The 72,089-nt window shown below is 36.2% G+C and overlaps 4 protein-coding genes across 5 annotated transcripts; all 4 read left to right on the top strand.

Annotated features, from left to right (window-relative positions):
- The first annotated feature begins 11,589 nt into the window (after positions 1–11,589).
- On the top strand, positions 11,590–19,405 carry YAK1 (YAK1-like protein 1). Its single transcript, XM_078972801.1, has 17 exons — positions 11,590–12,377; positions 12,525–12,724; positions 12,805–12,958; positions 13,041–13,150; positions 13,238–13,307; positions 13,397–13,479; positions 13,588–13,666; positions 13,740–13,903; positions 13,971–14,121; positions 16,979–17,093; positions 17,189–17,271; positions 17,364–17,438; positions 17,525–17,599; positions 17,678–18,453; positions 18,535–18,663; positions 18,752–19,011; positions 19,108–19,405. Exons 1-17 carry the CDS (start codon positions 12,222–12,224, stop codon positions 19,185–19,187), a joined length of 2,760 nt encoding a protein of 919 aa, XP_078828927.1. The 5' UTR covers positions 11,590–12,221; the 3' UTR covers positions 19,188–19,405.
- A 2,268-nt stretch (positions 19,406–21,673) lies between these two features.
- On the top strand, positions 21,674–24,361 carry LOC145017564 (maltose excess protein 1-like, chloroplastic). The gene is made up of 9 exons (XM_078975572.1): positions 21,674–22,093; positions 22,198–22,356; positions 22,437–22,727; positions 22,803–22,892; positions 22,978–23,079; positions 23,173–23,291; positions 23,418–23,480; positions 23,586–23,647; positions 23,939–24,361. Exons 1-9 carry the CDS (start codon positions 21,821–21,823, stop codon positions 24,019–24,021), a joined length of 1,242 nt encoding a protein of 413 aa, XP_078831698.1. The 5' UTR covers positions 21,674–21,820; the 3' UTR covers positions 24,022–24,361.
- Positions 24,362–25,668: 1,307 nt separating this feature from the next.
- LOC145017818 (GPCR-type G protein 1) lies at positions 25,669–29,176 on the top strand. Of its 2 annotated transcripts, XM_078975772.1 has the most exons (13): positions 25,674–26,107; positions 26,589–26,689; positions 26,800–26,907; positions 27,003–27,123; positions 27,249–27,378; positions 27,496–27,574; positions 27,683–27,771; positions 27,906–27,998; positions 28,117–28,143; positions 28,248–28,334; positions 28,412–28,483; positions 28,575–28,705; positions 28,791–29,176. In XM_078975772.1, exons 1-13 carry the CDS (start codon positions 25,893–25,895, stop codon positions 28,942–28,944), a joined length of 1,407 nt encoding a protein of 468 aa, XP_078831898.1. In that variant the 5' UTR covers positions 25,674–25,892; the 3' UTR covers positions 28,945–29,176. The 2 variants fall into 2 exon arrangements, with proteins under 2 accessions (XP_078831899.1, XP_078831898.1); XM_078975773.1 differs by lacking the exon at positions 28,791–29,176 and having other exon boundaries at positions 25,669–26,107; positions 28,588–28,701.
- A 33,000-nt stretch (positions 29,177–62,176) lies between these two features.
- Positions 62,177–67,820, top strand: LOC145014440 (protein PARALOG OF AIPP2-like). The gene is made up of 8 exons (XM_078972804.1): positions 62,177–62,617; positions 63,138–63,858; positions 63,936–64,276; positions 64,350–65,280; positions 65,370–65,600; positions 65,696–65,820; positions 65,918–66,069; positions 66,895–67,820. Exons 2-8 carry the CDS (start codon positions 63,230–63,232, stop codon positions 67,666–67,668), a joined length of 3,183 nt encoding a protein of 1,060 aa, XP_078828930.1. The 5' UTR covers positions 62,177–62,617; positions 63,138–63,229; the 3' UTR covers positions 67,669–67,820.
- Positions 67,821–72,089: the final 4,269 nt, after the last annotated feature.

Genomic DNA, 72,089 nt, shown 5'->3' on the forward strand with positions numbered 1-72,089 from the left:
AGTCAATATCAGAACGAACAGAACAGAACAAACAGTGAAGAGAATCAAATGATACCAGAACAAAACATAACAAATAAGTAAATTTGCTATAGCATGACAACACGCAGACAAGATCTAACTTTAATGTGAAATACACAGCTTGCATGGATTTTCTCGGGTCACGTATGGTTCCCTCAATCTCCATACATGAGAGCGATTAGTAGGGGTTCCAGCTTTCACATTATGACCGTAATAAAACAAATATGTTTTTAGGTTGATAGTACCTCCGTATGTCATTATAAACGACATCAGGGTACTCACTTCTCCCATTACTTTCATAAAGTGTCGGTAACACTTGAAGGTTAATCTATTCTCTATTCGAGGTAGGTTATAAACTAGGGAGAATGTACTTTTTAGTTGACAAAGGAACAATAGAGTCTTGGTAGAAGACTGCTTTCAGAACAGTAGAGTCTTGGTAGAAGACTGCTTTCATAACAGTAGAGTCTTGGTAGAAGACTACTTTCAAACAATCGAGTCTTGGTAGAAGGCTACTTTAAAAAGTTAGCACCATGATGCTAGCTTTATGATTCCTTAATGTATACACTATAGACTACGTATATGCCAATAGATTCCGACAGCTAATAAGATGTGTGCCTTCGCTTCAATTCCTGTTCTCGTTTGATGTGGTCTTGAACTGAGTTTCCCCAATCTATTATCTACCCGAATATATATATATATATATATATATATATATATATATATATATATATATATATATACACACACACTTATGCTTAGTATACATTAAGTCATCATAAGGTTACCAAGTATGGATCGGGTTATAGGACACATAGTCAAAGCACAATTTTTCTAGTACAGAACTTACTTATCAAAGTCAGTGTTTTTGATAGACAAAACTAGAGATTTCCCAGAAAGGGCTTAATCCATTTTATTAAGCAGTACAGTTTTAAAAGACTTTAAGTGAGTTAACTTTATAATAACTTAGTTTATACACCATGTTTATATATAGAACGAATATCCGATAGATATTTAAATGTGTGTTTTTCCCCGACGTCCTGTTCTCGTTGGATTGTGGGCTTAGGGCAGATTCCCCCAATTAACTATCTACCCGATATCAGATTATATATAGCAGTATGAACAAAGCTATTATAAAAGTAATCACCGTAGTCATTATTTTACTATAAGAAATATAGGTTTTCTTAAAAGAACTCTCCATTAGATATAAAGGAACCATTACAAATAACTCCATGAGTAACAAGTGAATACACCAAGGTTATATATGACAACGATCTAACAACCAATGGAATGTGTGCTATCCGCCTTACTTACTGTTCCCCGTTGGGTCGTGAGTTTAGGGCATATGCGCACAATCGATTGTTTGTTTACTCTAAGTATATATAACTTGTACCCACTTAGTACGCATAGAAAGGCTTGTAGTGTCATTTTACTTAACATCCATTAAAGTAGGAAATATAGGATTTTCTAGGGGAACAGGCGAACTTTTCAAAACAGAACTTACAACGTACGGTACTTTTACATATACATTTTCAAACAACACTGTAAAACTTACTCATATCACTAAAATCTTATGAACTCACCAGCTTAATTGTTGATCAACTCTTTCAAATAACTTGTATTCTCAGGAGGCTATTAGACAGGTGCTCGTGCTGGGGATTCAGAAGATGGAGCATTATAGCTTCAAGTCTTGTTTTGTTATTTGCTTATGACTTCTATGTTTTGTGAACACATACATTGTAAACACTTTCTTTCTAAATGAAATGGTTGTTCATTACTTACTTACCATATACATATCTCGTGATACTTGACATGACGTCCTCCACCCCCGAACGTTTCCGCCGTTCTGGTTTTGGGGTGTGACATATTCACACAACACTGGTATGATGTGCATTTCCTTCTTCTCCTTCTTGTCATCAATCACGAACGCCAAGTATGATGTACATCATTTAGACAAACATTTTATGGATTTCATTAGGGAAATGATTCCAGAATTCACTCTGTGCTTGTCTCCGTACACCACAAATGACTATTTTCCAGTCGGGTTTACCCTTACTATCTTTTTCTTGCATAGTATTTCGGCATCATTGGCGCTAAGCCAATCCATATATAGAACAACGTCGAAACCATTCAACTCAATGGGTAATAGCTTCTCTTGGAATGATTTTCTGTCAAAGTCGATGACAATTTCTTAATACAATCGCTAACAGGTATGAATTTGCCACTAGCAACGACTATAATTAGTGCATCATCAAGCTTTTCTATAGGCAATGCTAGTCTTTCACCAAATTTATATGATATAAAGGAGTAATTCGCTTCGGAATCAAACAATAAATTGACAGGCAATCCATTTACTAGAAACGTACCTGATGTGACATCCGTTGTATCCTTTGCGGCTTCCAAAGTCATTTGGAAAGATCTGGCTTTTGGCTTTGGTGGAATATTAGGCTTTGATACATCTTACTTCTTTGGGCAATCCTTCAAAATGTACCCATCTTCGTGGCATCCATAACACACCCTTTTATTGGTTGTGCAGTTGTTGGTGTAGTGCCCTGGTTTTCCACATTTAAAGTAAGTGACTTCCCGTCACATTTTCCATGGTGCTTATTCTAGCACTTGTCGCACCATTTGGCTTCACCTCCTCCAAATTTCTTTGTACCAGATCTTAAGAACTTGATCATCTTGCTGAAATTTGACGACCCATCAAATTTCCTTTTTTCACCAATCTCCACTCTCTCCATACCTTTATCTTGTATATGGGTCTCTACATTCTTAGCAGCCCAGATGGCGGCTTTCAGAGTGGTTGTTTGCTTGACCATTGGACCAAAGTTCTCTGGTAATATGTGGGCAAACTTGTTAACCTTGGAGAGTTCGGTTGGAACTAGGTATGGAACAAGCTTCATTTTCTCTATAAAAATTACAGTGTATTCAGTAACACACATTCCTCCCTTCTTCAGATTTTGGAACTCATTGTTGATTTCCAGAAGATCCTGCTCAGAGAAATATTGCATCTTCAGCTGTACCGAAAAATCCTCTAAAGACATCTTACTAGCTTCTCCCTTAGGTATCGAATCAGCTAGTAGCTTCCACCAGTTCAGTACTCCAGATTTTAATAGATGAATTGCGAGAGCGGTCTTCTTACTGTTACTACACTCGCAACTTTTAAACATTGTCTCCACTTCGGAGATCCAATTCATAACTTCCACAAGTGTCAGGATTCCAGATAGGCATGGTGGTTTGGATGCCATAAAATCCTTGTACTTGCATCCACATCCATCATTTCCTTCATTCTAATGGTTTCGTCTAACTATCGGTGGGTTGGCTTGACTAATAGCCCCACTGTAGTTTCCTCATTCTGACTGTCCATCATTCAACTCGGGTTGTTCAACAGGCATCAAAAGTTCTCCTTGCATATGTTGAAGTAAACGCCTTGTTTCCTCCATTTGGCGATCCAACATCATTTGGATCATCGCTTGTACTCCGGCCATTGTGATTGGCTCAGGTGCAGCTTCTGCTATAGGCACCTGTTCCATCACTTGGGGTAAGGTTGCTGATTTTTGTTTGCATTTCCAGCTCCACTTTGGGTTTTCCTCATTTTGATCTATACACCAAATAAGGCGAATTTAGATACTCATTCACGATAGATATTAAATTCTCCTTATAACTCCAAAATGTTACATGGTTGTTCTAATATCATATTCGTACGATTAGAATCCTAAACACATGAGGTTTCCAGATCCGGTCGACAACATACTATAGATCCGAACAATTAATAGCATATATGGCAAACATATATCCTTTAGTACATAAAAGCATTTTATGCATCTTTCCTAAAATATATTAGTGCTTGCGTCTAAAATATGGTAGACACTCATCTCACAATCATCACTTAGAATTTTAAGTTTAAGTCTAGAAATCCTACAAATTCCTACTTTACTTAAACTAATGTTTTGATACTAACTGTGACATCCCCATTTTTCTCGATCAGAAAAGACCGATTTAGTTTATGCTTTTTAAATAAAATTAGAGTAATTTTCCAAAAAGATGTTGCGGAATTTGTTCCCAAAACAAAATATAATAAAAAATTATTAAAGCATTTCTTAAAGAAATATATTTTCATTATATAACAAAACCTCAAGATGTCATGACCTCAAGATGTCATGTTTCGATACAGACCAAAAGAATAAACAGTAAATTATAAGCTTACAACAACTATTTACAACTACTGGCTTATAAAAAAAAATTCCTCTTCAACCTCCAAACTATGCTCTGGGTCCACTACCTGTAATAAAAAAATTGAGTGGGTCAGACGTGGGAGCCTGGTGAGAATATAGGGTTTTCAATCCACAAATAATAAATTTATTAATTTTCATCAACCAATAATAAATTTATTAATTTCATCAAACAACAATAACCCTGATTACTCGTTCCCGTTATCCTCACTTTACGTCCCTAAACACTTATCACAAGGGACCTAGTCAAAAGATTTTCATCGGGTGACAAACTGCTTTAGGGGATTCCACAGCAATTTATGTCAAATAAGGCAACCGTGTGGGGGATGGAGTATACCATTGAACACTAAGTTCACAAATACCTACAGGTTGCGAGCCTGCTAGCGTTCCACTGGACTGTCTATAAAAGTTTGTGGTCGTCATCTATACTCCGTTAGATGACTGAAACAACAACAATATTGAGGTCTCTCATCATTTTAACACATATAAACTATTTCATCTACTCATGTTATACCCAACATATTTGTAGATAAAAATACATATACAATTTAAATCCTTTTAAAACTTGTATAAAACATTCATTTAACACCCATCTCAAATACACAAACAATAAATATACATATAGCACGTATTTTATAGAAAATACTTCATATCTATTTGTAAGATGAAAGTGACTACACACTCACTTGATAAGACGATAATTGGGCATCACCTTGTGTCTTAAAATAATATTTTTTGATGAAACCGAAATGTTTTCTAAAAAATCGGGCTTCACGTGGACAGAGTTTCAGATTAAAAACTCTTTTTCTCGGGATCTTTAGGCTCTCTGGGACTTTCTTACGATGCTAGGATGATATTCTAGGCTTGGGGGTATTTAAAGTAGGTAAAAAGAAAGTAAAAGGGTGAAAGGAGTGAATTTTGTAAACAATATTTGGTTGGATTTGGATCCTATTTATAGGAGACCGAAGCACCTTAGTACGCGGGGAGTACAGCTCAGGTACGCGAGGCGTACTGCCTCACACACTTCTTCGTTGGGCGTACAAAGTGGATCAGATCGGACGCATCAAGGCTACGACACGTGGATCACATGCGAAGGAGTAGGGAAGGTGATGGACTTCAGAACACTTACACGAGACTTGGCGTACTCCTTCTGTACGCTGGGCGTACTCCAAATTTTCAAACTTCAAAACTTCGTAACTTTCGCATACGAGCTCCGATTTTGACGTTCTTTATATCCACATATAGGTATTTCCATGCTCTACAACTTTCATTTAGGCTCTGTCGGCTATTGTGACTTTATTTTTAAAGTTATATTTTTAACAGACCGGGACATAAAAAGTCCGTTAAAAATTCATAACTCTTCATCTGACATCCGTTTTTCGTCTGTCTTTTTGCCGTTGCACTACTATCAATAAGATCTTCGATTTTCGTTTAGGTTGCTTCGGCTAAAAATCACTCAATCAAAAATTCGAGTTTCGGGCTGCATACTGCTATACCAAATCTTAGAAAATTCATATCTTCCTCATACGAAGTCAGATTTTGACATTCTTTTTATACACGCTATCGGTTTAACGAATAATACGACTTTCATTTAGGTCGCTAAGGCTAAAAATCACTTTATCGTAACCTCACTTTTTACGTCACAAAACGTTATGCCGGTTCTGTCACGAAACTTCGACAGGTCATAAATTCTTCGTTATAACTTGAATTTCGTTATTCTTTATATCTCCGGAATCCTTGTTTCAACCACTACAACTTTCTTTATAGATATCGGGTTTATCTAACATTTATTTTCAACGCTTAATTTTATTCTTAACTTATTAAATCATAATAATTAAGCAATAAACACAATAATCAAATAACACACCTTTATTATTTCAAAATAAGTTACAAAGGGCTTGATTGACCTTGAAATTTTCTAGTATTCGAACACGTGGGTTGGGGAGAATAACTGGATGAGGTAGAGGAAGTGAAGTATGATTTCCAGTCTCGTTAATGCACGACAAAGGTATTAATATTTCACCTTGATCGCCATGTGGGATATCATCTTCATTAGGAAAGTTTTTTCCAGAATGATAAAGAACCATAGTTGTCAGAACTAGACATCTATAAGGGAGAGATTCAAGTGAATTGATTTAAGTCCTTAATATAACACCCAAATGAAATACTAAGGCTAGGACCCAACATAATAATTTACAATTTGGAAGAGGGATGTCGTAATCCAATTGTAAACTATTTGAAGGTAGGTAAATGACGATTTACCAATTTCCACCATGAAAAACGAAATTGAACATTAGGTTTTAAATGAATTAAAATTCCTAGATCTTTTGAGATTCATTGAACTTTTCAATGACATGTTTAATCTCAATTATTCCCTTCAAGTTTGTGATAGGATACCGAAGATCACAAACAAGGTGTGAATAACTATGCAAATTGGCTTGATACTATCGATGTCATTTATCACCTAATAAATGTGCTGGTTAACCACACACGCTCCATTGATCAACGATAATTTACGAGAAATCCATTGTCATCCTACATTAGTCCTATATTAGTGCGTCGGTTAACCACACAAGCTCCACTAACGACTAATAAGGTACAATGTGCAATTTCATGGGTTAGCATCAAATCCACATTTTTTCTAAAGTAACTAAGATTGAGAATTTATAAAACATTTAGTTACTTTATAATTATCATTATACTTTTAATGAGAATTAATATCCTATCCTACCCATTCTGCTAACGACCCTTAATCAATTAAGAAAGTGGTGAGTGAGAGTGGATACCCATTAAACCACCATTTTATAGGCAATATCCTTAACCCCCCCCCCCCCCCCCCCCCCCTTTTTTTTTTTAGATTGGCTTCGTGAATGTGGCCTACTAACGGTAAGACTGACTTGTATTATATATATATATATATAATATTATAATATTATAATATATAATAGTATAATGGTGTATTTTAAACTTTTAAAATACTAGATGGTTTAATCTATTAATAAATTATACTCTTAATTTAATTAAACTCAAACTATGTCATTATGGAATTATCAATTCTCTTTTAATTAATCACTTTAATAAAGTTCATAAGGTGTAATTTGAACTATTCAAAAACAACAAGGTTCTAAATATAAAAAATTCAAAATTAAAAACTATTTAATTAATTTTTTTAGTTATGAACCCAAGAGTTGCACCTTTTAATTATAAGAGTTTTAGAAATCAATGTTTCATAATTTGAGACTTTTCAAATACCAAAACTTGAGGGAAATTTTGTAACTCTTGAAAACCTTTTGAGTTACAAACTTGACAAGATGACAAGATTTGTAACTCCACAAAAAAAAACTTTTTGAGTTCCAAAACTTGATAGCAAGTTTTGTAACTCCTAAAACAATTAGATCAAATTTTAGAACCAATAAAATAATCATAGTTTTATCTTTTACAAATTTGGCTTAATGCATCTTTTAAAGCAAGCTAATTTCAAATCAAAATATTACTAACAATTAGCTTATCATATAAACTAGTAATAATTTCATGATTTGACAATTTATCTTTTAATTGGATGGGATAACCATTACCATATCAGAAAAAACAGGTTTTGTGATACAAAACAGTTTAAGGTAATGATCTAAATCCAATTCTGGCAAAAAAAACCCGAAAAACTGCCAACATACTGCTGAACTCGTCGAGTCAGATAATGGACTCGTTGAATTCATGATGAACCTGTCAAGTTCATGAGTGGACTCATCGAGTTCACCCTAGCAGAGTGCAAAAATTCATTTTTTAGCTTTGAACAATTCACCAATGTAAATATATAACAAAAAATATCAATGACTTTGATACCATTGTTGGGTTTTGTATACTACAACACTCATATGGTGGACATACAACCCTAATGCTTTATATCTAAGTTTTCTCTAGTTATACATGCAATAAAATATCCAAAGCATGAAGCCTAAAACTAGCATACAATTTGATATTTGAATCATAAAATAGATTAGATTATTACCTCTTTTTGTAGCTTGATGTATTTGGCCTTTAAGAACTTAACATTTCAAATGTGATGGATCAAACAAGCCACAAACACCATGAACAAAGGAGCGATTTGAGAGAGAGTTTCTAGGCACCAAAATTCGGCTATAGCATTTCAAGATCACTAGTGTGTCAATTTTGTGCATAAAGGGGTTACAAATATAATGTAGAATCCAAGAGTCATACGTAACCCTAATTCTTACACTTAGGCTTATGATCTATAACTCATATGGACTAACTCTTTATGGATTCTTACATAAACTTATCCCATCATGGATCAATAACCCAAACCATATGTATCACTAATTTACACAATTAGTCCTTGTTAATTTAATTAATCTCTTCTGATCACTAATTAATTCCAAATTAATTATTGATCAATATTAATTAAATAATATGATTTCTAAATTAATATATTATACTTATATTATATTAATAAATCATAAATAACCTTTTTCTCAAATATCCATCCTATTAAATTGTCCCGGTGAAGGCAACCCGAAATGGACTATGCTACTCTCGGGTAGGTACATACCAATTACAGTTATGGGATTAAACACCTAATCCAACATTTGTCTGTTAAGTGGGTGTTGATTTGCACGAGTTGCTCTGGATACTCCATGTTTATCTGGCATTGATCTGTGGAACATCCCTCCTTGGACTTATTTGGCGCGTGCATGAGTTATGGGGCAACTATGATTTGGTGGTAATGTTGTGCTCTGGTGTTTGTGGAGAGGACCGCCGCCGATCCCTGGCGCGTGCTGAATTTAATGATGACATGCATCGTCGATGGTACAAGATGTAGTAAAGTGATTGCTGAGCGTCTAAGCAGAACATTGTGTTATGCTGGGTGTCAGATCATAGAGAATTCGAATGTCCTTGTGATTCGGTCCCTTTTGTCGTGGCTGACCAACGTTAAGGGCAACCAAATAATTCTTAGTAGCCATAAGCTATGCCCAGTGAATCATACTCATGGTCCACCGGATGAGGGTCGGAGACCCTCCTTGCACGTGTCAGGTAGCTTCCGAAAGCAGTGCTCATAAAGTATATCAGAGCAACTACCATTGTCAATGTATATTCGGTGGACCTTTGTGTTATGAATGAATCCTGATATGAGGAGTGGGTTTCATGGATCCCAATTTGATGGTCTGGGATGACTACTCAAGAAACTGATGTTAAGTAGGTTTCTCTAGAGTGCCTAGATCTCATTTTTCTGCGTGGTGAGGTGCGTTTCTCTTAAGAGAGTTAGAGATAGTGAATACCTCAGTGCCATCATACGAATTCGTCCGCAAAAGATTGGGATGTGATATCACCATCTGAGGTGATGAGACATCCGATGACAATTACCGGAAATTGCTCTGGAGCACTGGTTCTACTGTTCTTATCGTAATTGGCAGGATCTGTGTCATCATCACCTGGAGTGGTTCGTGCATTATGAACAGAGCTTCTGCTGCCATCCCAGATACTGTTGGGCTTAGATCCCCCTTATCCAGGGAACCAACATTGTCTATTGGCTGTATCACTCCGAGGATACGTCCGAATCACAGAAGAACCGTTAGAGGACAACCGAGTGTTCTCCCGGGACATCGCTCCGACAATCAAGTTAGTTTAGGGTGAGAGAGAAATCTTAGGGTTATCTACGTGAGAAAGAAGATGGATCTCTCCCTTGAGACGAAAGAGATCCTTTTATATCTGTTACTAAGGGATCGTGGGGAGCGTCTCTTGTGAGCGTGATACGTGGCCTCCTCTTACTGGGAGAGCTATTCACGCTAACTAACCGCCAGGTAACGTTAGTTTTGGGCATCACTCGGGCTATTTGTAGCTTTCTCATTGGTTGTGAGTGCATGAGGAGATCACATGGGATATTCTTCCCTTGTGACGAGAAATGAGCTGTCGCTACGGCTTTGGCTCTTTGAGGCCAAGACCGGGTCTCAGCCAAGGCAGTAATGTCTCTGTTCTATTTAACGTGGCCGTTAGGTAACATTAACAGGAGTACACTCAAACTTCAAGGAAAAAAAAAATTGGACCAAAAGCTCAAAAAAGACATAAAACAAGTTGCAGAGAAACAAGGAGCAAGGTTGAGACTTTATACCTCCACAAGGTCTGAAATGTGATGAAGATGTTGGATCTAAGCTGGAACCAAACTAAACAACCACAAGATGAGCTTCTTCTTCCTTCAAACTTCACAAAAATGGCTTCACACACTAAAAATACACACAAATAGGCTAGGGTTCAGGTGAGGATCGATTTCAAAGGATGGATGTTGCTAAATGAGGCAGTCCTATTAGTTGGTGCCCTTAAATATGGTACAAACCCGAAGAATTACGGTTTGCACCAAAAATGGCTGCCACACCGTGGACCGTCAAGCTATGCGTTCTTAATCGGACAATTGCCACGTCGTGGAGCCTTAGCCACCACGTCAACCCACTGACAATTTTCACAAATAATAATTAGAATAATTAACTCTGGAAAAAAATATTACTTGGAAAATGGATGTTACAATATGTTCTTCACCTTTATTGACTTTATCTGCAAAGATTTCTCAGTATACATCCATGAAGCATACAAACAACAAGGATATTTTTTTTTTCTGTACTTCTACCACATATATCAAGTAGGCTGGTAGATTCACATTTCTCAAAACTAAGAGGACATCCATTAGCTACAATATAATTTTTCATTGTGATATGCTCTAATGCTTATCTCCAAGTTTTGTTTTCATGTGATTCCACTTTCGTTTAGGAAAAGTATAAAAAAGAAATCGCGTTGCAGCTCATTACCACCAACATGATACACCACATAGATGTAAGGGGGGCAGTGTTCCTCTCGTGGTAACGTCGTTGAGGTGGGTACACGTTGGTAATAACGAACCTTAACTGCATCATACCGAACAATTTTATCCAATCTAAATGATCTTAAAATGACTTTAAAAATGAACATCCAAACAACCTCATAATATATTTAATGTCTATGCTAATAAGACATGATAATTATTATAATTAAAGAAAATTATCAAAGTATTGATTTGGTAATAAATTGGTTTTTAGATAAGCATCATTACTAGGTATTAAATGTAATTTCATCGAATTTGAGTTTAAACTCAGATTTATCCTTATTTTATTTGGAAGATAAGTATCACGTATCGAAGGTTTGTCTATTATGTCTTTGTTAGAAAGTAAACCCCAATTAAACACCGTCATCGTTAAATACATTGTTGGTAAAGTAGAGGGTTCAGACTGTGTAACCGACAAAAGTATAAGGCTGTTTCTTGCAATTGTTTCAAAGATGTAATCCAGTAATATACCGGAGATTATCATTATACGTTCGACAGCGGCGGTGCTCGTGACTCGTGAGCGAAGACAGATAAAACTCAAAAACCTTTTTCTTTTTCCTTTTCTTTTAATTGGAGGTGCCGACGATGTCTTTGTGAAATCAATCTTTTAATCTTTTCCTAGAAACCCAAATACACACACATTTGATTTTCGCAAGATTGTTCCTTTCCGTCCTTTGTTGGTACCCCTTTGATTCTATTCTCGATCCTCTATCCGATATTAGTAATCACAATAGTTTATTTCTTGAATTTCCCGATCATCCTCTCCGATTATCAATCTATTTCCTCCGGCTTGTGTCTGGATTTCGAAAAAAGAAGGGAGCCAATTTGATTATCAAAGAAAGTGTGGTTCTTGTTCCTGTTCTTGTTATTTGACGACTGATTTCGGGTTATTACTTTGATGGATCTGAAACTGCTGCTTTGTTTATGACCGCTGTGGGGTTTTAGCAATGATAATGGGATTGCAGTCTTCCGGTAAATTACTTCAATTTGCTGGAAGATTAAGACATTCGACGACGGGGCAGCAGCAATCGAACCTCCGCTGATGCTTTAATTATTTATGATATTCATTCAATTTCTAGAATATTTCGGTGGTGGATTGTGGCGGAGCACTGATGGATGAGGTCAACACTACTTGCACCGTGACAGCAGATGATAGCTTATCATCCGCTTCAGCATCAGTTCCATGGAGTCCTAGACAGCTTGTTTTCCGACCTTATGCGCCAAGTGATGCAAAGTCACAGAATTTGCGTGTTCTCGTTAAACGACCTGTGAGTTCCTTCTTTTTACCCATCAAAATCAAAATCTTTCCTTTGCACTGTTTATCAGATGATGATTATGTGAACTAAAGTCCTTGACAATTGACAATTGACAATTGACGAAGGAGACTGACTGTTATATTCTCTATTATTTTGCAGTTGGTATCAAGATTAACCAAGGATATAGTTGACACATACAGAATATGCAACCCGCAGTTCAGTTATTCAGATGAATTAAACCCAAAAAGGTTTCTGACAACCCCATCTGCTGGAGTACTCAATGATGGCTATGATAATGAAAATTCAGACCTTATTCTTACTGTGAACTTTGCCTTGGTTAATTTAGACACTCACAGAAGGTTAATTGCTTACTATTTGTATTGAAAAGAAAAGGATCATCCATCTCAGTCCCAGATATAATTTTTTTAATGATATTCAGATATATTGTAAAAGACATACTCGGGCAAGGGACATTCGGGCAGGTTGCTAAATGTTGGGTTGCTGAGCTGGACCGTTTTGTTGCAGTGAAGGTTATAAAAAATCAACCTGCTTACTATCAGCAGGCATTGGTTGAAGTTTCCATACTGACAACAGTAAGTGTTCTTCTGTTTGTGGCTAGGGTTTGAACTTTGAATTAGAAATTTAGAATGCTAATTTTCTTTTTTACTTTTTCAGTTAAATAAAAAGTTTGACCCTGAGGATAAGCATCATATTGTTCGTATTTATGATTACTTTGTATACCAGCGACATCTTTGCATTGCTTTTGAACTGCTTGATTCGAATCTGTAAGTTCTTTTGTGTCATACACATCATCTTCATCTTCTATGGGCTATTCATTGATCTGAACTTTGTGTACTGTGGTTTTATATCAGGTATGAGCTTATAAAGCTAAATCACTTTCGGGGATTATCATTGAGCATTGTGCAACTATTCTCAAAGCAGGTTTAAAATTGTTTTGGAGTGCCCCTGTAGTTTAATAGTATTTCTCTTCCATCTGTTCCTCATTCAATAATTGATCATTTTTGTACTAGATTTTATACGGTTTAGCTCTGATGAAAGATGCTGCTATTATCCATTGTGATTTAAAACCTGAGAACATTCTCTTATGCACCAGGTGAGTTGTTCCTCTTCCTCTTTCAATAATTGATCATTTTTGTACTACATTTTATATGAATTTTGAGCTTATTTGCTCCCACTATTTCTGTTTATTGTTTGTTGCCAGTGTGAAACCAGCAGCGATCAAAATTATTGACTTCGGATCAGCATGCATGGAAGATCACACTGTTTACTCCTATATCCAGGTTTTTATAAACTTGCTTGCTTAAATATTGTTAGGTTGATGAACACTTTTCTGAATGATACCTTTTTTTGCAGAGTCGATACTACAGATCACCTGAAGTTCTTCTTGGATATCAGTATACAACTGCCATTGACATGTGGTCATTTGGATGCATAGTTGCTGAACTATTTCTTGGCCTACCACTTTTTCCAGGAGCATCAGAATTTGATCTTCTTAGGAGGATGATAAAGATACTCGGGTATGCTCCTGTTTTCTTTTGGTATCAAGTTTTGATCCGCATGTTCTTATTTGTTTTCTCTATCCAGGGAACAACCACCTGATTATGTACTTAAAGAGGCAAAGAACACTAGCAAATTCTTCAAGTGTGTAGGAAGTGTCAGCCATGAAGAGACTAGTCAGATTTCTTCTTGTGGAAGGAGTGTATACCAAGCTTTAAATGAAGAAGAATATGAAGCTGTAAGTGTTCATTTTAGTTTTGCCACATGACACTATAATATATTGCTTAAGTTGTTACTTGTTAGTTACATTCATGATATTGGCACTTGAGTGTAGATTTCTCCTAATTTTGGGCGTGTCAGTATGAATGAAAAAAGGGTTATATAGGCAGGAACACGTAGCTATTTAGAAGCACTTGATCAATTTCCATCATATATTGCAAGATAACAGATGAAATTTAATTGGGATCCTGGATCTTCTTATTGCAATTACCTGAAATGTAAATTCTAAAGGGCATGATTGACATCTAATTTTAGTAAAGATTGGAATATATGGTCCAGGGAAAAGGATGCATTATATGTTGGATAAGAACTTTAGGTTAATGAGGCCAATGCTGACATTGGAGAGTTTCACAAGCTTAGTGTAAATGCGTAAGCATCTACCATTGTCTATGTCTCATGGGTGTTATGGATTCCATGATTTTCTAGTCTTATTCATGAGCAAGCTATAAATTGCAGCAGGATGACAATAATCTAGCCTAGCCAAGAATAAGATGCCCTTTCGTGACCTTGCTAAGTAATCAAGACTCCTCTTAAGGTCTTTGGTTTTGGAACTCATTGTGAATTAAAATTTTTGGAGCAACAATTTCTTGAGTATGATCACTAGCAATAACAATTTACATAGAATTCTAGCACACTATCTTTCCGTTTCTTTGATGGTAGAATGAATATCTAGTAGTCATGTGAAGTTCGGATCATCCTAAACGTTTTTAGAGTTGGGGAAAATGAAAAATGCAAGAATCAAGGTGTCTGCTTTAACTTTTAAAGGAAATGTTGTAAGCAATATACGTTGGAAGAGGAGTTGTAAAGCAATAATCTTGGAGTTTGTTGTATGTAAACCTTTTCCTCATGAATTATAGGAAGAAATGCATTCTTGATATCAAGATGATATGATGGATTATAGGTTAATCTATAATAAACGGTTGTAGAGACATACAGTATATATGCTTGAGGTTCCACTATAATCTTATCCTTAGGGATATCCCGATGGTGTGTCATGTCTGAAGGTATACATTTCCTCATGCATGGCTTCCTTCCATATATAGGACGATCTAGAGCCTTAGGAAAATACCAAATAATATGAGGAACAAGGTACTGTATGCGATCACTAGGCTTAACAACATAATTATGCTTTTCTTTCCGATAAGCACTTAAAATATTAAATATGAAAATATGAGTGATAGGAGGCATGCTAGGAGTAGGCAGTTTTGTGGATTCTTTGCTCTACGTTAGCACTCCATTTTCTTTAATGGTGAATCTTTTGACTTCTTCAAGGTGTGAGATGCCCGAGGCAAGGTGAAACACTGAGTGGGTAAGTGGGATCAAGTTTACCAGAGGCGCAAAACGACAACAGGGGTTGTTTAGTAATTTATAACGAGAAACTAAATAACCTCCTACTTTCTTCATACTTATCTTCCTACCCATGTGAAATGATGACACGTGTATATAATATTATTAATTTTATTAAAATATAACACGCGTCACCATTTCACATGGGTAGGAACATAAGTAGGAAGAAAAGGTAAGAGGATATTTAATTTCTCATTTATAATTATTCTAATATCTTTATTATTTAGTTTAGTTGATTGACTTGATTCTGGTTTCCTTCTACAAGTATAGTTTCCTTTTATCAGTTTAGGAGAGTCAATAAATAGGATTAGGGACAGCTCTAAGAAAGCAGGCAAAGTTTTGTGAGTTGTTTTCTTTTGTTTGGACTTTAGAGATCCCCTAAGTCTTGAATATCAGGCACCTATCGTTTGTTTTTAAGCTTTAAGTTATAAGTAACCGAGTTTGTCAATTTGGTTCTATCAAAGACCTCTTATTTATGTTCATTGGGAATAGCAACATACTTTGAAAAATTAGGCATTTCAATCTAAAGCTTGTTGTGTGAATCCGAGTTCGTCTCTTTGTCATTCAAATCACACAACTAAATAGAACTCATAAAGTGTATTCACTTGTCTTTAAGTGGACAAATATGTAATAAGTAAACGTCACTATTCCCAAATCCCAATAGAAGATGCCATTCTAAAAGCTCTTTGGCAAACTCTTAAACTTCTATATCTCCTCCCGTCACTTAGCTTTTAGCACTTGGGACACATCAAAATAGTAAGTCATGCTGGAAAGCCTAGTAAAAAACATAGGGGTTGACTCGTATAAGATATAAATAACTAAAATCTTTGAAACTTGTAAATAGGGAAGTGATGTAATAAGAACTCTTTAAATAAATATACTCCTGCATGGTATATAACACTTTACACTCTTGTGATAAACTCTTTAAAAACCGTGAGTCCTAGAGAATCACACAGAAGGATATATGTAAGTATCATAATGCAGATGTAGCGCGTAGGAATAAAAGTATTTCACTCTAGGGGATGTAATCATAGAATAAAAGTATTCCTTTTCATCCTTGTTATGCAAGTGTTTGATTTCATAATGTAGGAAGCATCGGGAACAATGGTTAGTTATCACCATATATGCAAGATGATATTTGAATTCTTCTGTTCTTTTTTCCTATTGGGAACTTTCACTCTACAAGTTTTGGTCAGATTTGGCCTTCTTCTCAATTTCAGCAAATGCTTGATTTTCCTATCTAATGTGCAATGAGCTAAACAGAAGGCTATCCTCCAATGCATCTTTCTTTCACCTTTGGTTTCCACTAGGCTTGACGACAAGAATATTTTTTTCTCCCTTTTTTACATTTTCCCCAAAAAGATTGTTGAGAATATATCTTATGATACCAGTGTCTTTCTTTTGTTTCAGTAGCTACTATGAGTACTTATGGCTGTATTTTGATTCATTATGTTTCTCTTTTCCTTCAGAGAGAGTTGAAGAAACCATCAATTGGAAAGGAGTACTTCAATCACATGAATCTTGAAACAATTGTCAAAAAGTATCCTTACAGAAAAAATCTACAAGAAGAAGATTTGGCTAAAGGTTATCCCAATCTCCTTAAATCTCTTACACTCACTATTCTCACCAAATCTTTTAAACTATATCTGATCATCATATTTACAACAAACAAACCACAGAAAGTCAAATACGACTAGCACTCATTGATTTCTTGAGGGGACTCGTAGAATTCGATCCAGCCAAACGATGGTCACCTTTGCAGGTTGTTATTATATACCAATTTTTGTTCACATATCAAACAAATCTTCATTTATTAAGAAATTTAATTGGTAACACTTTATATAATTGTTGCAGGCTTCTAAACATCCCTTTGTAACCGGTGAACCTTTTACTTGCCCTTATACACCTGCTCCCGAAACTCCTCGTGTGGTAACTAATCCTTTTATTTTATTATTATTATTTTTATTGTATCTCTTTAGTATCTTTTTTTGTATATTTTCTGTTTTGCAATGTAGCCCGTTTCTCATAACATGAAGGTTGACCATCATCCAGCTGGCGGTCATTGGTTTGCTGCAGGTCTCTCTCCTAACGTGAGCACTTCTGCTTCTTAACTCCATGTCACTAATTTGACCTTTTTACCCTTTGTAACCAGTTTAAAATTCATGTAGGTTCTAGGTGGAAACCGAGTGGCAATGTATAACAACTCTCATTTTCAAGTAATGCCATACGCACACGGGGGTAATTTCGGAAGTTTAGGAAGTCATGGCAGTTACAACGATGGTAATTTACTCGGAAGTAGTTATGGTAGTTACGGGGACAACAGTAACAACATGGTCACGTATTATTCCCCCGTGGGCCCATCAGCCATGAACAACTATGCTCAAGGACACGCCCCGGTTCTTGGAAGTAGCCCGGATGCTAGAAGAAGAATCATGCAAATCCCACATGGAAACGGGTTCGGGTTCAGCCCGGCCCAAGGGAATTTTGCACCCATGTCACTCGGAACCAGCCCATCACAATTCACCCCGCCCTATTCCCAGGTTACAAGCGGGTCCCCCGGGCATTATGGGCCTAGTTCACCAGCTAGAGGGAATCACGGATCGCCTCTTGGAAAGGGAACTGGGATTCCATCCGGGAATCAGATGAATAGAAGAAAACCGTGGGGGTATTCCGGGAGTTTACAAACTCAGGAAACAACATCGACTCCTCATTGGCAAGGACACGGACAAGGACAAGGACAAGGACAAGGACAGTTTCCTGATGTTAGTTCGTCCATTGAGAGTTCGCCACCTGTCATGGGTCGTTCTTCAATGCATCATCTACAACCGAATTTAAATTCTCAAAACCGGAAGCAACAACAGAGAAGTAGTGGGAATCATAAACAGTTTAAGTCTGAAGCTAGCACTTCGCTTCCTGATCCCGGGGATTGGGATCCTAACTACAGGTAATAATGATTGAGGGTGTTAACGTCTTTTTTTGTAAATGATTTTAGACAGTTTTTATTATGAGAAACTTGTGTTTCCAGTGACGAGTTGCTTCTTCAAGATGATAGTTCAGATGTGAACAACATGACAGTGGAATTCAGTAAGAGTATGCATCTTAATCAAGAATCATTTGTTGGGGCTGGGAGATTCAATCAGATGTCAACACAACGGTAATTAGTGATTCCGGTTCAACTTATCATTTCATGAAAAACAAATTGTGAGTGATTGAGATGTTTTTATGGCTTATTATAATTATAGGCCAATTCAAGGATTCCCACATGGAGAAGGCTCATCCCAAGACATATATGTTCACCCCATGATGACACCTTCCCATTTAATGCCTTCTCATTTCTCACAATTTTCACCGAGTCGATTGGGCCAGCAGCCCGTTCAACGGTTCAATCACGGAAGGTCAATGGGAATCCGCGGGGCGGAATGGAATCATGTAAAACAGGCTCCTCTTTCCAATTTCAATTCCGGAGGTCCTCGTTCCCTTGGAAGCAGCAGTGCACCATGGGGTATTGTTCTTGCTACTTGATCCGATTTTGACTTTTTTGCTTTTATTAAAGTTATACATTGAATTGAAGTCTGGAATTGTGATTCCTTTTTTGTAGGGCGTAGGGGAAACCATCCGATTGCTGCCGATATTCTGCCATCTTCACATGGAGGAAATGAATATGGAAGGATTGCTTGAGGTTGAGGGTGGTGGAAATGGAATTTGAAACTATATATAGAATGAATTTGTCTACTGTTGGCATGATAACTGTTAGTTGAAGTTATGTTGGATGTGCATTCATAGTGATTCTTTAAGTATGGATTATGAAACCTGGTTTCTTCCTATTTCTTTTATTTGTTGGCATGCTGGGATAGTCCTCAATTGTTATTTGTTTGTTTGTTTGTTTGTTTGTTTAATTGGTTGATTTACTTTTGAAGAATAGTGGTTGGTCAATGTGCTCTTTGCTTAGATGAGCAATTTGTGTCGGATCTTGGATCCTTCGTTTGTGGATCCAAGAAAGTCCATTAGTCAAATGGTTGGGGTAAGTGTGCCCAATGCCCATGGCACATGGATGTCTTTGAGTCTTTAAATTTGTAACCAGTTCTTTTACCAACACTTTTCTTTTATAGATTAAAGGGTTTAATATAAGATGATATAAAATGTTCTTTGCTTTTTTATAAATTAACGCAACCTACATTGTAATCATCTAATGTAAAAGTTGCTTTTATAAATTTTCGTTTACTGTTTTAGGCAATTTCTTATCATTTAGGACTTAAGGTTTGTTATTAAAATGGCTAAATGAAAGTGTGTTGCATTAATTGATTAAATAATAAAGATTTCCTTTTTTTTTTTACTATATGACCCTAGATTAAATCAAGTTATGCATGTTACTTGGCTAAATTTAAATGTACTAAAAAACAAGAATGTCGCAATGGTTATAGTGGTAAAATAAGGTGCGGTGGTGAACTTGGTTTTATGGTTTTTTAGTTCTATCGGTTTGAGCCTTTGAGGAGTATGCTTTACATTCTAAATGAGTGTTTTAAGTGCTAGTGATCTACGACCATAAGGAATGGAAAAAAAAAAAAAAAAAAAACCATGTTACCACCTTATTAAGGCAAGATACTTAAAGTAGAGGGTGGTCACATGAGTGTCGTGTGACAAGTCTTGTTGATAGTAAAGGAAGAGTTCTATACAGTAGCAGTTAAGTTGGTCATGGTATTGTAGCACAAGAATGAAGATACTTTTGGTAGAATATTATTGGATATGCTTGGATATTATATCGAATGTGGCAATCTACAATAAGTTGGGAGTTATTTAGATCACAAAATAATTGAAGGAAATAATATTGTGGTGCAATGGACATGTCCAAATGAGACAATTATGGACTACTTAAAGATAACAAATATTATATGGTTGGCAATTATGGGCTACTTAAAGATGACAAACATTATATGGTTGACTAGATGATAAGGAGAGTCGAATCAATAAAGAATTGTTAAGATAATTTAAAGTTATAGATTATAGTGTTGATATATTCTCAGGATATGATTTTATATAAAAGAGACAATGAACATATAAATAGTATAGTAATATAGATCTTAACAAGAGTCGGTGGTAATTATAGTAGATAATAACTTTTTTTTTTTTTTTTTTTGTAGAGATAAAAATACATTTCCTTTTAGCAATTTAAAATTTGTGGTATTAGTATATTCGGAGAAAAAAAAGGTGTTTATTCAATGATTCTCTAAGGCTACTAGGAGTACCGGTGTTATAACCGTGCGTGAACGGCATGATGCACGTGAACACCGCCCCCGGGTGGCGTTATTGTGTGTTGTGGCTCTATCTACACTTGACCACACTTAACTCTCTCTCATATGTATAAACATTTATATACATTGTACAAGTATAGAAAAATGATGCGGAGTAGTGATCATTTCTTAGAAAAGTGATTGTGAAGTGTTAGTAACGTAGTGATGCACATGGACACCACTCCTAGGTGATGTTATTGCGTGTGGTGTTATTGATCGTGGTTCTATAAGCTTGTGTCTAACTCCTATCTCTCTCTCAAAAGCACAAACATTAACGAACATTGTACAAGTATAAAAAAATGATGTGGAGTAGTGGTCATTTTCTAGATGAGCGACTGAGTGGTAAGAAAGTGATAGTGATGTGACAATGATGTGATAACATTTTTGGAATGGTGGTGTGATGACCACTCTTGATAACCTAATATGAACTTAAATGACTTTGTGTATTATTTGTACGATGTGATTTTATTAGATATATTTCATTCATACATATATTAATTACTAATCTACTTATTTATTATTACTATTTTCAATATTAATATTCGAATTCATATATTATGATTTTTTTTTCTAATTTTTGTATAAGTTGTTAGTTCAACCAAGTTGGTTTGTAGAATTTTTAACCGAACTTAATTGAACTCAATTTGCATTATAAATGCATAAAACTCAACTAAACTCATATTCTTATTTTGTTGTAGATTCAAATTATGCTCAAATTTTCATTAGTAGTTTAATCTAGTAGTTTCAAATCAAACTAAACCAAGATTAAGAGACCCAAATATGGGGTTTTGAGTTCAAAGTCGGTTGGTTTGAATTCTGTTACAAATTGCAATCATAAACTTCACAAATTCAAATAAAAGAAATCAACTTATAACCAAATATGGGTGCGATTTTATGATGCACAGCCATATGTAAACTGGGACCAATTCCAATTCCCTCCCAACCCATCATCGTCTATCGCACAGATCGACCATCTTTCTCTCTCCACACACCCTCACTTTGCCATTTGCCAACCTGTTAACAATGACGGTAGGTTGTGTAGCGGCTCTGGGTGGCGCTCCACCCCTTCCACCGTCAACTCCGACCAGGTATTCCTGTAATAATGGCGGGGGTTTTCTTCGTCTTACCTTTCCTCCCTTAAAAAGATCACCTTTTTGCACTCTGAAACTGGGTGCCACTTCTTCTTCTTCAATCAATCCCTCGTTTCAAGTGAAAAGACGAATAATCAGACCCAACCCCGCTCTAGATTCCGACATCCCTAATCCTGTTGACCAAGAAGACAATGAGCAAGAGGAGGTATGAACAAAAGATTTCTGCTTTTGATCAATTTGTCGTCATTTCTCTCTGTTTCTTTGAGTAATTCAAACTTGTTTGTAACTTTGTTTCAATGGTGTTCAAAGGCAAGCAAGAAGCAGTTACAGCAATGGGATTCCCTGACAGCAAAGTTCGCCGGAGCTGCAAATGTCCCTTTTTTGTTGCTCCAATTGCCTCAAATCGTACTCAATGCTCGTAATCTTCTCGCTGGAAACAATTCTGCCCTTTTCGCAGTTCCATGGCTGGTATCTATTCCTGTAATTCCCTCATCTTTCCATTTACTATCATTCCCTTTTCTTCACCGGTGAATGTCAAATGGTGGCAGGGAATGTTTACTGGACTTCTTGGAAACCTTTCGCTGCTATCTTACTTTGCAAAGAAAAGGGAAACGGAGGTGGTGGTGGTTCAGACTTTGGGAGTCGTATCAACATATGCAGTCATCACTCAACTCGCCATGGCTGGATCCATGCCTCTACCACAGTTTGCTGCTACTTCCGGTGTAGTCGCTTGTGGTCTCCTCATCAATTTCTTGTATTACTTTAAGTTGCTCAACCACAGGATCTGGAACTTATGGGAGGACTTCATTACTGTTGCTGGCCTCTCTGCACTTCCACAAGTAATAATACATCTGTAGTTTTCTTCTCTTTCCTAGTGGAAAACAACTGCTATATGAATTTCCCAATTTATGCAGGTTATGTGGTCAACTTTTGTACCCTATGTTCCAAACAGTATCTTGCCAGGAATCATATCTTTTATGATCTCTGTGGTTGCTGTCGTCATGGTGAGCTTTAGCTATGACTTACTGTTACTTCACTTTTTGAGGATTTTAAGATAGTTCTTCAAAGTTTCATACCATATATTTGCAGGCTCGGATTGGTAAACTTCCAGAAAAAGCAACCAAATTTGTTGGATCAGTATCTGGATGGACTGCTACACTCCTTTTCATGTGGATGCCTGTTGCTCAAATGGTACTACATATCATGCTTGTGAATTTAATACACTTGTGTATATATAAGATTGCAAATTGGTTGGTTATTTGACATGAGTTTTCCAACTTACAGTGGACAAACTTCTTGAATCCTGATAACATCAGAGGTTTGTCATCTTTCTCTATGCTGCTTGCCATGACAGGAAATGGACTTTTGATCCCTCGTGCACTTTTTGTCAAGGATCTCATGTGGTATACTTACTTTTGCATCATCATGATTGAATAGGCTAATCTACCCTGTAAATCATACTAATTCTTGTGAGATAATCGTTTGATTAAAGTTAGCATAGTTATTTAATGTTTAATGAATGTATGCAGGTTCACAGGTTCATGCTGGGCATCTTTCTTCTATGGATGGGGAAACCTTATATGCATGTACTTGTAAGGCTTTTTCTTGTTGATGCTTATCTGTAAAATACATAATATTTAAATTTTAACCATTTTCAGCTAGTTTTGTGATACTTATAACTGTGAATACGGATTTAGGTGTGCAAGTATCAGCAAGGAGTTCTTCTTGGCTTCAACGGTTGGCTTGTTTCTTTGGATAGGTTTGCCTTTCAAATCCTTTTGTTGCATGTTAGTATTATTAAGTGGGTATTCTTAAAATCATTATTGTGACTTCAAAAAACGTTGCTATTGTTTGTTAAAAGATGCTATTACATTGCTATTATGGCTGTTAATAAAGTACATTGCATTCATTGGTAAAAAGATTAAAGTATGTTGCTATTCGTTGCAATTTGCACTACATTTATCTTCAGTAATCAGTTTCCTTGCAGCAACTCGTCAAAACCAGAATTTTTTGATAGTCAGTTATGAAAACCTTTCTTTTTTCATGTCAGGTTTTGCACTATGGAATGACAGCAAGGCGTATGGATTCAGTTCCCCAGTGACATCTGTAAAGGTGCTGTTTTTGGGATCATAGAGGATAAAACATTCACACCCAAGTGAATAATGTGCACGTGCTTCAAATCTTGTGTGGAGATTTTTGGAAAAGTGGATGATGTATTTTGCCAATTTGCCATGGCATCAAAAGGCATAACATGCAAAATGTCTCTTCTCTGGCTCATAAGATGGCCACTGGTCTGAGTCAATCAAAGAACTCAGACCTGGCATACTGATTACTGATCTTCAAGGAGGAAGCATAGTGTAGATAGTTTTAGCATTAATACAATGTGTAAAGTTTATAGGGTTGTTATTCCACATGTAACCTTAACTCTTACTATGATCAATGTCAAGTTTTGGATACCAGTGTGTTCTGTTTCTTTACTTGGTGTTTATATATATATATATATATTTATATATTGAAATTTACCTCAAAAAGGACACTTGAACTTAAGCATAGGGTGTGATGTTAATACACTTCATTGACCACGTTAATGCACTTCTATTTTCTGATATTAATGCACTTCATTGACCACGTTAGTGTTACATTGATAGACTCTTTCTGCTTTTGTGAGTGTAGTCAATAAGCCTAACTGATATGATATACATCTGAATTTATTCTAATTGGCAACAGTTGCATTGCTTTATAGAGGTACCATTGGAACATTGTTGATGTTGATTGTTGCATTGCTTTCTAATTGGCAACGGTTGAAATTTTGACCAAAGGTGCTACATTTTGAGTATGATATTTTGACCAAAATTGAAATATAATTTATCACATTAGGACCAAATATTTTGAAAGGATGAGAAAGAAGAAAACAGATCAGTAAATATAATTTATGATATTTTAAACCTAAACCAGAATGGATTGTAAAATGATATTAGGGTAAATATGATATGTTGAAAGTTTATGAAGGCTATAGATAATATTTTATCTTAATGATAATTGGTAAATTTTTCATTAATTACACAAATGAATTATTGGTTACAAATAATACAAACTAACCTCGATGCTAATTAATCCCGAACAATGTCAATGCCATGGGGAGATGAGTTACATGGCAACATGTTTGTACATTACAATAAATATGCACTTAATATCTTGACTTTCAGTTTGGACCAAGCTGACCCATGATTTAACTATATATTAAATATTAGAGGGCGTTTAGGATTGCTTTTAAAATAACTTTTTGACTTTTAGCTTTTTAAAAAAGTTAAAAAATTCAAAAGATGTTTGGAAATTAAAAAAAGCTTTTGAAAATAACTTTTTGTCAACAAGAAAAAAAAACTTTTTAAAAGTCATCAAATTGTATCTTTTTGTGACTTTTGCTTTTTAAAAAGTATAAAACATTCAAAAGTTAAAAAATTTCATCCAAACATTTTTTAAAACTAACTTTTAACTTTTACTCCTTAAAAAACTTAAAAAAAAAAGAACTTTTATAAAAAAGAACTTTTAACTTTGAAAAAAAATCTCAAACACCACCTACTTAGATCAAGCTAGAGCTTTCACATGATGAAGATCAAGTGGGAGTCGGAGGCTTGAGCTTTTGAAAGGTTATGCCTGAGCTTTTTGTATTATTTTAGACATAAAAGTAAAATGATTTTATAATAGCTAATAATAATAAAATAGTTTTACTTATATACTAAATTCTTCCAAATTAATAAGTTTAAGTTCAACTGTTCAACCTTCAAAAATACTTCTACCTTTTTCTTGCGGCCAATCATAGAGCGCCACATCAGCCATGAGTTGCATCGGCCGGGAAAGTAAATGGAAGCGTAAAACCACTTGAGCAGAGGCCAGAGGCGGTACACAGCACACTGACACAGGGAGCAGGCACCGGCATGATCGATCGACGGTGAAGATTCCGATTTCGACTCCGATAATTTAGTATTATAAGAAATTAGATCTGGATGGGTTGGGGAAGGGCGATTTACGAAGGAGTCGTGGTGGTTGGTTCTCTTTCGCTGCTTGCCTGGGCGGGTCTCTGGTTTTTGAACCGGAGACTATACAAGGAGTACGAAGAAAAACGGGCGCTGGTTCAGATCATCTTCAGTGTTGTTTTCGCCTTCTCCTGCAACCTCTTCGAGCTTGTCCTTTTTGAGATCATCCCTATCCTCTCCAAAGAGTATGTTCATCTTTCTACCACTTTTTCTAGTTGTTTTTCATCTCCAGTTTATACAGTCTGTTATTTTATATGCTGCTTTTGTTGATGCATTTTCTTATTTGTCTACACAATGAAGAAAAAAGCTTCCCGAGGACGAATCCCCCAAATGTTAAAATGTGTGGTGGATAGACGATAGGAACAGCTTGAAATTGGAAGTTCCATTTATGTGTTTCATTTGATCATGAGTAGTGTCAGTTCATAACTGCAATAGTTCTAAACTTATTCAACAAGAAAATGTCCTTACAGAATGTTATTTCACTTGATCTTGAGGAAGTTAATTCCTTTGTTTAGGGTTACTTCCTAGTTTCCTCTTTGATATTCATTCAATGATATTCCAGTACTTACATAACTGGCAACATTTACAGTCTTGATTATGACTCTAATGGTGCTGCAGGTAAGACCACATTTTATAGAAAATCTGATATTTTTCTATTCCTTGTAGGGCGAGATGGATAAACTGGAAGGTGGATTTATTTTGCTTGATTACATTACTGGTTTTCATGTTGCCTTATTATCACTGTTACTTGATGCTTTGCAAAAGTGGTATGTATACTTAAGAACACATGTATATGCCCGATATTCTTAAGCAACTGCAACTGTGTTGATATCAGATCCACAAGTGTTATTCACTTAATCTTAATTATGTGTGTCAGGTGTGAGGAAGAGGCGAGCTGCAACTGGAGCTGTTTTATTCTTGTTTGCATTTCTGTATGCTTTTTGGCGATTGGGAATCCATTTTCCCATGCCTTCACCTGATAAAGGTTTAAATCTATGCTACTTGCTTTGATATTTCCCTTCACCACATTTCCATTTAGGGTTCTACCTATTGACATCTAATTGTAATGCATCTACTCAGGATTTTTCACCATTCCACAGCTTGTTAGTAGAATTGGAGTAATTGGTGTGACTGTCATGGCTGTCTTATCTGGTTTTGGAGCTGTGAATTTGCCATACAGTTATTTATCTCTCTTCATTAGGTAAGATGACAATGAAATTATAAGATTCCAATCAATGTACAAAGACAAAATTCTTTAAAAACTCATCAAGTGTGAAGTGTGAACCTACTTTCTGATATTATTATTTACTTCCTTCATTGTGGAAGAGAAATTGAAGAAATAGAAATCAAGGCTTTGGAAAGACAATTGATGCAGTCAATTGAGACAAGTATTGGAAAGAAAAAGAAAATCATTCTCAGCCAAATGGAAATGGAGCGAGTTCAAGGACAAGAAGAGGTTTGATTACCTTGCATCATCAATCATTCAAAGCTATTATCTGTATAAAGTACATCCCTCTTTAAATGAAATGTGATTTCTTAATGATAACCTGTTGTACTAAAATGTTTGTTGCAGAGTTATAAGGCAGGGTCCTTTTTCAAACGGATTGTTGGAACAGTTGTGCGTTCTGTGCAAGATGACCAAAAGGAACAAGGTTAGAATGAATCCCAATTTCCATCAGCAATGATATAGCCTCTCTTGAAAAATATTAACATCAAGGTGAATGTATTATTATTATTATTATTATTTTTTGTTGTTGAAGATATTAGAGGCATGGAATCAGAGGTACAAGCCTTAGAAGAGCTCTCAAAACAGCTTTTCTTGGAAATCTATGAGCTACGCCAAGCTAAGGTATTTTTTTAATTGTTATAATTCCCTTTTCTAATTACTTATATTTGTACCTTGCAATTATCATTTTTCTCCTTTTTGTTTTTTTGGGTACTTGAGTTTATAATATCTTAAATCTTATTTGGCAACACTATTAGGAAGCTGCTGCATATTCTCGCACATGGAAGGGTCATTTGCAAAACCTACTTGGCTATGCATGCTCAGTATACTGTGTGTATAAAATGATAAAGGTATCAATACATGCACTCTAAGGACATGGTGTATAACTATATATGCACATAGTTTTACATCACTAACTTGTATAAAGTTTATGTGTGTCATCTGATTGTTCCAATTGTTTTTTTGCAGTCTTTGCAAAGTGTTGTATTCAAGGAGGTGCATTGTTTTTATCCTATTACTTCTTTTAATAAAGACTTTGTAATTTGTATTACATTTTCTGTTTTGGTATTCATCTAGTAAGGTTCTCTTCTATTTCACAGGCTGGATCAGTTGATCCTGTGACTAGGACAATCAGCATATTCTTGCAGTTTTTCGACATAGGCATTGATGCAGCATTGTTGTCACAGGTTCTTATTATTATAAATAATAATTACTAAAACAAAATCATGATTCTTTAAATCTAACATGTCTTGTAACAAAACAGTATATATCCCTCTTATTCATCGGAATGCTGGTTGTGATATCTGTTCGTGGATTCTTGAATAATCTAATGAAGGTAACCCTAGTTCCTCATTTTTTCCGTTTTATTCCTAGCCTTGAAATTGTTTTTTAAGTTGTTTTTTTTTTTTTTTTTATTGTATATGCAGTTCTTCTTTGCAGTTTCTCGAGTTGGTAGTGGATCTTCAAGCAATGTTGTGCTTTTCCTATCTGAAATCATGGGGATGTATTTTGTATCTTCTATTCTTCTGATTAGAAAAAGCCTAGCAAATGAATACAGGTATCAAAATTCAAAATACATTTGGTAATGTCAACCCATTTATTATTGATAATGAAATGAAATTCTTTTTTTATAAATTTTACAGAGTAATCATTACAGATGTTTTGGGTGGAGACATTCAGTTTGATTTCTACCATCGATGGTTTGATGCAATTTTTGTGGCAAGTGCTTTCTTGTCTCTGCTTTTGCTCTCTGCACATTACACATCGCGTCAAGCTGAGAAACACCCGATCGATTGATTGAATTTGTAAACTGAAAAAAAAAGCGTGCATTAAATGTGTTGTAGTTGATAACACGATTGTCATCTATTATGTTTTTGCACCAACCTCAAAAGAAATATATACAAACAAAACAATAGATACATTTGTTATGGTTTAGTCTCGATCAGTTTTGTACCATGATTAATGGAGGATGACTTGAGAGTTTGTTTACCTTAGGTTATAATGTTATTGAATTGTGTTAGTTGTTTCATCCTGGTGGTGTTTGCCAACGGTTTTTTTTTTTGGGTATGAGGATGATTGCTTCAATCGTTAACCGCTTTGACACGAAACAAAATGAATTTTCTGAAAGTCTTAAGACGATGTAACCTAACTTGTTCTAGGTCATGAACCAAAATGCTTTTCATGGGCATAACTCTTTTTAAAAATAACATTATCAATGTCCTCATATTTAGCCTTGGCCTAGACAATTTTACTTGAGTTTTTTTTTTATACAAGAATATCATTTTTATCATTTTATATCAATTTATTGATTACTAACCTTAACATAGCAACAAAACATATAACATCATGACATTTATTATAACTTATTATTCAATTTTGATATTTCATTGAATACCCCTAGATCTTGATTTAATTGAGTACTATTGGGAAACGATTGTGTTGAACTCAAACTGAGGAATTAGTAAACTTTTTGAAAGAAAATAGTTTTTCTAAAAATGTTTTTACTAAGAAAAGGGGTGTGACGTGTGCAATCAATCGATCCCAAGTAAGTATTTCCCAAAATACTCATACATGTGTTATGCTTATTGTTTTAGTGTGTATATATATATACACATATATATATATATATATATATATATATATATATATATATATATATATATATATATATATATATATATATAAAAGAATCACATGCTAAACTAGAGCTAATGATTTGCTCAAGATTACATAATAGAATGCTAAGACAGATGCATGTGCATGTCTGTTGATTAAGCTTTTGGAACAACATGTGATAACCATCAAATTCTGGTCAATTCAAAGTCAAATAAAGTCAACAAGTCAAACCGGTCAGCTCAACTGACCCTTGTGTACTTGGACTTACGTTCAGTATTTACTAAACAACCCACTATTCTAATAAGAGAACATAAATCGAAAAGTACGTACAACTAGATCTCTTTAACCTAAAAATTGTAGTACGTGGCGAGCCAAACCGATAAAACAATGATGCATACTCATCGGGAGGGTGTAAGATCCTTAAACGAGGCTTAACAGGGTTTACAAACCATGCATTTCGATGCCGGACACTCACAACTGTCCCACACGGAACCTCTCTCAATTGTTTTCACTCTATCTCTCTCTATGTCAAATCTCTCCCTAAGCTCTCCAAGTATGTGAAATCTCCCTCTAATATCTCTCTGTATTAGAAATCTTTCCAAGAATGTCAAATCTCTCCCAAATCTCTCCAAGTATGTGAAACCTCTCTCAAATATCTCCTTGTATGAGAAATCTCTCCAAGAATGTCAAATCCTTCCCAAATCTCTCCAAGTGTGAGAAATCTCTCTAAAAAGTTTCCCTTAACTTTTTGGAATCATTCGGGTCATTCCGACCCTTAACCGGGTCAAAAACGGCTCAAAACGGGGCGAAAACGAGAAAAATAGGCTTTAGGAACCGAAACCAAGAGAGAAGCTTCTTAGGACCCGAAAGTCCTCTTAGGGACTGAGAACAAGAGGAACCGAAACCTCCTGAGCCGAAGGTCCTCTCAGGGCCGAACCTCGCCCAGGAGGAATCGAAACCGAGAGTAAGAACCGAAACCGAAAGTAAGAACCGAACCCGAGAGCAAGGAACCGAAAGTACTGTTCACCCGAACCGGAGGTACTGTTCACCCGAACCGAAAGTACTGTTCACTACTGTTCACTACAGTTCGCTCGGTTCTGACCTTCTCGCCTTTTATCGCCGAACCGAGCCTCGGTCTCTGATCTCTATTCTCTCGCTCGGTCTCTGATCTCCGCTCCTCGCCTCTCTGTCTCTTCCCTTCTCTCGCTCTGTCTCGCGTCTCTCTGTTCTCTCCTTTCCCCTCTCGGTTCCTTCCCTCTTCCTTCTTCCCTCTCGGTTCTGCCTCCCTCTCTCTCTCGGTTCAGCACCAGAAGGCCGAGCCTCGGCCAGATTTCGCATATTTGCCACTTTTAGCCCATTTTTGATATTTTTAACATTTTAAGCCCGTTTTTCATGATTTTAAAGCAGGATTTTCTCCAGAAATTATATTTTAACATTATAAACTCTAAATATTCATAATTTAAACATATTTTGATGAAAATCATTATTTAAATAATAAAAATCAAATGGGTGAATTATTAAAGGTGGAGTGTTGACTTTGCCTTATCCAATGTCACAAGCAACCACCCCACACCCACTCTTTGACTAACCACACCTCTCCACCTTACCTAGGTCACATCAATGTCTTTTCCACTCAATTATCCCTCTTTCCCACGTTTTTGAGGGCTGATTATTCATCCTCTCTCCTCACTTCTCTCATTTGCTCTCATTTCACAAGAAGATCAAACTCTTTCCTCTCTCACTTTCTCTCCCTAGAAATTCGAGATTCAAGGGCTGATCTTGAGTTTTTCCTCCACATTTGGTAAGCATAATCCATTCTCTTTATGATTATCTCATTTATTTCCACTCAAATCATGGATATCTTAGACAAACTCTCTCATAATTGTGTTAGATCTTCGAATCTTCAAGTGATTCTTCAAGTGTTCTTGGGTTGAACACTTTCCTTCTTCAACACTTACCTACTGAAATCACTCAAGGTGAGTTCATACCCCTACATTTTCATGTTTTCTCAAGTTTTCAGGGGGGGAATACAAGTTAAAACACTAGGAACATAACTAAATTTTTCTAACAGCCTTCATCAGAAAAGTTCAACTCCATTCACGGACTGTTTTGGGCATCTTAAACATTTTTGTTTTCAAAACTGTACAAGGTGCAAATAGTTCAAGTTTTTAGCTTTAAAATGGCTACTTGCACATCTCCATACGATTTTTCTACAATTTATGGTGATTTTTACAAAACTGCCTATCATTTCAAACAACAATCCGGACCAGTCTGTGATTATGGAATTTTTCACCCAAGTTAGAGATCATTATAAATTGTGATAAAAATTATGAGCAAACTAGACACATTTTGTGAACTCTCAGAATTTACGGATCCAGTTTTCGACTTCGTATGATTTTTCTATGATTTTTCCAAAACAGGGCAGAATTGCTAAATTTTGCCAACAACATGTAAATATCATAACACTTTGTATTATGTTGAGCAAAGTGTATAATCATAAGTTTTAGTATTTGAATGTGTTTCCTTATTAGGTTATCATTATGAACTGAAACTAAGACATTCATATTAAATATTATTCATTCATTTTGGAACACGTATTATTAAACTATAAAAAGTATAGTTTGATAAATTCACAACACTAATACATTTCCATAAAAGAATTCATACATATTACATACATTTTAGATAAACTATAATAGGTATAGTTTATGATACATCACTCTACGCACTCGTACAAGAAGGGTACATTCATACAAGAAATATTTATATTCACACACATTTCACGTAAACTTGTTATCCTGTATTGTGAGTTTCTCTATTTTTCTTTCTCTCTCTCTCTCTCTCCCCATACGTCCGAGTGCGGGATATAATTCCTGGTAGTTATAATCAGAATCTCCTTGAGGGAGAACGTGATACTTGTATATAGATCTATATTGGGATTGACACCCCACACCTTGCTGCTAGCTACAGTTGGACCTGCAGGTCTACGGGTGACAAATGTCATTTTATTTTTCGCGACACTAAGAACGTCGTGGCAGGTTCACATAGTCATAGTATGATTATAACGGCTCACATAGGGAACAATCCATAAGTTTACGGGATTTTATTTATAAAACCTAAATGAGTTTTATGTCGATTTAAAATCACCTTTTATCTCTATGGGTACAAATACAAAGTGTCGGGTCTCTATACAAAGTTATTATGATATTAAAACTATACTCCCTCTAGAATTGTTAGACTTCAACTATAGTCGTTGAGCGTATATGTTTGAGTCATATAAGAATTTAGTCTTGATTGGCCTAGAATTGGTGGTGCCCGCCTCATCTCCTGTTCCTCGTTGGGTTGTGGACCTGGGGCAGACCCACTATATTCAACGTTTTATCTAAGTTAAACCTTATATAACTTTTATATGTTGGACGATTATAGAGGAACTCTACGGATTACTCTAGGGTTCATTAATGCATCATATAGGATTATTTCTATTCATACTTAACTAAGAAAATATCGGATTTTCTGGAAATCAAACTATATCGATTTTACAAGGAAAAACGGTTTCTACTTCAAACAAAACTCTTATGAACTCACCAACCTTTGTGTTGACACTTTTTAAAACTACTTGTATTCTCAGGAAATCAGTGAAACAGGAAAACTTCATCGCTTTGAGGATGGGACGTTAAACCGTCAACAATTTATTTTGTCATCATAATGTAATTGCTTTTGAAACATATAAACATATACTTTGGTGTAACTTTTGCAAATATATATATATATATATATATATATATATATATATATATATATATATATATATATATATATATATATATATATATGGTGGTTGTTTTTACTTTGAGCACTATTATACACGTTGTTGTGATACTGTACATGAAGTCCTCCACCCCCAGACGTTTCCGCCATCCTTGGTTTGGGGGTGTGACACAACATGTTAGTATGGATTTTAGACGTTGGATAAAATAGCCTAATTTGTGGTGCTTTGTAGCTTAGGAGGAATTGGATGCTATGATAGATTTGGAATCTAGGTTGGTGGAATTAATTGCTAAGTGTATGCTTTAAAAATTATATACGATTAGGATCATATAACCCTAGAAGGACTGATTTGGCCTTATTTCCTCTTTCTTGTTTGGTTGTGGGCTTAAGGTAGAATCATTCATTAGACAGACTATGTAGTCCTGTTTTGTGTATAATTTGCATGCATAAAGCAACCGATAATGTTGGTAGAAGTTCCTAGCATCACAAAAGCAACTTAGTTGGATGATGCTTTTTTATGTTTTATAGCCTATAGAGTGTTATTGTCCGAATGTTGCTTGTTTTGTGTTTTATGGGACCCATATTGATGTGAGATAACTATTAAATGAATATGTTAAGTTACATGCTACAAATGTTAAATAATCCTAAAATGGTTGATTTGGCCCTATTACACAACTCATGTTTGAGTCTAACGTTGTAGGGTTGGGTCTTTTATTCGAAAGATTATTTAAGTTTTGTTGCATGTAATTGTACTCATGAAGTAGTTAACTGATATTAGTAGGGTTCTTCAGCAGCTGATGGCAGGGTGAGGTGAGAATTTTCGGAGAGACTAGCAAGTGCCTTATAGGAATTGGTGCGATGTTTAGTAGTGAGTATTTGTTGAGAGCGGGTATATGTGATTGGATCGGACGGTAGTAGACATGAGTAATTACTTAGAGGATCTGGAACGATTCTTAAGGAAAAGTACGGATAGGTGTGAAATGTAGTATTGAGACTGTACTATTGAAACACATGATTCGTACTCGAATCAAAGGAGGTGAATTGGGAACAATAACTTTTTTTTGCCTCTAATGTACCTTGATTATGAAAATGATGGCTCTTGTATTTATGAATGATTCTCACGATGAATTGATGTTTGGGGATTTGAAACGAGGTGTGGGGTAGTCCATCTGTTCTAGATAGAGAATCGGTGCTATGAATGGGCTACCTAAATTATTACTTGTGCATCTACATGGGATTCTTGATGTTAAAGGCGGTTATGATGGGAAGTTTCCGAGGTCTCCATTTGAGATTCGAAATCACTTTGAGTTTTTTTTTTTGGTTTTTCTCTGGAAGATCATCTTGCGTTGCGTTACACATTCTAAGAGTCAAGCATGGTATGTACCTAGTTGAGCCAATTTGAGTTATGATGTGTTTTCAATGCCAGTTAGTGGTAGTTTCAACCCTAAGTGTGTGTGTGGGGGGGGGGTAGGTATTCTGCTTGGAGGATCATCGAGTTGTTCGAGTTTATAGTTTTGGAATAATGAGTCACAAGAATATGCGGTTTAGGTTGCGAGACTTTTGTTCAAGATTTGGTCGAGGAAAGGGTATAGGGCAAGTTGTCATCAAATGTATGTGCTTAGGAATGTGTGGTTGTCTCCACGATAGGAAGGTGTTTGATAAGGAGCTCATTGTATCTAATGGTTTCTTTCAGGATCGTCGATGTTTAGGTCACATGGCATTTAGGTAGCTCAGGTTGAGTATCCCTTGTTGATGGATTTGTTAGCTCGCTATATAGATTATTATCTATAATCTAGGATGGGCAGTTGATGAGCTGTCATTCAACTTCAGAGTTTGGTATGTGTAGTTCCACATGGGATTTGTTCAGTAGTGTATTGGATCAATGGATTAGTTGTCAATGCATTCTTGATCGTGGGCCATTTCGTTCATCATCAAGGGCTGAGGTTTTTTGAAAGTTTTGAGTTGTATCAGTGGAAGTTCAAGGGATGTGTCAACCTATCATCAAAATATGTACACTGTAACTTTTGGTTCATGGGTATGGGTACACTCAATTGTTGGTTATGGGAGTATTTTTCATAGTAGGCTCGGGTTTGCCAGCTGTCCTTGGTTATTAGTAGTTCAAACGTTGGAGCGGTATTTTTTACTTTTTCAGGTGTGGCTTTGGATCAACGCAGAATCCAATTTTGGCATGTCGTGTCGATAGGGTTGATATTTGAATTGAACCGATCAGGGTTGTAGCAACATTTATGGATAACTTTGGAAGTTTTATCAAGCTAGTTACGTGTTGGTGGAATCTGTTCAATATCAGTCAAAGGGTAAGACCTTGTTTCATACATTTATGAGAACATTTATGTTAAAGATTGAGGTTCGTCATTTTGTTAGATCTACTGGTATTTCACCATTTGGTTAAGGCTGTGAAGAAAAGGAATGTAATAGCTCCAAGGTTGGTTTTGGGTTCTCTTGTGGTGTGTATTGTAGTAAGTTCATTAGATATTGTCGGGAGGGTGTATATGGATAATGAGCACTTGGTTTGAATTATATGCATGGTTATTTTGGGTTATAGACTTTGAGTAGGAACAAGAGTACATCAACCTATGTCATTCTCTGGTTGTTTGTGACCATGTTTTCATCTGATTTTACATTGGTAGCAGCTTGTTCTGTGAAATGAATTGTGCATTATCGAATAGTATGGCTCTTGTGGTATTTGGTTAGTATTGAGAGGGATGTTGATTGGGTTCCTGTAAGTCGGTGGGTTGATGGTTGTGTATATTTAGGCCCTTGTGGTGTTGGTTATGAGTCTTTAAGCTATTGATGGAATGACGACAAGATCGGCGTACTACCGTGAGCCTATCATTTTCTTGGTTAGAAGGTGTCACAATGTATTGTGAACCAAAGACTGTATGATTCATATGGTTGGGATCCAATAGTTATTTGATTGGTACTATTAGGTCTCAGATTGTTAGTCTTATTGGCATGTTCGGGTGTTAGTGCATTGATTGGGAGTCAGGTGACTCACTGATCAACCGGTTTGGATCATGGGGATAGTAAAACTTTTCTGGTAGTATTAGTTGTGCATCAGAAGTCTATTGTTGAATGTTTGCATTATGAACCCCATTTTCTTTGGGAGCTTGGTTACCAATGTTGGGTATCAGTTCTGAATCTCGAGTTATGGAGTTAGTTGTAAATATCTCAAGTGTTTTGTCAGGTGGATATACACCTAAGATGATGCGGGATTTGGATGTAACGTGAGAATTCTTGGATTAACCATCCTTATGCTCCGGGGAAGGGGGTTTGCGGGTTGGTGATGACTTGTCAGAAAGTCAAGAGTATATTAAATGTTTTTGGGCATAATTTCCATATTTAGGATTGAGTGAAATTCATGATCAGGATTTTTGAGTATTCTTTCTGCATGGTTTGTTGTTGTTCCTAGTCAGGGAACTAGGGGTAGGTTCGACGATTGGATGATCGGCAGTCTTAGGGTAATGTTTTTGAAGTTTAGATTGATGGGTTCCCAATTTCGGGGAGTATAGCGATGAACTTGGTTTGTGGTTGAAGTTATGAGAGCTCTTGGTTTGAGTGGTTTTCTCTGGAAGTTGGTTCATACAGTTAGGGAGAGAAAGATAGTTGTTGTGGTTGAGTATTTTCAAATTATTGGGTTGTTTGTTGGCAGTTGTGGGTTTCTGAGTGGCCTATCGAGTTTTCTTTATAAGATGCCTAGATTTAGAAATGGTTAGAGTGAGCTTATGAAATATGTTTCCGTTGCTTCAAAGATCCTAACCAAGAGGGATTTCGAGGACGAAATCCAGTTTAAGTGGGGAAGAGTTGTAACATCCTATTTCAAGAAGTTTCTTATTTCAGGATTGTAGGCAATAAATGGATCAATTAAAGGCCTTGAGCTTCAATGGGATACGATTTAGACCCTATTGGATGTTGATACTATTGGTTATGTGATCCAATCCCTTGGTTTGTGTTTTGGAGTCAAAGGGTAAAGTAGGAAAAATGATGTTTCAGACTTCTTTCATGAATTAAGGATTTTAGTTCGATATGTTTTAAATCAAAAGTAATTAGATAGGATTATGGGGCTCTTCAATACCTTTCTGTGCATATAAAGAATGCCGAAAACGTAGTTGAAACAAAAAAGTTATGGTTGTTTGAAGTTGAAGTGGAAATTAGGGATTTCTGGGTTACGCAGGGCGTAATGGGTTTTAATGAATTACGCAGGGTGTAATCTTTGATTACGCAAGGCATAATCTGGGCAGAACAAAACCCTAAATCTTCGGTTTTGAGCCTTATTTAAGGTCTCTAACTTATGGGAAACCCTCTCATTACCAACCTCTATCACCTAAGATCATTCCTTGAAAACCCTTAGCCTCCTCTTACTTGTTTTTTAGCCTTGGCATCATGTATGAGCTTATTTCTCCATTACAAGGTTGTGTGACATCCCCTTTTTCACGGCCAGAAAAGACCGATTTTGTTTATTCTTTATAAAAATCAGAGTGCCTCTTTTAATAAAAATATTGCGGAATTTGTTCCCATTAAAATATGATAAATATCTTATCAAAACATTTCCGAAGAAAAGTATTTGTATTCATTTTAAAAAATTTGGGATGTCATCGTCAATATAGAAACATAAGCATCAACAGAACTTACATTCATTATCACTAGTGATTTATATCTCCTTAATCTCTCAGTGTAATGTGACTTCATATCATCACTTGTGATATAAATAAACTGAGTGGGTCAGGTTGGGAAACATGGTGAGTACATAGGGTTTTCAACCTACAATAATATAATTGTTATGTTTAATCATCAAATAGTTAACCCAATTACCCATCCCCATTATCTTCTTTACTCTTAAGGATTTACCCTAAGAATCAGCTATTCCTCGTTCATTTATTCCTAAGGATCATCCTAAGGAATCGGCATGAAGTCCATCGTTGTCACGGTTTACAAAAACAGACACTAAGTTTGCATAGTCGCCAGGGCTTAGGCACCAAGTATGCATGGTCACCAGGGTTTAGGCATCAAGTCTGCATGATCGGCAAGGTTTAGAGTATACCGGGTGAACACATCATTCAGTGGTTGTCATCCATACTTTGCTAGATGACGGGGCCATCATTTGGGAACAAGGCTTCTCACATCGTCCACCTCTCACCCTTACCTTATGGTCTGTATCACCTCTCAACTCATCATCCAACTCATATTTCATCTACCCATGTTTTAACCAACATATTATGTAGATATAAATACATATACAATTTAAATCATATAAAATTTGTATAAAATCGTTCATCTAGCATAGATAGCAATTATACATATAATATGCACACATAGTACGTAGTTCATATAAAATACTTCCTATATATGTGTAAGATGAAAGGGACCATGCACTCACCTATCAAGGTGGTGATTCCGAACTTAGACAACGCTTCGTTACTCTTGAAACAATTTCCTTCGTCAAAACCTAGTATCATTACCACTAGGGTTTAGTTTATCATTCACACAGACTAATTAATAGTCTAACTATTATTACTATTATATAAGCATTAAACAATACTTATATAACCCATAATACTAGCCCAAGTACTTATTATAAGTTCCAAATAATGTTATTATAATTAAATCGAATCTATATTAAAAATAGTGCAGGCGTAGCTAACTTACAACGGGTTTTATAGAAAACCGGGCTTCGCTTGGAGCAGTGTTTCCGAACTGAAAGACCCTTTATCTCGGGACTCCAAGAGCCTTGGGGTTTGTTCGGGTGCTAGGGGGGTCACATAGGCTTTAGGGGGGGGATTAGAGAGAGAGTGTGTGTAGAGAGAGAGAGAAGACTTGAAATTGTGAGGAAAAAAGGTTGCACCTCGCATCCTTATATAGCCCTGGAACCTCAGTTATGCTGGGCGTAATTCTGAGGTACGCTGTGACAACCCGAAATTTCCATTGTACGAACATTATCTATTCAATAGAAGCTAGTCCAGTTTCTGTAAATTTCAGACTTGTCCGAACAAGTTTGTGTACATTAGGGTTTACGTTTCTGGACGTATCAGGAGAGTGGATGCTCCTGTAATTGTGAAACTTGAACATTTTAAGTTTCATAATGTTATAGTCCGACTTCTGGAATAAAAATATTTTCTGTCAAAATATTCCAGGACTATAAATAGATTTCTGAATTTAATTAATTCATTATTTACAATTCCAACTAGAGAAAAGCCAATTCTCTCTGACGGATCTTCGGGTTTTCATCCCGGATTGTGAGTCTACTTTCCTAAAAGTGTTTTAATACTTGTTATATGCTTTATAACATCATTTATATGTCTAAACTGCAAGATCCGAGATTTACCGCCCAAGAACGTTCTTGGGGAGTAAACTCCAAAACGGAGCCTAAAGGCTTCCTAGTCCCGATTCCTTGTTAGACAACTTGTTTAGGGGTTAGTGTATAAACATTTGGGACTAAAAAGCAACCAAGAAACACAAGTTATTGGAGTTTACGGCCAAGGAACTTTCTTGGGCCGTAAACCCCTTTTTAAGGGACATAAATGCCCTAACTTGCCTCCTTGAGCCTAAGGACTTTAACCACTAATGCTTGTGACTATTTTGGACACCAAAACACTTCAAGATCTTAGGGTTTTAGGAGTTTACGGCCAAGGAAAGATCTTGGGCCGTAAACCCCTTTTTCTTGTGTTAAACATGCCACAAACACCCCTAAGGCCTTAAGACAATTTAGCTTGAACACATGGGACTTGAATGGGGATCAAAGGACTTCGTAATCACTCCTTAAAAGGAGTTTACGGCCAAGGAACATATCTTGGGCCGTAAACTCCAAGTGATGACCTAAATGTGTGCATCTTGTCCCTATTAGCCTTAGATAAAATCATGGAAGCCATCCTTGATGTGCAAGTGCCTCAAATGAATTAAAAGCCATCACCCATAGGAGTTTACGGCCGTAAACTCTTGGGTATATGGACTATAGGCCGTAAACTCCCCTATGGAGCATTCTAGGGCCTTAAACTACTTCATGTATTATTCCAACAAAGCTAGAAGTGTTCTTGGATCAAGATAACACTTTAAAACACCCAAAACCACCATGTGAGGAGTTCACGACCATAAACCCATGAGTTTATGGCCGTAAACTCCAAAGGGTGGGGTTTGTTGGGTGGTGAACTCTTATGCAAGGCCATTTGATGTTTCAAACCCTTTTGCCTTGTCCCGTATCAACTTAGATGCAACCATTAGGACCTATAACACTTATACAAAGTGTATACATGTTCCTAATTGTGTTAACTTACTTTGTTAAGTTATTATGTGGCTAATTAGTTATATATATGCTTATTATATGATAACTAGGCTCGAACGTGTGAACAAGTCTCCGTTTGACACTTAGCACGGTACCCGATACATCAATTCAATCTACTCACCACAAGTGAGTTTATACCCCTTTAATCAACCTTTGAAATACTTTTAAATGTTTTAAATACTTTATGGGGGGGGGGGGGGGGAATACAAGTCAAATACTTATAGTTATTACATCAATCACATGTGATTGCATTAATCACATGTGATTAATAACTAGAAAACCAATGATTTTATCACTGTTCAACTGTTTATCAAACTGTTTCACTTCAAATGTTTTACAAACTCTTTTTACTTATCAAATGCTTTTATTAAACTTTGTCTTATTTCTTATAAATTGCATGCCCATATATGTATATATATAAGTAATGTTTAAAGGGCTTAGGAAGGCCATCCGCCCTATTTCCTTTTCGCGCACTGAGATGTGGTCTGGTGGGATTTCGGGTGACCATCCGAAGGTCGTTTCAACATTAGTTATATATCATATATACATGTATAGACATAAAAGTACTTCCATATTCATATTTATCAGTACATCAATAGTTAGTTACCATCGGGGTAACACAATACATATACATATACTAGAAACAATACATATACAATGATGCTAGAAACAATACATATACATATACATATACTAGAAACAATACATATACAATGATGCTAGAAACAATACATATACATATACTAGAAACAATACATATACAATGATGCTAGAAACAATACATATACATATACTAGAAACAATACATATACAATGATGCTAGAAACAGTACATATACAATGATGCTAGAAACAATACATATACAACTATACTAGAACGAGAAACAGTACATATACATGAATACTTTATTATTGTGATTTAAATCGGAGCATGACTTAACTGTCATGGCTCGAGTTGTAGCCAGAATTCTCTTGAAGGGAGAGCGTGAGTTTGCGTATAGATCTATACTGGATTGACAATCCTACACCTTGCTGCTAGCTATAGCCGGACCTGCAGGTCTGCGGGTGCCAAACGTCATTCCGTTATTACGACCATTCATTTGTCGTTGTTACTAGTCGATAGTATGGTGCAATTTATCACGTAATGCCTTAATATAAATCCGGTTTAAGGTAGTTAGTACAACAGTAGTTCTTATAATACAAGGCTACAGTACTACAATAATTTACCCATTACATATTTTTAGTGATAACCTCACTTAAACGTTTATGTACAAACTATATTTTGTTAAATGATAGTTACATTTGGGAAATTACACACTTTTACATCAAACGAGCATACAAAACAGTTAAGCCTTGGTAGAAGGCTACTTTAATAGAAAATATAGGTTTTTCTGAGGGATTCAAACTTTTACAAACAATTGCAAACCTTTACATACATTTTACAAACTTATACTTTATACACGTTCAAACATTTTTGAATGACAAATACCGACACTAAAATACTTATGAACTCACCAGCTTAATGCTGATAAACTCTTTCAAAATAACTTGTATTCTCAGGTCATCAGTAGACAGGTACCGAGGCCAGCTTTTGAGAAGATGGAGCGCATTCAAGACTCATCTTATTATTTTGATATACGTTATTTTTGGTGTCTATAATGTACAGAACACACTTGTATTAAAATTATATATTTAATGCAATGGATGATGTTGTTTGCTTATTTACATTTACTGTGTTGTGATACTTACATGATGTCCTCCGCCCCAGAACGTTTCCGCCGTTCTTGGGTTTGGGGTGTGACAGATTGGTATCAGAGCATTGTTTATAGTGAATCAAGTGTATCAACCCATAAAAGATATACTAAACTATAAACCCATTTGGGATTAAAACACTCTGACCAAGAGTCTATACTTAAAATACTAAAATATTTAATTAAGTATACTAGTCTACATTCATACTAAAACCAGTGTCACAACGACAAGAACAAAAGTATTACGATTGTTAAATATCACAGGTAAGCTCGGGGATATATGGTCAGTCCTGGGAATGGCATAGCCTGATCAACTATGCTGGTCCGAGGAGTGATTAGCATATGCCCTAGAATGGTTGTGATGTGTTAACAAGTCTAAAAACTTACCAACAATACCACAAGAAGATTCAATAGAACCTAAACTTAAAATACTATAGGTGTATTTTGTACTACCAACTACTTGTATACTATATCTTTATACCTCTCTTCTCGCGTAGATTTAAATGGCTGGATTCCATCACGGCGACCCGTACTTTCCAAATGAAGGCAACGCAGGATGGCTCGAAGCAGAGTCTGATGATGAACACCCAATCCCGTTGGATGATCATCAAGCTGAAGGTTTCTCAGATGGATCAGACTCTGAGCCCGAAGTCAACAACCTACCTCCAGTAGGTCAAGCCCCGAACAACAACCCTCGACCAACTTTTCTAGGTCCCACTCCCTTGTTGGTAGATAACTTGAATCGCTGGAGTGACGAACAGGGTCAACCCTTACCATACTTTAGGGACCGAACCTTTTACAACGTCAGCGATGGCGGCTCTACTGATCGAGCTCTACCTGTCCTTATCCGTAGAATAGCTCGTAATGTCGAGCAAAGTCGAGCAGCCATCGACCGGGTCGTGGAGATTGATGCCAACTCTGGTGTCAATACTGTTGGATTAATGTCTAAGTCCATAACTATAATTGGTAAGACTTGACCCGACCCGGCATGGTCCATTTGGGTTGCATGGCATCATGCACTTGGATAGACTATAATGAGAGAAATAAGACACTTACGGTTATTAATATATTATAAGTTCTAGTATATTAATAATAAGAATAATGAGATTATTTAATTAGTATTGATCAAGAATTAATCTAGAATTAATTAAGTGATCAAAAGAAGACTAATTAAATATATGGGTTGATTGTGTAAATCATTCATTCTTATATATGTGGGCTTGTGATCCAAGATTCCTTATGTTGGACTAAGTCCATGGGGTGACCCATGGATACTCCATGGAGGTTAAAATCCATGGAGCATAAGGAATGGGTAAAGTCATGAGTTACATGGTGTAACCCTAATAGCCACCATATAAAAGAAACCCATGGCTCAAGAAATCGTTACTAACACAATGTGTATGTATGAGGGCTACACGATTTCATGAAGTGTTCTAATTTCTCTCTAAGTTATTCCAAGTGTATTTGGTGTTGTGTGAACCATTTGAGGTGTCACACTTGGGGCACTAAGCACTCAAGCTTCATGAAGACAAGCACCATTAAAGAGGTATGTATTCTATCTTGCTATATTGATATTTTGTATGCTACATTAGGATAATACCTTGGATGTTCATATTTGCATGTATAATAGAGAAAAACATAGATCCAAGGTATTTAGGGTTGCATGTACACTTAGGAGTGTTAGAATGCTCATAACCCAACAGTGGTATCAGAGCCAGGTTTGTTTTCTTGTTATACCTGCAATAGAAGCTGAAAAATCGAAATTGATGCTGTCAGCCCAGCAGACTCGCCGAGTCCATGAAGGGACTCGACGAGTCCAAGGCAAAATGCATCCAACTTGCCGAGTTGTGTTCATGCACTCGACGAGTTGGACCCCAGACAGCATACTTTCGAGGTTTTTGGCTAGAAATGGACTAGGAACATTACCCTAAGTTGTTTTTGAACTTATAAACTTGTTTTTTGATGTGGTAATGTTCATGCTAATCCATTTTCAAAGATAATTGTCAATAGATTCATGTTTTGTATTAGTTTAAAGGTTAGACTAATTACATGAAAAAGTTTGATTTGAATTATCTTGTTCTTATGAGTTTCTTAGATTAATAGAAAAGTTAATTGAAATAGTTATTTTCAATCCATTTTAATCTAAGAGTTGAGTACAAAATGTGTTTGTGTAACTTATCCTCAAGTTACATGAAGAGTCACATTAAAGACTCATAAAACTCATAAAGTTGGCAAAGGTTACAAAAATGAAGAGTCTAGTTCTTTTTAATTGGAGTTATGACTCCATAATTTGTCCTCAAGTTATGGAGGACCAAGAGTCTCTTTATTAAATAAATAAATAAAAAATAATGTAACCTTAATTAATTTCATAAGTTATAAAATAAAGAAAAAGTTAATTCTTTATTAGTTTAAAGTCTTCCATAATTTGTCCTCAAGTTATGGAACTTGAAGAGTTTTTGGATTAAAACTACTTTAAACACATAAGTTATGGAATTAATTAGTTTTGAATAGTTTCAAAACTTGCCCTCAAGTTTCGGAATTTGTAAAGTTTTCTCTTATGAATACTTTAATTCCAAGTTAGCCCTTAGAATTTTAAAAGTTAAAATTCAACCCTTATACTTTATAATATTATAAGTCAATAATATATATATGTATAAGAGTAAAGTCGGTCTTACCGCTAGTACGCCTCATTCACGAAGCCGGTCTATAAGGTGGGTATAAGGTTGTTGCCTATAAAATGGCAACTTAATGGGTGTCCACTCTCACCCACTGCTTGCTTGACTGGTGGAGGGTCATTAGCCGAACGGGTTTGACATGACTATAATTCTCCCTTCATTAAAAGTATTAATGATAAATACTAAGTAACTAAACTCTAAATAATACCCAATCTTAGTTACTTAGGAAAATGTGAATAAGGTGCTAATCCATGAAATTACACTTTGCACTTTGTTTAAGTCGGTTAGTGGAGCGTGTGTGGTTAACCGGCACACTAACTCGTATTTAACAAGGTAGGCAAAGGGTAACTTAATGTTTATCATAGTATCGATGGAGCGTGTGTGGTTAACCGGCACGTAGATTGAGGGGTAAACACTTAAGGGTACCAAGTAATTTGCATGGTTACTTCACACCTTGTTTTGTGATCCTCGGCATCACAGTCACAAAACCTGAAGGGCACACTCGAGATTGAAACATGCCATTGAACAATTCAATGAATCTCAAAAGATCTAGGAGTTTCAAAACCAATTAAAACCTAATAATACATTTCGTTTATCTTGGTGGAAATTGGTGAATCGTCATTCACCTACCTTCAAATTGTTTTATAGCTTGGATTACGGCATACCTCTTCTAAGTTATAAAATAGCCTGTTGGGTCCTAGCCTTAATATTTCATATTGGGTGTCATATTAAGGACTTTAAGATCAACTATCTTGAATATCTCCCAAAACATGTCTGTTTTAGACATTTATGATCATCCCAAATCTCTTGAAACAAGCATTCCTAATGAAGATGATGTCCCATGGATATCATACTTCTTTCTCCTCCTCCAATTATTCTCCCTAACCCACAAGTTCTTGAAAAGTTTAAGATCACTCAAGCCTCATTGGCAAGGCAAGGTCTAGGCGTGATCACATCTTGGAGATGTAGTCACATATTGACAAGCCGGGAGAGAAGGGTGTCAAAGTCTTGAGAAAGTTGGTGGTTCAATCACTTTCTAAGTCACATAGTGAGTTCTTTTGGGACACCTATGAAATAGACTATGACAATACCCTTAATGATCTTATCTATTGTTAAGATCAACTTCCTAAAACTTTATGGACATTGACAATGGTGACACTGGAAATACAGAAAAAGCATTCTCTTCCCAATGGAAAGGGATCGGCCATAGTCAACTCGGTTGAACAAATGGTAAAGAGAAAAGCTAAGTCTGTGATAGTCCCGTGTACCATTATCAAAGGGTCCATATGTTTATATTGCCAAAGTAAGGGTCATTAGTTGCGAAGCTGCCTAATTTACCTAAGGATGTTAAAGTCAATAAGATTGACTCTACTTCAGGTAAAGTCCACTATCTAACTCTGTTAAGTTTATATTCTGAGATTCCTGATACATGATGTGACTGGGTCACATGGTAATGTTTTAAGAATCAAAGAAAAGTAAAGGAACTTAAAGAAAGAATATGCTGAATCTGATCGCATAGATGGATTTCTATCGCGAAGTTTGAAAAATCGGATTCTTGAGCTAATTCTTAGGAGTTATGAGATATTGCTTAGGAATAGATAACAACAAGTTTTCATATGAGTTGTAAGGATAAGTTTTTCCGCATAGTTTTAAAATAAAAGAAATTTTTGATTTTATTTTAAATATCCTTACAATGGCATTTGAGGAAAAATTGTTGCTTATATGATTCCATTAATAGCAAGGGTGGAAATATGAAATTGATTCCTTCATTTGTGGTAATGTCTAAATTTACCAAATAAGGAAAGATTCTCATCACCCAAGTCTCAATTGGACCGGAACTTGGAATCATGCGAGTTGTATAGCATGATGAATGAGAACTTTCAAGTATTGGAAAAATTAAGACTAGTTACTTATTCACATGGTTGTGTGAGTCAAGTAATGGACTAAGGGATCCGAGTACATAGTCTTGTGCACTGATTAAGTCCACCACAAAAGATATAAGGCTATTCGTCATAGTTTACTAAAGCTTAGTAAATATGATTATACTTACAAGCGTAAGTGTAACTCTGAGACATTGGAAAAAGGTTCCAACGTATGGCAGAGCGAATAAGAAGAATCAAATTAGGCAGAAGGATAAAAGTCTCTCAAATATGAAAAGATGGGAGAGTACTTTAGTATCAGTCTTGTGATCATCTTAATGATTAAGAAACCATATCAAAATTAGTTCTCTAAGGAAGTCTTAGTGCATTCTTATGACTAAGAAGAAGGGATCTTGAAATTGTTGAAATGGTTAAATCAAGAAGATGAGTCATACTTCGTTCCAATACAAGTCTTAGAGTCATACTCCAAGATTGTAATATGAGTGACATGTCTTAAATAAGGTTTAAAACACTTGACAAATGTAAGAGTAAAAGTTTTCTACTCTTGTACATTTGAAATTGGTAAGTTGTGATGTTTTGGATAAAACAAAGACCAACTAAGGCCAATTGTGTGAAGTGTTTGTCTTGATTAGAATCCACACTATCTCTTGGATGTTTGACAAGGAAGTCTTATAGGTCAAGAGGACAGTGGGAGTCTTAAAGGTCTTGAAATTCTCAAGAACTAATCAAGAATGGAACCTGAAGTTCTTCACTAGCACACGACTTGAGGTTTATAACCTATCGTGTTGACATATTCTGTGCCCATTCTAGTTAAAGTTGGCTTTGCATATGAGTTCTTAGAGTTCTCAATGTGTTGCACAACAACTTGGAAGCAATGGTAGGCCCTTGAGCTACCAGGTGGCAAGAACTTAAGATTGAGTTCAGTCCATATGAGTTTGGATTTGTCATTATCCCTATCTTGTGACTATGGTTTTGACAATTCACATGGATAAGAACACATACACCATTAAATCTAAGTGTCATAAGGTTTCTCTCCGATTCATGAAAATGATGGTGAGGAAACACTTTCACTAAGTAGATTTTAGCTAGATCGCAATTGTAATGTTTGCATTCTCAAAGTCGTTAGTGGAGCGTGTGTGGTTTACTGGCACACTAACTTGGACTTGTGAGAAATGGCAAAGGTCAAAACGATCAAGACTATGATTACGACATCCCTTTTCATAGTTCTTAAAATTGTTTTGACATACCCATGAGCTATCTAAGGGAAGGTGTATGTTTTTGATAAAGTCTTATCAAAACAATCTAGTATCAGAAATCTGAACTTTGGTAAGAAAGTCAATAAAGTATTGATTTCTAGAAGTCCAACTGTTTTTTGAGTATATGTCACAGCTAGTGGGAGCATAAGTGTTATGCTAATAATCATCATGTTAGTGGGAGCATGATAATTATGATAAGTATTGCAAGTTAGCAATGTTAATTATAGGAAAAACAAAAGGTTTCAATTGGGAAAAAGTTGTTTTGCTATAATTAAGGGAGAGGAAATTATACTTCATCTCAAATCTATAAGCTTAGATCGTGAGGTTTTAATCATTTAGTCAAGGATATATATGAATTTCATGTTGGAATGGCTCAACATAAGGAAATTCTATATATGGGTCCATTATTTGCGTTCTTAAATTCGATTATGATTACGGCATCCCTTTTCATAATCTGAATTATGAGAACTTGGCAAATAGAAATGGAAATGTTATAGCAAAAGACTGGTTTAGTCTTTATGTGAGACATCATGAATCGTGTCCCATATGCTTCGGATATAGGATCGATTACATGTGCTATATTCATCCTTTCTAAAATTTTCCAAATGCCTAGGGCATTAAGAAGGGAAAAGGTTTAGAACTGGATATGACTAAAAGGATTAAACAATTGTCGAGGACAATCTAAGGTTTACCAAAGAATGGTTGCTCAAGGACAGTTAGAAGTATAGTGATAATTCTGGAAGGACCATATTGACATAATCTGTAAGGAGGCAACTCTTGTTCAGAAGTGATAGTCAAAATGAATTCGGAAATGTTTCAAAGTTAGAATTTTCAATCTGTGTAAGATTAAGGAAACTTAATGCAAGAAGGATGGTTCCAAGGACTTGATCTCCTTTGGAATGCTCTGTAATGATTGTTGTTAAGTCTTTCTGACTTTGTGCATAATCATTACAAGAGGATCGATGCATATAAGTTTAGAATCTAACAGATTTCAGTAAATGACATGAATTTGGAATTCTTGCATTTGCAGTAAGGATTTGGGAGTGTGAAAAGAGAATCATTGAAGTTATGTTCATTTGATCTAGTTCACAAAATAAAGATCATAGACAAACATATTATGCATACTTGGTGTATGGCATGACTAGTGTTTAGAAAACATAGTGTGCATGCTTGGAGCATGGGACAACTATTGTTTTAAATTCAAGAATAATGTTGATAGCTGAAACAGTATACAATGATTAATGTGTAATCATATGGTGATAAATAAAAGGTGTTTTATTTATATTCATAAGTTCTCAGACCATATTGGATTCAATTATTATTGTGTTTCACTTTGCATGTTTTGACTTCCCGAATAAACTAGGTTATTCTTCCGGAATGACTAAGTTATTCAAACCATCCACAGTCGGTCATATGTTGGAAGTAGATATGAATTAAGACTGTCATGGGTTGGCTTGTAGAGGTCTAAGTTGTTGGACAAAGGGCTACAACACTCATGAGTGCTCATAAGTTCTGAGTATTGGATTCAACCCGCGCTCATTGGAATCACTTCATGGGTTTTATCACGAGTGATCATGAGACGATAATATCTTATATTCTTCAAACCTAGAGATATGAGTTGTTACTATGAGTTGATAGTACATTGATTACACGAAACGCATTGGTAACTCGATGTTATAAAACGTGTCTTTGTGTATGATTCAACAAGTAGTAGAACAAGCCATATGAGTCGAAGTTTATCCATTCCTTTTACCTTCGGGATAAAAGCGATATCTGTGGGCCCCTCGATGATTTAATGATGACAAATGGAAGTGCTCGGCCGGGCCAGGACTGATTTGATTTGTTCAATTAGTCAGTCGTCATAAATCGGAAATCGGGAAACAACTAATGGACAGAGAGAATGATTATAATCCATGTCTCAGTCCATATGATATCTAGAATGGAGGGATATATGATCCCTTATCTAATGGACAAGTCGTTGACAAAGATCAGAGTTCATCTACAAGGTCAGAGTTCGACAGAAGCTTTTGAGAGCTACGATTGCTAGTTGGTTCCTGAAGTCATACGCAATAATAGTTTTAGACTTATCCAAGTGGGAGACTGTTGGATTAATGTCTAAGTCCATAACTATAATTGGTAAGACTTGACCCGACCCGGCATGGTCCATTTGGGTTGCATGGCATCATGCACTTGGATAGACTATAATGAGAGAAATAAGACACTTACGGTTATTAATATATTATAAGTTCTAGTATATTAATAATAAGAATAATGAGATTATTTAATTAGTATTGATCAAGAATTAATCTAGAATTAATTAAGTGATCAAAAGAAGACTAATTAAATATATGGGTTGATTGTGTAAATCATTCATTCTTATATATGTGGGCTTGTGATCCAAGATTCCTTATGTTGGACTAAGTCCATGGGGTGACCCATGGATACTCCATGGAGGTTAAAATCCATGGAGCATAAGGAATGGGTAAAGTCATGAGTTACATGGTGTAACCCTAATAGCCACCATATAAAAGAAACCCATGGCTCAAGAAATCGTTACTAACATAATGTGTATGTATGAGGGCTACACGATTTCATGAAGTGTTCTAATTTCTCTCTAAGTTATTCCAAGTGTATTTGGTGTTGTGTGAACCATTTGAGGTGTCACACTTGGGGCACTAAGCACTCAAGCTTCATGAAGACAAGCACCATTAAAGAGGTATGTATTCTATCTTGCTATATTGATATTTTGTATGCTACATTAGGATAATACCTTGGATGTTCATATTTGCATGTATAATAGAGAAAAACATAGATCCAAGGTATTTAGGGTTGCATGTACACTTAGGAGTGTTAGAATGCTCATAACCCAACAAATACAGTCCGCATTCGCCATCTCGAAGAAGATATGGAACGGACCCGGAGAACCAATGAAACTCTGCAGCAACGTCTGGTTGCCTCTCAAGCTGAAGTCGTGGAACTTCGAGCTCGTCAAAGGGCTCATGAACACACCTTCAAGAGGTGGTACGTCAAATGAGAGACCTCAGGGTTCTCCCGAGGAATACTCATCGTCGTTAGATGATGTCTAGTACATCATTATCTTTTGGGTTAAGGATTAGCCTTTTAACATATGTGCTCTAAGTAGCACTTATCTGTAAAATATTCCTAACTTTCAGTACTCTAATTAGGAATCTAAGAACTGTCAAACTTTCTGTATGGTATGATGTAAGACCTGCTGTTAGGTCAATTTTCATTGAACTCATTACATCAGTAATACCAGTATTATTGACAACTCCTTACACTGTGGGAAGAATCTTTACATTTAGGTTTTCCTACACATCTTTCTGGTTATGAACACAAACACTCATTCAATTGTTGGGCTATGGTTAGTTAGTCCATGTGTCATTCGCACATTACTTACAAATTGATTCTTACCACTTTTCTCATCTTTATAAACTTATAGTTGAAAGATGCCTCCTCGCAAATCTACCCGGAAACCCTACACCTCCACCACCTCCGGTCATCGATACAGCAACCCTAAATGCTGCCGTAGCTGCAGCAGTGGCAACTACCATGGCACAGTATCACTCTACTGATGCCAGCAGAGGTGGAACCCCGGTTAACTCCATTACGGTTGAAACTCCTGTGTGCTCGAGAGAGTCTTCTTACAAGGATTTCACCAACTGTAAGCCGAAACCCTTCCATGGGACCGGCGGAGTCATTGCTCTCTCGCAATGGTTCGAGAAGACTGAATCAGTCTTCGAAAGTTGTTCTTGCCCTGCTGCGAGCAAAGTCAAATATGCCGCATGCACCTTCGAAGGGAAGGCACTGACATGGTGGAACAGCCACGTTAAATCTCTAACTCTCGTCGTGGCCAACGATATAGGTTGGGATACGATGAAAGACCTCATGATTGAAGAATACTGCCCGAGGGGCGAGATCCAGAAACTGGAACAGGAGCTTTGGAGCCTGACCATGAAGGGCACCAACATCATTGCTTACACCGCCAGATTTAGCGAACTGGTGGCCCTCTGCCCTAATATGGTTCCCACTGAAGGGAAGAAGATTGAAAGGTACATATGGGGGCTAGTTCCTCCGTATCAGGGGAATGTCCTATCATCAAACCCTGCTACCTTCGACAGTGCCAAGCGACTGGCACAACGACTCATCGACCATGGTGTCAAAACCCCTGCAACCACAACAACCCTAGCCATCTCAGAACCATCCAAACCCGCTGACACCAAGCGGAAGTTCTGGGATGAGAAGAAGAGGCAGCGAGCTGCCAAGAAGCAGCAAATTGTGGCAGTACATGCCGCAGTAACCCCTACTGCTACTGCTCCGACGAAGCAGTATGCTGGAAGTTTGCCGAAGTGCAACAAATGCAACTTCCACCACAACGGCCCCTGCCGTGAAATGCAGTGCTCTAACTGCAACAGGAAAGGATACACCGTCCGTTTCTGTAAATTCCCGGCGCAACCGATCACGCAAGTCCCTGGCTCTGGCGCAAGCCCAACTTGCTATGGATGTGGCGAAACAGGCCATTATAAGAGGGACTGCCCCAAAGCGAGAAATGCTGGAGGAGCAGGGAGGGTACTAGCTATAGGCCACGGGGAAGCAGTCGCTGACCCGACAGTGGTGACTGGTACGTTCCTCCTCGATAACTCTTATGCATGCATTCTGTTCGATAGTGGAGCGGAGCGAAGCTTCGTAAACCACAAATTTGCTCGCATGCTTAAACCACAACCACACGCACTTAAAGAACAATTCACAGTAGAAATGGCTAACGGCAAAACAGAAAACACCAGTAGCATATACTTAGGATGTATCCTAACCCTAGATAACCATTCATTCCCAATCGACCTCATGTCGGTCTCAATAAAAAGTTTCGATGTCATCATCGGCATGGATTGGTTGAGTCTTCATCGCGCCGACATCATGTGCTTCGAGAAAGCAGTCTGACTAAACCTTCCGTCTAACGAAACTCTTATAGTCTACGGCGACAAACCTGGTGCGAGTCTTCGCATTATATCAAGTATTCAAGCACAGAAATATATGCGCAAAGAATACCACGCATTCCTTGCTCACATCGTCGACACGAACCTCGAAACGAAAGAACTCAAGAACATTCCAGTAGTGAGTGACTTTCCCGACATTTTCCCAGAAGAACTACCTGGATTACCTCCGCAACGACAGGTCGAGTTCCGTATCGACTTAGTCCCAGGAGCTACCCCAGTAGCCAAGTTGCCCTACCGATTAGCACCAGCGGAGATGCAGGAATTATCTGGTCAACTTAACGAACTACTCAGCAAGGGATTCATAAGACCAAGCTTCTCACCTTGGGGAGCACCAGTCTTGTTCGTTAAGAAGAAAGACGGATCATTCCGTATGTGTATCGACTACAGAGAACTCAACAAACTGACTGTCAAAAATCGTTACCCTCTACCTCGCATAGACGATCTATTTGACCAACTGCAAGGGGCGAACTATTTCTCCAAAATTGATCTAAGATCCGGATATCACCAGTTACGAGTGCTAGAGGAGGATGTTCCAAAGACAGCCTCCCGAACTCGTTACGGACACTACGAGTTCGTGGTGATGCCATTCGGATTGACCAATGCGCCAGCAGTTTTCATGGACCTGATGAACAGAGTATGCCGACCTTACTTGGATCAGTTCGTCATCGTTTTCATTGACGACATCCTAATCTACTCCCGAAGTAAGGAAGAGCATGGCGATCACCTACGACTAGTTTTAGGAACTTTACGAACGGAGAAACTTTATGCGAAGTTCTCAAAATGTGAATTTTGGATCCGAAGAGTCGAATTCTTAGGGCACGTGGTAAGCGAAGAGGGAATCCACGTGGACCCATCCAAAATTAAAGCCATTGAGAACTGGTCAGCACCCAAGACGCCGACAAAAATTCGTCAATTTCTAGGCCTTGCTGGTTACTACCGCCGATTCATTCAGAACTTCTCCCGAATAGCGAAACCTCTTACAACCCTGACCCAGAAAGGCGTGGCCTTTGACTGGGAAGAGAAACAAGAGAGAGTGTTCCAAACGCTCAAACAAGCCTTGTGCACCGCGCCAATACTATCTCTCCCCGAAGGGATAGAAGACTTCGTAGTCTATTGCGATGCATCGAACCAAGGGCTCGGGTGTATTCTGATGCAACGAGGTAAGGTCATCGCCTACGCCTCCCAACAGTTGAAGACACACGAAGTTAACTATACGACACACGATCTTGAACTGGGAGCAGTGGTGTTTGCTCTGAAGATCTGGAGACATTACTTGTATGGAACGAAGAGCACTATCTTTATCAACCACAAGAGTTTACAACACATATTCGATCAGAAGGAGCTCAACATGAGACAACAACGGTGGGTCGAGCTACTCAGTGATTACGAATGCGATATTCGTTATCATCCGGGTAAAGCCAACGTAGTAGCAGACGCCCTGAGTCGGAAAGAATATTTTGGTCGCAAAGTCAAATCATTGTCAATAACCATCCATTCACACTTGTCTAATCAAATTCAGGCGGCCCAACTTGAAGCCATGAAACCTGAAAATGTGACGAGTGAATCCCTTAGAGGAATGGACAAGAATTTAGAAGCCAAGGGTGACGGAGCCTTATACTTCATGGATCGGATCTGGACACCGAAACACGGTGGTTTCCGAGACTTAGTCATGACCGAGGCGCACAACACTCGGTATTCCGTCCACCCAGGTTCAGATAAGATGTATCTGGATCTTAAAAAGCTATACTGGTGGCCTGATATGAAAGCAGAGATTGCTACCTTCGTAAGTAAATGCCTTACTTGCGCAAAGGTAAAGGTCGAGTACCAGAAGCCCTCTGGTTTACTACAACAACCAGAGATTCCAGAATGGAAGTGGGAGCGGATCACTATGGATTTCATAACCAAGTTGCCCAAGACAACGGGTGGACTTGATACCATATGGGTCATCGTTGATAGATTGACCAAGTCTGCACACTTCCTGCCTATCAAAAAAACCAACAAGATGGAGAAACTTACGAGAACATACATTAGGGAAATCGTACGACTACATGGTGTGCCTATATCCATTATCTCCGATAGAGATAGTAGGTTCACCTCAAGATTTTGGCAATCACTGCAACATTCCCTAGGAACAAGGCTGGACATGAGTACAACCTACCATCCACAGACTGACGGACAGAGTGAGAGGACAATCCAGACTTTAGAAGACATGTTGCGTGCTTGTGTAATTGACTTTGGAAAAGCGTGGGATACTCATTTACCCCTCGTCGAATTTTCCTACAACAACAGTTATCACACGAGCATAAAAGCAGCACCATTTGAAGCTCTCTACGGCCGAAAGTGCAGATCCCCTCTGTGCTGGGCTGAGGTGGGTGATACCCAATTAGCTAGAGGGAAAGCTTCCGACAGTACTCCCACTGGTCCGGAAATCATTCGGGAAACGATAGAGAAGATCGTTCAGATTCGTGAACGATTGAAAGCCTCTAGAGACCGACAAAAGAGCTACGCTGATAAACGCAGAAAACCTTTGGAATTTCAGGTGGGAGACCAAGTCCTTCTCAAAGTCTCACCATGGAAGGGCTTGATACGCTTCGGTAAGCGTGGAAAGCTTAATCCTAGGTACATAGGGCCTTTCGAGATTCTCGCAAGAGTCGGCCCCGTAGCTTACAAACTTGATTTACCCGACACACTTCGTAACGTACATTCTACATTCCACGTATCTAACTTGAAAAAGTGTCTGTCCGAAGAGACTCTCGTAATCCCACTCGACGAGTTCGAGATCAACGAGAGCCTCAACTTCGTGGAAGAACCTGTAGAGATCATGGACCGTGAGGTCAAGCAGACGAAGCAAAGCCGTATCCTTATCGTGAAGGTTCGCTGGAACGCCAAGCGAGGACCAGAATTCACTTGGGAACGCGAGGATCAGATGAAACTGAAATGTCCTCATCTTTTCGCTTAGCTATTTGTAATTTCTTATTTGCTTAAATTCTAATTTCGGGACGAAATTCCTTCTAACGGGGGATGATGTGACAACCCGAAATTTCCACTGTACGAACATTATCTATTCAATAGAAGCTAGTCCAGTTTCTGTAAATTTCAGACTTGTCCGAACAAGTTTGTGTACATTAGGGTTTACGTTTCTGGACGTATCAGGAGAGTGGATGCTCCTGTAATTGTGAAACTTGAACATTTTAAGTTTCATAATGTTATAGTCCGACTTCTGGAATAAAAATATTTTCTGTCAAAATATTCCAGGACTATAAATAGATTTCTGAATTTAATTAATTCATTATTTACAATTCCAACTAGAGAAAAGCCAATTCTCTTTGACGGATCTTCGGGTTTTCATCCCGGATTGTGAGTCTACTTTCCTAAACGTGTTTTAATACTTGTTATATGCTTTATAACATCATTTATATGTCTAAACTGCAAGATCCGAGAGTTTACCGCCCAAGAACGTTCTTGGGGAGTAAACTCCAAAACGGAGCCTAAAGGCTTCCTAGTCCCGATTCCTTGTTAGACAACTTGTTTAGGGGTTAGTGTATAAACATTTGGGACTAAAAAGCAACCAAGAAACACAAGTTATTGGAGTTTACGGCCAAGGAACTTTCTTGGGCCGTAAACCCCTTTTTAAGGGACATAAATGCCCTAACTTGCCTCCTTGAGCCTAAGGACTTTAACCACTAATGCTTGTGACTATTTTGGACACCAAAACACTTCAAGATCTTAGGGTTTTAGGAGTTTACGGCCAAGGAAAGATCTTGGGCCGTAAACCCCTTTTTCTTGTGTTAAACATGCCACAAACACCCCTAAGGCCTTAAGACAATTTAGCTTGAACACATGGGACTTGAATGGGGATCAAAGGACTTCGTAATCACTCCTTAAAAGGAGTTTACGGCCAAGGAACATATCTTGGGCCGTAAACTCCAAGTGATGACCTAAATGTGTGCATCTTGTCCCTATTAGCCTTAGATAAAATCATGGAAGCCATCCTTGATGTGCAAGTGCCTCAAATGAATTAAAAGCCATCACCCATAGGAGTTTACGGCCGTAAACTCTTGGGTATATGGACTATAGGCCGTAAACTCCCCTATGGAGCATTCTAGGGCCTTAAACTACTTCATGTATTATTCCAACAAAGCTAGAAGTGTTCTTGGATCAAGATAACACTTTAAAACACCCAAAACCACCATGTGAGGAGTTCACGACCATAAACCCATGAGTTTATGGCCGTAAACTCCAAAGGGTGGGGTTTGTTGGGTGGTGAACTCTTATGCAAGGCCATTTGATGTTTCAAACCCTTTTGCCTTGTCCCGTATCAACTTAGATGCAACCATTAGGACCTATAACACTTATACAAAGTGTATACATGTTCCTAATTGTGTTAACTTACTTTGTTAAGTTATTATGTGGCTAATTAGTTATATATATGCTTATTATATGATAACTAGGCTCGAACGTGTGAACAAGTCTCCGTTTGACACTTAGCACGGTACCCGATACATCAATTCAATCTACTCACCACAAGTGAGTTTATACCCCTTTAATCAACCTTTGAAATACTTTTAAATGTTTTAAATACTTTATGGGGGGGGGGGGGAATACAAGTCAAATACTTATAGTTATTACATCAATCACATGTGATTGCATTAATCACATGTGATTAATAACTAGAAAACCAATGATTTTATCACTGTTCAACTGTTTATCAAACTGTTTCACTTCAAATGTTTTACAAACTCTTTTTACTTATCAAATGCTTTTATTAAACTTTGTCTTATTTCTTATAAATTGCATGCCCATATATGTATATATATAAGTAATGTTTAAAGGGCTTAGGAAGGCCATCCGCCCTATTTCCTTTTCGCGCACTGAGATGTGGTCTGGTGGGATTTCGGGTGACCATCCGAAGGTCGTTTCAACATTAGTTATATATCATATATACATGTATAGACATAAAAGTACTTCCATATTCATATTTATCAGTACATCAATAGTTAGTTACCATCGGGGTAACACAATACATATACATATACTAGAAACAATACATATACAATGATGCTAGAAACAATACATATACATATACATATACTAGAAACAATACATATACAATGATGCTAGAAACAATACATATACATATACTAGAAACAATACATATACAATGATGCTAGAAACAATACATATACATATACTAGAAACAATACATATACAATGATGCTAGAAACAGTACATATACAATGATGCTAGAAACAATACATATACAACTATACTAGAACGAGAAACAGTACATATACATGAATACTTTATTATTGTGATTTAAATCGGAGCATGACTTAACTGTCATGGCTCGAGTTGTAGCCAGAATTCTCTTGAAGGGAGAGCGTGAGTTTGCGTATAGATCTATACTGGATTGACAATCCTACACCTTGCTGCTAGCTACAGCCGGACCTGCAGGTCTGCGGGTGCCAAACGTCATTCCGTTATTACGACCATTCATTTGTCGTTGTTACTAGTCGATAGTATGGTGCAATTTATCACGTAATGCCTTAATATAAATCCGGTTTAAGGTAGTTAGTACAACAGTAGTTCTTATAATACAAGGCTACAGTACTACAATAATTTACCCATTACATATTTTTAGTGATAACCTCACTTAAACGTTTATGTACAAACTATATTTTGTTAAATGATAGTTACATTTGGGAAATTACACACTTTTACATCAAACGAGCATACAAAACAGTTAAGCCTTGGTAGAAGGCTACTTTAATAGAAAATATAGGTTTTTCTGAGGGATTCAAACTTTTACAAACAATTGCAAACCTTTACATACATTTTACAAACTTATACTTTATACACGTTCAAACATTTTTGAATGACAAATACCGACACTAAAATACTTATGAACTCACCAGCTTAATGCTGATAAACTCTTTCAAAATAACTTGTATTCTCAGGTCATCAGTAGACAGGTACCGAGGCCAGCTTTTGAGAAGATGGAGCGCATTCAAGACTCATCTTATTATTTTGATATACGTTATTTTTGGTGTCTATAATGTACAGAACACACTTGTATTAAAATTATATATTTAATGCAATGGATGATGTTGTTTGCTTATTTACATTTACTGTGTTGTGATACTTACATGACGTCCTCCGCCCCAGAACGTTTCCGCCGTTCTTGGTTTTGGGGTGTGACATACGCTGGGCGTACTCTCGCATCGTACAACATGCTTCATACTTCGAATGGTGGTGCATGGCTCATTTGGGTTCGCAGAACACAGCTGCACGCTGAGCGTAGTCACCTCGTACACAGGGTGTACTTCGGTACGCTTGGCGTTCGAAGCTACGCTGGGCGTACCCTCCTCGCACAACTTCGTGATTTCCCACTCCAACTTCAAAAACTCATATCTTCCGCATCCGAGATCCGTTTTCGACGTTCTTTATATCCATACGTAGGCAGGAATGTACTCTACAACTTTCGTTTAGAATCTGTTGGCTAATTTTGACTTTATTTTAAATTTTATATTTTTAATAGGTCGGGACAGGATTGGTCCGTTAAAAATCCATAACTTCTTCATCCGACATCCATTTTCGTCTTTCTTTTTACAGTTATGGTAATATTAACGAGATCTTCGATTCTCGTTTAGGTTGTGTCGGCTAAATACTGCTCGATCTAATATTCGAACTCCGGGTTGTACACTGCTAAGCCGAAACTTCGAAAAATCATAACTTCCTCATACGAAGTCAGATTTAGGCGTTCTTTTTATGGATGCAGTTGATTTAACGTATTCTACGATTTTCATTTAGATCGCTAAGGATAAAAATAGCTCTACCTTAAATTCACTATCTACGCTTTCCGGTGTCGTGTCGGTTCCATCGCGAAACTTCGACGAGCCATAACTTTTTTGTTACAACTTGGATTTCGGCGTTCTTTATATGTACGCAACCCTTGTAACATATACTACAACTTGGTTAAGATTATTTATTCTAAATAATCTTTTGTCAAAAAGTCGTTTTCGACCCCTATTATCTCTAAATTGACTAAACCGGATCTACGAACGTTACAGGTTGAGTCTTGAAGAGCAAGGTGGTGAAAAAGTATATGGAAGAAGAATTCAAGTATAGATCCAACAAGATTACATCATTCTTGTACCATTTTGAGTAAAAATATTCTAACTTACTCATTGGTTTCATAGATCTAGTCATTTGTCATATTTGCCAATTTTTGGTCATTTTAGTGCATAAAGTTTAGATCTTGAAAGTTTGTGACCTTGTTATGGATAAAGTTGGAAACTTTATCCATCTAAACATCATAATGATTCAGATACGAAGGTTAGAGGCTTGGACTAAATGGATTAAGATGAGAAAGATGCATTTGTGGTCCCTTTGAGACTTAGAGACTAAATATTGGTTGTTTGGACCATCCTAATGGATAAAGTTGGAAACTTTATCCATTATGGAGCTATCAGGAACCATACTTGAGCTTTGAGTGAAAGGTCTTAATGAAATAAGTGCTTAGTGTGAGTATTAGAACTTGAGGCAATGCGTCATGTGTAATTGAGGCTACACCCCGCGTAGCCTAACTGAGGCCCATTTTTTTGGATTGAAGCTCTACGCCCAACATAGAGCTAGACTATACAGTACGTAGGTCAACAAAGGGTTGACCGTTGACTTTTTGACAAGTTTGACTTTTGGTCAACTGTGATGGGTTTAAGACTTTGAAGGGGCAAAATGGTATTTTGCTCAAATAAGTGTTAGCCCTGTTATTTTTGGACGCGTTAAGTTGGAAATTTTCCTTTATTGTTAATCGGGATTGTTTTAGTTCTGTCTAGAGTGATGGGCTTTTGATAGCAGCAACCCGAGTGTGTATTTTACCGACTATCGATTAAGGTGAGTCTTCTCACTGTATTTATAGGTCGAAGGCACTAATGTCGGCCCACTAAATTATGTTATGTAGGATGCTAGTTGTCTTTGTAATTCTTGCATGTATGATTGAGTTGAAATATATCACAAGGCTGGGGTCCTAGGGTCGGGCTCATAGTTGTATGTTTGGGTTGAAAGAAACCCCATGGCTAAACATTGTATGTTTGGGTTGAAATAAACCCCAGGGCTAGGCCCATGGTTGTATGTTGGGTTGAAACATACCCTAGGGTTGGGCCCACTGATTAGTATGATGTGAGGTATTCTGGAGATCTCACTAAGCTTCGTGCTTACGGTTTATGTTTAAAATGTTTCATATACTTCTGGTTTCAGAAGGAAGAGTCCGACTTGATTGCACTAAATCCCCAGAGATTTATTCCCGCATTGAATTTTTACAATTTACTCTGATGTTTTGTGAATATTTGACTATGATCGTCTTTTGGAACAATAAATGAATGATTTTAACTCATTTAAAATTGAAAATTTTATTTGGTATTTTTGGGACGTTACACTGAGTATGTGAATCGCCTAAATCGTTAACCACTTTGACACAAAGCAAAACAAATTTTCTGAAAGTCTTAAGACGACGTAACCTAACTCGTTCAGGGTCATAAACCAAATTGCTTTTCTTGGGTGCAAACTTTCTTTAAAAATAATACTATGAATATCCTCATTTTTAGCTTATGCCTAGACAATTTTACTTAGGTTTTTTATACAATAAAATATTTTTATTATTTTACATATCAATTTTTTTTATTGATTACTTAACTTAACATAGCAACAAAACCATAACATCATGCCATTTATTACAACTTATTATTTTGATTTCAATATTTCATTGAATACCCATCTTGATTTAATTCGGTACTATTGGGAAACGATTGTTTAGAAAGCAAGGAGACTCATGTTCAGTTGCTGATTTGGTGCCCTAGCCCTAGACTTATCTTCCTTCGTAAATCTGTAAATCCTGATAGTTTCTTCTAAATCTCCATAGCCATCCAGGACCTTGACCAATTTCGTGCACTTTTTTTGACTCTTTACAACCTTTCATCTTTTATTTCCTTCCCCTCCTCCGCCTCCCCACCAGATACCAAAGAGGGTCTGCGTCTGTGTGTGAGAATAGATAAGGAATGATATACATCCTAGGGTTCTTAATTTTTTTGTGTGCGGATGAATCGAAATCTTGTATGTTAGAACGCGTTTATGTTTGATCGGTCGTTTGCTGATGGTGAAACCTAAGAAGGAACGATTTTTTAAAGAGGTTTATAATGCCACTGAGATCATTTGATTCCCAAGGCATGTTCCTTAAAGCCTTTTGCCTAATTTCATCTATGTTACATTTATCACTTGCTTCTAGGGTTATATTATTGATCCATTTTTAGTTAATTACTTCATATAACCTTTCTCTTTATTATTAGGTTCAAAATTCGTCATTGCAATATAACTCTGGAGATGTTTTATTCTTTTAGTTTGATGATGATGTTCATTAGTTCCTGCTGGCTTTTGGTGGCTCAAATTTCCATCCTCCTGACGTTTTTGACTAGTTTGCTTAAAGAGTCTTAAGTGTTTGTCTGAATCCATAGACATAAAACCATCAAACCTTTATCCCAAACTAGTTGTGGTAGGATGAGAAATGAATACCTCTTGAAATCATAAAGAAATGAACCAATCCTAGGCCTTTGAATTGTGTTGGCATATGATAGTACTGATTTTATGTCATTGACTTGCTGTTTCATGAAATGATGCTCTCATTGCAATTCTTTGTGATAATAGCATAACTAATTCTTTTTTGTTGTTGTTCCTGATGTCTGTGTAGGTGTTTTTCAAGTTGATAAAGGAGTTAGGAGGCCTTTCTGTATCAAAAGCTTAATTTGAAAGCGGAGTGTGTTGCATGTTAAGTTAGATCTGATGGAAAAGGCTGATGAAATATCTGATAAACTTGATCGGGAACCAATTAATGATGTTACAATTGGTAAGAATAGAACTTCCGAGAACAAACAGCGTACAACTAGTGAAACAAGCAACTTAGAGAGTGTGAGTTCAAGTTATAGCACTGAAAATGCTGAAAGTAAAGTTAATATGAAGATTAGTGATACAAAGAAGTTCAACTATCCTAATGGTTTAGAACATCGTGATGAACCAAACATGTTGTCTGGCTCTGTTATTCAGAACACAGTGCCTTCTTCATCAACTTCCATTGATGTAGAAAAATCTTCACACAGCTCTGATGAACATGAGAATATTAAGGTTAGTGTAGGCAATCAAAAGGATATAGTGACTCAAACCCAAAAGAAAGAAGTGGGAACTAACAACGATGATGGTAACTTACCCGAAGATCCTTTAAAAGAACAAGGGGTTGAAGAAGAAAAGGTCGAAAATGCCCCTGCTGCAGTAAACGTAAAGGATTCATCTGCAGATGACAGTGATGAATCAGATGTTGTGGAACATGATGTCAAAGTGTGTGATATATGTGGAGATGCAGGCCGAGAGGATTTACTTGCTATATGTTGTAGATGCATTGATGGTGCTGAACACACGTAAGATTATTACCTCGTGCTGAATCTTTTTGTATTACTAAAGATGTTAAATTTGTTAATTTCTTTTGTTATGTCAGCTATTGCATGAAGAAAATGATAGATCAAGTTCCTGAAGGTGATTGGTTATGTGAAGAGTGCAAATTGAGTGAAGAAAATAAACGCACAAACTCTTCTGGTCAAACAGATACAGAACCTGCTTCCACCTTTATCAAACCAGGATCAAAACGTCCAGCTGGCGAAGAACCTAGGGCTAGTAAAGATCAAATCAAAGTATCTGGAAAAAGACGTTTAGAAGAATCAGAGTCTTTTACATCTGTTAAAAAACAGGCTCTTGAAATGATCACAGGTTCACCAAGAACATCCAGTCCCAGTAGACTACATGCAGTTACTGATAGTCCACGCTTACAATCTTCAAAAGGTATACACTAAACCCTAAACCCAAAACCCTAAGGTACTGAATGTCTGTGTCTTATGCCACACGTTTCTTTCAGGTGCTTTCTTCAAGTCAAATTCATTCAATTTCTCGAATGCAAAATCCAAGACAAGACTTGTAGATGAAATTGTTCTTCAAAGGCAGAAATCTATCAAAGAACGTGACTCTCATGATTCCAGAGAGATGGGAAAATCAACATCTTTTAGATCTACAAACACAGGGCGTTTTGGTACAAGTGGTTCTAAAGTTAAAATGTTATCTCCAAATCCGTCTCATGTTCCAGATCTTAAGAGTTTAAAAAACAAAAAAGAAAGGAGTTTTGAAAGGAGCAATTCAATTAAATTACCATCCGTGAGTAATTTAAGTACTTCCAGTTCTTCTGGTTTGACTCCAAAAGTTGATAAATCACAAGTATCTTCCCCTGGGGTTGGAACTGCATCTAGTGGGAATGGAATCACCAATTCTATGGAACCAAAGCCTGTTGTTTTGAAGGATGAAAATACATCAAAACAAGTAGTAAATAAGGAATCAACAAATCTTGCTGATGGTGTGAAGGAAAGTAGTAATAGTACGGGTTTGACCCCTGGGACATCTGGTTATAAACATACGGGTCATTCTGCACAAACTCACACAGCTGATAAAGTACAAGTTTCTAATGCATCGGGTGTTAGGAATACAAAAGAGGTGAAAAACAGAGATAACAAGTTAAAGGATGCAATTGAAGCAGCATTGCTTAAGAAGCCCGGATTAGTTAGAAAGAATAGAGTTTCTGATCAGTCTGATGAATCACCTGCAGAGGTGTTGACTGATTGTCAAGGTCAACTTTCACGAAGTTCCAGTGTTGACCATTCTAAACAGTCAAACGGTAACAATTTAAAGCATTTTGAAGGAAAGCATTCAACAATGGAGCTATCTAGCTATGATCCTGTGTCAATGTCTTCTTCACTTTTGAAAGTTCCAGCTATTCCTGATCACGAATACATCTGGCAGTATGGTTTCTTTTATATGGCGTGCTTTTTTTATTCTTCATCTGTGATCTTGTGTTTAGTTGATAAACATTGTTAATGTTAATTTGCAGGGGTAGTTTTGAGATTAATAGAAGTGGTAAAACAGCTGAATTCTGGGATGGGTTACAAGCTCATTTGTCAACCTGTGCATCGCCTAAAGTGTTTGAAGCTGTGAACAACCTTCCCCACAAAATTCATCTAAATGGGGTGTCTCGCATTAGTGCTTGGCCAGAGCAATTTGAAAATAGTGGTGTAAAGGAGGACAACATTGCACTCTATTTCTTTGCTAAAGATGTGGAGAGGTAGCATTTAATTTAATTTTATTCTCCATTTGTTCCATCATTTTTCTGTTTAATGTTGAGTGATGACCTTCCTGTATACTATTATTATGATACAGCTATGAGAAGAGCTACCAGGTTTTGCTGGATGATATGATCAGGGGTGATTTAGCTCTGATTGGAAGTATCAATGGGGTGGAGCTCCTGATATTCCCATCCAATCAGCTTCCAGAGAAAAGCCATCGTAAGACTAGCTTCGATTTGGCTTTCAAGATTTTTAATAATGTATATATAATGTTGGTACCTTGATATAACTTGGATTTCTTATAAACCATTTACAGGTTGGAATATGTTATTCTTCCTTTGGGGTGTGTTTAGAGGAAAGAAGAAGAAAGCTGATCATCCTGCAAAAAATGTTGCTTCTTCCATCCCAGCTGATAAAATCTCAACGGTTGAGGATGTGCCTTTGCCTTTGCCTGGGTCTATGGACAAGGTATTGATCTTCCCTTGAACATGTATAGTAAGTATAAAACTTGATGTTACATGAGGTCTTGATTTGATAATTGATAGATATCACTGTCTCTTCAGTTGCCTAGTAGGGCCAATGTTTTAGGCAAGCAAGTATTGTGATTGTGAATTTGTGAGTGATGCTAAGAAATCCAATTCATTGATAGATCATCCTCATGTTAGTTAGGTTCTTAGACACAAACACTCATGCACATATTTGACTCTCTAATTGTGTTTGTTTTTTTGTTGATGTCTATGCGTAGTTGTGCTTGTTTTGATACCCGTAAGGGATTTAAATCTCCAAAATAGAGAAAGAAACTAAACTATGATAAAAGAAATTAAATACCTAATTTAGACAAGTATGGTTTCCCATTATCAAAAAATCGGTCCTCCATCACTTGAATTCCCCCTTTCATTTCAACATGAGTTAAGACATGTGTGGGTGTTGGATAAAATGTCTCAAAACTTCCAACTTCCAAGTGGTTAGGATAAAAAGGAAAAGCTGTAGATATTATTATCTTATATCTTATTTTGGAGGAGTTGTTGACTGCTCATATCATCCTATCAATGAGTTGCATTCCTAAACTCGTTTGTTATGTGTCGAGTTGAAACACTAAAAGAGTGGGTATGGGTATGGTATTTTATCCTCCCCATTTAATACCTGATTAGCCGGGTGGGGATGCACAAAATTAGGCCAAACAGCATGAAAACCCAACCCAATTTCATTCTCTGTTAGTACTACATACGGGTAGCTGCTTTATTTATCCTCTCGTTTGAGAATGATGAGACTTGTTTTTGGTTGCACTTACAGGATAAACATGTTGATTTGGAGTCAAAGGTCAACTTAAAGCTGCCAACCTCTTCTTCATCTTCACAGGAAAAGGCGACCATTGATAGCACTGTTAATGTAGTTCCAGCAGAGACTGTCTCTTTCAAACCCGACATCAATGAAACTCTATCCATGTCAATGTCAGTGTCGTCAAATAAAACTGATGATAGTCAACATCCAGTAGTCAAGTACACTAGAAATCCAAAGGTGGAACAGATACAATCATCATTTCTGCCACAAGTTCCAACCCAGGAGCTAATCGAATCCAAAAAACGTGCGTTTATCGACCTCTCAGAAGACGATGATGACATCACCACCACCACGACCAATCAAAATCAAACAAACACGTGGCGTGATGCAAGCACTCGAATCACCATGACAGAAAGCAAGAAACAAAAGAGCGATGCTGCTGATACATATGAGATGCAAAATAGTAATTCTAATTCAGCAAACATTTTCAAGAACCAAAAAAGTGAGGTTGAAAAGACAAGTAATGGTGAAAGGTTCTTCTTCCCTGTAGATATTAATTCAGCATTTTCTCCGGATACGGATAGGGTTGGGCTTGGTTTGGATTTGAATGAAGATATAATGACGAAAAAGGACGATGATGATATGGATGATGACATGTCGTCTTCTTTATCACTTTCTCTTGCGTTTTCACCTGGAAAGATTTCAAAGGATGAGGGTAACAACAACAACCGTCATTCTACAACACCTCCTTCCATGCTTCTTTTTAGGGACATAGTAGACGAGTAAGGATATGATAATTGATATAATAGATGATGATGATGATGATATACAGGCGTTGTGAATAATGGTTTCGAGCCAGCATATTCCCAAAATATCTTTTAATACTTGTTTTCGTATTGTGTTTACTTGTGAAACAAAAATTTTTGTTTGATTTTTTACAGCATGAGGTGAAGTGAAACAAATGAAAATTTGAACTTGGAGGGAGGGGGTTATTGGTATTTGTCCAAACACTCTGCGATGCAACTTAAATTATTTATGTACAGGTAAAAAGAATACGCATAAATAAATAAAATAAAAAAAAACATATAATTTATAACAATGTAGAAAATGTTTTCTAGACTGAAAATATATATAAACTCTGCTATACGTCCGATCAAAACATATTATGTAGATAAAAATGAAACAGTTTCAATGATATATCTTGATTTATACAAAATATATGCAATATGTTTAAGGGTATAAATAAAAGAACATACTTTATAATGACAAACGAAACGAATTTTGAGAATTGAAATATGTTAGATTGGATAAATTTATATAGATAAAAATGATACAATTTGAATGATATATTTAGATTTATCTTGAGTATCTCTTCTCTTCTCTCTACCTAATAAAAACCTCCTTAAGGTGCCACATGTCCCTCTAATAACTCATAACAATCCACGTGTCATTTCCTCATCTTTTCTCATAAACTAATTCCTGCCTAAAACATTATTAACGGAAGTCTAAGGAGTTTAAGTCAAAAGTCAATACATTCAAATACAATCAAACTCAATTTTAAATTTCGTTCAAATCAAATAACTATCCCATAAAATTAGGAATATCCCTTGATTCCGATATATCAACTACCATAATTTTGATATTGATTGTCGCAAAATTTAAGCAATCGTAATATTATCCAAATTTAAACCTCTATATTGCAGTTTTTATGAGATCACAATTACACCTTCTACCGATTGCATCTTTTACCGATTTCCCAAATCAACTTCAATCGTTGGGTTTTATTAGTTTACTTTGTGATTTGTGATTCGTGTGCTGCTCCTTATGATCCGATTAGGTTTTAGTTATGACGTTGATTATTGTGAGGTAAGTCATCCATACTGTATTTTGATTTTAAGTTTCAATTTTGTGTTTTCTAGCTTGAGGTTGGTATATGAAATTGCTTATTTGAATGTATGTTTGTCTATGCGTCATTATTTTCTTTTAATTTTATGTGGATTTCATGTGTAAAACCTAGATGCTACCAATAAAGAACTTTTTTTATTAATAAAAAATATTTTTTCCTCCGATTGTAGACCGTGTATGTAGATCTGGGGCGATTGATCTCATTTGCTTCGACTATATGTTGACTGTTACTCCATGTGTTGAGATTGAAGTAAGCGATTGTTCCTTTTTTTTTACTTAATAATTGATGTGTGGGTACTGCTGCGTGTGTTAGTCACATACTTCAATTATGAAAATCATAATTATATACATATTTATTTCTTCATTTCAAATGAAGTTTTAGAAATCTAATAGTTCGTTGGTTGTTGTATATGCTTTTATATTAAAGATATTTGTTGGAAATGTGCTCAAATGGTAGCAGCAATCTGTTCAAATGTGCTGGTATGTTTCAATTTGTAACTTTAATAGATAAAAACATAATGATATAAGGATTATAATATTATTTACCATTTAAGCATCCATTTTTCTTCAATACAACGAAATTTTTAAATCCAATATTATTTTAGTATAAATGTACATACATGTTTTTTTTTTTATTATAACGCGGATAAAGAGAAATAACATAACAAAATATGCAAATTAACTATTATCATATAATAGTAATTTTTTTTGTTGAACTTTATTTTATGTAGCTGTAAAAACAATCACACATATTTCCAAAATATACAATATATAAAAATAAAATAATAAATATATTTTAATAATTTACAATATTAAAAAGTTATGTGAATATGTTCCAAACAACAATACTCAAGTTGTACGACCAAGAAGAAAATTACAAGTAATAGCAACCAACTTTTGATTACTACACATGTTAATATCAACTTACTTATTTCTGTCTTTTTTAATTTAGGAATGGTATAATCTGTGAATTAACCATTGATGTGATTTTTTGACAGTTTGTGTAATAAACTAAAGGGAACATAAGCAAATCATATTTATTGATTACACGTATTAGCAACCTACTTTCAAAGTATCATGTTATTATGAGTAAACATTAACTATGCTTCCTAAAATTTCAATAAAACCAGCTTATTTATTTATTTATTTATTTGCTATTTTCAGCTTCCTTATATAGCAACATACCACATATTTTAGTTTTTAGTTGTTTTAGATCTAGGGACCATTCGTGTAAATTTTTTTACATTGATGATCTTTTTAATACTCTTTTTTCACCATTGCTATATCAGTAAAAAGCAACGTACTGCCATTTCATATATTTTATAAAATAATGACCATTTACATAATTCATTGAATAGAGACTATTCATTATAAAAAAAAGACCATTTTCATAAGCTCCGCTAAATAGGGACCATTTTTGTAACTGTTATATAGCAGGGACCATTACTCGTGAATGATAAACTTAAATGCAATAAATAACAATCTACTTTAAATATATGATGCTATTAGAAGGAAAATGGAATATGTTTAGTAAAATAACTCCAAGACGTTAAAAATGCTCAAAATGACCATTTTATATGTACACTAAAATCGAAAAAGAATTGAACCATTACTGTAAAAAGAATCTTTTAAATAATGTCATTTTTGCCATTTGTTTTAAGATGTGCATGTCAATGTATGTATGTGGATGTGTGTTTCTATTCATGTGTGTGTTTGTATGTTATTGTGGCTGTCGGGCAGGGGGTATGATATTATCACTTATTTTTACTTTTGATTAAAATGCAAGTTATAAATATAAGGGGATGGTGTAATCTTATTGCTTATTTGCTACTATTGATTAACATGGAGGTTAATAGCAACTTTCTTTCTTTCTTTTTGAATTGATGAAGGATATAATTGATAAATTGATCATTCGTGTATTTTTGACATGAACTATTTGTGTAATATACAAACTTTGTTTTTCATTTAATGATATTTTTTCTTTTTTTGGATAGATCTTATTAATATACTTTTTATTTTTCATTATTATTCTTCTTATCTATTTAATTTATTAAAATTCAACTAAACTTTTTTTTATATTTATTAAGAGTAAAGGTTGCACTAAAAGTGACTCTAATAAGAGAACAAGATTTATTATAGGATGATTTCATTTTGAAAATGTGTGCCATCAACTTATGGACCCTTCGTTCTATAACAAAGACAAAGACTGAATGTTTTTTCATTGAATTGATTTTTTATATTTATTATGTTTTTTTTTTACTCTATTCAGATTTATATTGTGTTATACAAAGTCAAATTTTATAAAATATCTACAAATACAAAACATCAATTGGATATTCAGAATACATATCTTTATAATTAATAAATATTTTATTATCATTGATTAATAATTAGCTTATGATTTATTTATAATTTTTTTTTTCCTTTCATATCCGTGGTGTCCACGGGTTATAACCTAGTTACCTAACTAATAGAAGTTATAATAGAAAAACGTACGGAACATCTTAAATTAATTATTGAGAAAAAAATAATGAAAAATGAATATTGTTACTGCTCATGCATGCAAAATTGTTTGAGACAAATTTATGTATTATATAGATTCAAATGAAACCGTCTCATGATAGATTTTGATTGATACCCAGTAGTATTACATTATGAAAGTTGTGATAGAAAATCAAACTAATCAACTTGAATGATTTATAAAGGTAAAAAGATACGCACAAAGAAAAATAAAACGTGCTTTATAATTATATAAAAAACAATATTTAGACCGAAATATGTTAAGCATGATATGTGTCAGATTAAAACAAATTCATGTTATGTAGATAAAAAAAATGAGGCGTTATCAACGATATATTCAAATTTGCGTATTATATAATACGTAATAGTTAAAACATACTTTATAATGATATAAAGAAAAAAGAAAGCATACTTTATAACAGTATAAAGGAAATGGGTTTTGAAACCAGAAATACGTCTTTTGAAACCAGAAATACGTCTTTTATGCTTAAACTAAGTTTAAGTTTAGAAATCCTACAAATTCCTAGTTCGCTTAAACTAATGCTCTGATACCAACTGTGACATCCCCAAAATCTTGGCCAGAAAAGACCGTTTTCATTTATGCTTTTTAAAATAATTTTCAGAGTAAATCCTTTTAATTTTAAAAGAGATGCGGAATTTGTTCCTAAAAACAAAACATGATAAAATAGATATTTATCAAAACATTTCATAAAGAAATATGATTTCATTTCATAATCAAAAGTCGGGATGTCATGTTCCGATCCAGGTCATAAAGCATAAAC

The sequence above is a fragment of the Lactuca saligna genome, chromosome 9 (genome assembly GCF_052625555.1).
Source record: "Lactuca saligna cultivar CGN05327 chromosome 9, ASM5262555v1, whole genome shotgun sequence".
Taxonomy (NCBI): domain Eukaryota; kingdom Viridiplantae; phylum Streptophyta; class Magnoliopsida; order Asterales; family Asteraceae; genus Lactuca; species Lactuca saligna.

Coding starts and splice junctions, on each gene's coding strand:
- YAK1 (XM_078972801.1), top strand. CDS start 12,222: ATGGATGAGGTCAACACTACTTGCACCGTGACAGCAGATGATAGCTTA. Junction 12,725..12,804: donor AATTTAGACACTCACAGAAG/GTTAATTGCTTA, acceptor AATGATATTCAG/ATATATTGTAAAAGACATAC. Junction 18,454..18,534: donor GATTGGGATCCTAACTACAG/GTAATAATGATT, acceptor TTGTGTTTCCAG/TGACGAGTTGCTTCTTCAAG.
- LOC145017564 (XM_078975572.1), top strand. CDS start 21,821: ATGACGGTAGGTTGTGTAGCGGCTCTGGGTGGCGCTCCACCCCTTCCA. Junction 22,094..22,197: donor AAGACAATGAGCAAGAGGAG/GTATGAACAAAA, acceptor TGGTGTTCAAAG/GCAAGCAAGAAGCAGTTACA. Junction 23,292..23,417: donor TTTGTCAAGGATCTCATGTG/GTATACTTACTT, acceptor GAATGTATGCAG/GTTCACAGGTTCATGCTGGG.
- LOC145017818 (XM_078975772.1), top strand. CDS start 25,893: ATGGGTTGGGGAAGGGCGATTTACGAAGGAGTCGTGGTGGTTGGTTCT. Junction 27,379..27,495: donor GAGTTCAAGGACAAGAAGAG/GTTTGATTACCT, acceptor TGTTTGTTGCAG/AGTTATAAGGCAGGGTCCTT. Junction 28,335..28,411: donor ATGCAGCATTGTTGTCACAG/GTTCTTATTATT, acceptor GTAACAAAACAG/TATATATCCCTCTTATTCAT.
- LOC145014440 (XM_078972804.1), top strand. CDS start 63,230: ATGGAAAAGGCTGATGAAATATCTGATAAACTTGATCGGGAACCAATT. Junction 63,859..63,935: donor ATTGATGGTGCTGAACACAC/GTAAGATTATTA, acceptor TTGTTATGTCAG/CTATTGCATGAAGAAAATGA. Junction 64,277..64,349: donor ACGCTTACAATCTTCAAAAG/GTATACACTAAA, acceptor CGTTTCTTTCAG/GTGCTTTCTTCAAGTCAAAT.